The 68,983-nt window shown below is 50.2% G+C and overlaps 2 protein-coding genes across 5 annotated transcripts; one reads left to right on the top strand and one right to left on the bottom strand.

Moving 5' to 3' along the window:
• Nucleotides 1–29,969: 29,969 nt before the first annotated feature.
• Nucleotides 29,970–38,067, top strand: PPP1R1A (protein phosphatase 1, regulatory (inhibitor) subunit 1A). The gene is made up of 7 exons (XM_012651090.1): nt 29,970–30,237; nt 34,042–34,102; nt 35,096–35,133; nt 35,465–35,528; nt 36,145–36,300; nt 37,269–37,375; nt 37,938–38,067. Exons 1-7 carry the CDS (start codon nt 30,154–30,156, stop codon nt 37,941–37,943), a joined length of 516 nt encoding a protein of 171 aa, XP_012506544.1. The 5' UTR covers nt 29,970–30,153; the 3' UTR covers nt 37,944–38,067.
• A 1,036-nt stretch (nt 38,068–39,103) lies between these two features.
• PDE1B (phosphodiesterase 1B, calmodulin-dependent) lies at nt 39,104–66,492 on the bottom strand. Of its 4 annotated transcripts, none has more exons than XM_012654320.1 (16): nt 66,120–66,492; nt 65,909–66,031; nt 49,695–49,808; nt 48,293–48,537; nt 48,036–48,102; nt 47,593–47,709; nt 45,245–45,385; nt 44,730–44,830; nt 44,496–44,621; nt 44,267–44,368; nt 43,109–43,229; nt 42,712–42,793; nt 42,254–42,362; nt 41,652–41,782; nt 41,023–41,143; nt 39,104–40,524 (listed from the first exon to the last, which is right to left on the bottom strand). In XM_012654320.1, exons 5-15 carry the CDS (start codon nt 48,099–48,101, stop codon nt 41,040–41,042), a joined length of 1,200 nt encoding a protein of 399 aa, XP_012509774.1. In that variant the 5' UTR covers nt 48,102; nt 48,293–48,537; nt 49,695–49,808; nt 65,909–66,031; nt 66,120–66,492; the 3' UTR covers nt 39,104–40,524; nt 41,023–41,039. The 4 variants fall into 4 exon arrangements, with proteins under 4 accessions (XP_012509774.1, XP_012509752.1, XP_012509766.1 ...); XM_012654298.1 differs by having other exon boundaries at nt 48,293–48,475; nt 66,120–66,486; XM_012654312.1 differs by lacking the exons at nt 65,909–66,031; nt 66,120–66,492 and adding an exon at nt 65,698–65,823 and having other exon boundaries at nt 48,293–48,475.
• Nucleotides 66,493–68,983: the final 2,491 nt, after the last annotated feature.

Raw genomic sequence — 68,983 nt, 5'->3', positions numbered from 1 at the left:
TGCCTGCCAGAAGGAAGAATGATGTCTCATTCCAAATTCAACACCTACCTACACAGCCGACTTGCTGATCTGCCCTCTGTGCCTACTTGAACGGGGGAAAAATTAGAGGGATAGAGTGGAGCAGAGAGCATGAAGAGCAGCCTTTCACACTGATCAGTACAGAAAGGAGGCAAGAGTTTCCTGTGTATCCAACGGATCCTGTGGCTTGAGCCACCTTGTTGGCATCCCATCAAAAAGGGGTGGTTGCACAACAAGGTGACTCCAAACGTGAGAAGATACCGGGTCGACTGCCAGGAATGGTTGTTGAGGGAGGTTGAATGAGAAAACTGCATGGTGGGGAGGCCCCCAGGGACCCCCAGGAACTTACATATGCACCCCTTCCTTGAGACAGCCATCATTTGGGCTCTTGCCACACAGAGGACGTGACCAACTAGTCTTGGCCAGAGAAGCAGCTCCATCCTGGAGAAGATTATGAGAGTAATCAAATAAGGAGCTTTTATTTCTTTTCATTGATCCAGTCCCTCCTCCTGACCTAAACACACTGGGAGCAGCAGAGGACTAGAAGGAGGAAAGACGAGGTAGAGAAAGTGAGTGCTAAATTTGGAAATGAAATTGAAATTTTAAATTGGACTTAACTATAGGATATTCCTGAGATATCATTAAGGGACCAGAAACGGAGCTTCCTTGGAGCATTTTTAAGGCAGCAATTAAAGGAAAATAAAACCATTTCATACTTGAACGCCACCGAGTTCAGACTGTTGAGTATACTCACTAAATGCTGTTGGTTGCCTACTCAACAGGCATAACTCCCTTTCTCCTTGTTGACAGCTGAGTTTATTCCCACGTGCCCCCTCCTCCTGGCCATGTGTTTCAGGGAGGCAGGCCCCATCAAGGAACGAATCAAAATCAGTCAAAGCCGATCAAAGAGGTCCCATTGCCTGTGCCAAAGACTGGTTGCTGTGTCACACAAAGGCATGGGATGAGATTCTGGCTAATGAGACAGGAAGGAAGTTTGCAATGAAGACTTCTGAGAAAGGTTTCCCTTGATCTTAAAAGCAGGAAGGGAAGGGTCCTTTTTCTGCCACTGGATATTGTAGGAGGTGATACCTGGAAGGGCAGCAGCCGGCTCACGACCTGAAGGGAGGTAGCCAGAAGACAAGGCTCTTGAACAGAGAATAGCAGTGTGGAGAAATGGAAGGAATATAAGTTCTTGATTATTTCACTGAGCTGCTGAATTAACTAAGCCTATCTCCAATGTTCTCGTGAGGCGAGATAATACCTCTTTTACTGTGTGAGCCCCCTGAATTGGACTGCCTGTTATTCGCAGGTAAGAGCATCCTAGCGGAGGCTATCCAGGAAACTGAGTGTTCTGGGTTGCATTCAAAGCCTATGCTGCAAAGCCACTACATCCTTAAACAAGGGCCCCAGTGTTAAACTCTCCTCCCCACCCCCATGAAGGAATTATTGGGAATAGAAGTCCCCCTAACACATAGATGTGACCACAATGGGTCACAACAACACCTGTTTTGATTTTTTCCCACTTAGAGTCCTCTCTGTAGATTCACAAGTCATGTGATTCCTTCCAAATTCAAAATTCCAAAATGTTTTGACCCTTGGTCCTCCCCAAGAACAAACTCCATTCCTCCCACTGAGCACTCTGCCATTTTTATTTCGCCTCCAAATGTGCAAGTGGAAAGGACAGGTCCCTTGGCCTCCAGGGTGTCTAACCTCCAAGCACCGCTTCTCACATCTTACAGTTCTCATACTGGAAAATAACCCCACTGACCAGAGCTGTTGACACAAAGCATCCAATTTGGGTATTGCTTATATAGTTTGAGAGGTGGCTCTTAAGGGCTTTACAAGGACAGGAGAAAAGCCTGCCTGGAGCCCCATGGGTGGGTGAAGGATCACAGGGCCTGCCCGGAACTGCAGCTTTCTGTGCAGTGGGCCCATCCAGCTCTCACATCCACAGCCACTCACACTCCTGACCTGGCTCACTGGTCACTGTGTGGGACACTGAGCGGCCAACCAATGTAAGCAACATTCTCAGGGCCCCATCTCCCGGACGGAGAGTATTTTCGCAGACTGAACCACATCTGACTCGGATCTTCCTGCAGAGAAACTGGAGATGGCTGGAGTGGACGTGTCAGCAAGGCATCCTGACAAAGGGAACTAGGGACTCAGGAAGAACTGCTAGAACCTGACTAGGAACAAGAGGGAAGCTGCTCTCCCTGCCCACCTGCCCCAATGTCCCAACCAAGTGGACTCTTCCTGCAATTATCTCTCCCTGGCTGACTCTCTCCTGACCCCTTCATTCCCCTATCTCTAAGGTGGGCCCATTCCCTCTGGCTCTGTTACCCACTGAGCTCCCCTGCCTATAGCCTTATTTTCCTGCCTGTCCTAGTAACAGGCTTCCCTACTGCTCCTGGGGAGGAGATGAAATCTGGGAAGTGTTTGGAGGCAGAAACATTGATTTCCCAGCATAGGCCATGAATATATGGGAAACAGCACAGAATGTATGAAACGGAGTTCCACTGGGAAGCCAAGGATTTATGGCTGCTATACTGTGAAGCTGACACCAGCAATGCTTGGGGCAGATGGGCATTATGGGAAGAGTGTGGGAGTCAGAACCAAACAGCTCTGGGTTCAAATCCCACCCATGCCAGTTACTATTGTGAACTAAAATAAAGTCCTAAACCCCCTGCAGACTGAACGGACCCCCTCTCACCCAGGGGTACCCAAAAAAATTCTTAAAACTGAGTTCCCAGCCATGACAAGATGGGAGGTCGGAGACACCTCATTATACCCCCTGCCTTGCTAACAGACATCAGGCTTTTTTCCTAAGGGCTAAACAGAAACCAATCTCCTGATCCAGACCAGTATTCCTTCCTGATAAGAGACCACCAACCATGGAGTAGTTTTAACCAGTCTAAGCATGCGCTGAGAGGGTTTTCATGTCCTTGCTTCACCTTTTGACATCAGAGAGCTACCATTTCTGCACATGGACCCATAAAAGGACACAAAGCTTGATTGCCCATGCACGTGTTCCTCCTTTCATAAATATGCATGACTCCTCCTATAGTTCGTTTAATACGCATATTTGGCCATCCCGCTCAGTATAAATTCCTATTCCCATCATCCCTGCCTCGGAGCCCTTATTCCTGGCTTCTGGCCGGGGCTCTGCTTTCCAGCCTGTCAGAATGCTCATCCGCAGTCTGCAACCCTCTATGAGAAATAAAGCTCTCCTTTCCAAATTTAGGAACCTCACCATTTTCCAGTTGACATTGTTATGTCACTTTAGTAAATTTACTCACCCTCTCTGAGCCTCAATTGTCCCATCTGTCGGAGACTGTCCATACGACCCTGCAGATTATTATAAGAATTACACAGTCATGTGCCTGGCTCCAGGTCAGACCTGATGGAATGTTGGTCTCCTTTTTCCCTTTCTCCTCTCCAGCCCCCACTGCCCTGGGGTAGCAGCCACCATGGTGATAAAACATACACACACATACACACACACCATCTAAACAACAGACTCTCTACTTCCCAAAATCCTTACCAGAAAAGAAGTTTGAACTTTTTGTTGTTGTTGTTGGAGACTGAGTCTCACTCTCTCGCCCCAGCTAGAGTGCAGCGGTATCATCGTAGTTCACCCTCAAACTCCTGGGTTCAAGCTTCCTCTTGCCTCAGCCTCCCGAGTAGCTGGGACTAGAGGAGAGCTCCACCACACCCAGCTAATTTTTCTATTTTTAGTAGAGACGGGGTCTTGCTCTTGATCAGGCTGGTCTCAAACTCCTGAGCTCAAGCAATCCTCCTGCCTCGGCTTCCCAGAGTGTTAGGATTACAGGGGTGAGGCACCATACCTGGTTGCACTTTTGCTTAGAAGCCATTCTGCCCTGACAACCATTATAAAAGCTATCCATGTAACAAAAACATTTGTTCCTCCTTAATATTTTGAAATAAAAATAATAATTTATTTTAAAAGAAGCCATTCTGTCAGCCTAGGGGAGTATTGTTCTCAACATCTCGGCATCAGAATTGTCCTAGATGCTGGTTTTAAAATGCAGATTCCTGAGCTAAATCCCAAACATACAAAATGATGAGGAAAAGAGACTAAAATAAACTCCTCAGCTGATTATGAAGCTTGAGAACAACCAGCCTGATGCTGTTCTCCTTCTCGAAATGAAAATCTCTCTGCTTCTGGAAATGCTAAAAGAGAAAAAAGAAAACAAAAAGAAAAAAGAAAATCTTCCAAGAAGTTTTCTACTCCTGATCCAAGAGGGTGTCAGGTCCTGGAACAGAAATCCTAGCGATCCCCAGAGGTCCATTTGGATGCTCCCTCTCCTTGCTGAAGAGGATAAGGCCCCGAAACGGGGAGTGGCTAGTCAAAGGCCACACAGTGAGGTGGTGGCAACTCCGAACCTTGGGCGCAGATGTCCCGACTAAAAGCTTATGATGCTTGACAGGGAGCTAATAACAGGCTTTTTCAAGTTTACAAGACTCACTGAGGTTACATCAAGTGACAGAGGGAAGGAAGGAAGATCAGGAAGCCATCTCAGCAGGCCTCCTGGAGTGCTAGGCAGGGTACAGCCATGGCTGGGCTTTGAGAACTGTCATCTTGTCAGAGCTTCAGGCCCAGGGCCTCCCCAGGCATGAGTCTTCCCCTCTCCCTGCCTCCATTCTGGCCTCTCTCTGCCTCCTCCTCTCCTCGACTGTTTTTACATTTGTGAGTTTTCTGTCTCTCTGTTTTTCTGTCTCAGAATTCACTGAGAGTGATGCAGGAGATGTCCCAGTGAAGGGAAGAAAGCCTAGTGAAGTTGCCAAGTGGGTTCTGGCCTTCGCGCTGGAAAGAATTCGAGAGCGAGCCAACTAGTGACACAAAGTTTACTGAGAGAAAGACAGATGTGAACTAAAATAAAATCTTAAGCCCCCAGCTGACTGAATGGACCCCCTCTCCGCCAAGGGGGCCCCAGAAATACCCCTAAAGCTGAGTTACTGGCCATAAGAAGGGAGGTCAGACATGCCTTGTCTTGCCCCCTTCCCATCTTGGAGATGTAATTCCTGTCTCCCTGAAATCTATAAAACCATGCTGTAACCCAGCCACTGCTAGACCACTTGCTCGAGGCTTCTTGAGTGTGGCTCTGGGCCACAGTCACTCATACTTGGCTCGGAAAAAACCTCTTTGAATTATTTACCGAGTTTGGGTTCTTTTCTGTTGACACAGACAACAGATCTTGCTCAACAGACAGTGCAGGGGTTCTTTCCCAAACAGGAGTGGGACCCCTTATAGAGCAATAGTAATGTTCTATGCGTTCAAAAACCCCACGAGGGAACAGCCATACACGACCAGCACTGTTTTGTGGGCAGGCCATACATCATCATCAACTGCTGTCACAGAAAATAGCACAAAAGTTTGTAAGGCATCCGGCTTAGTAACTCATCCATCCTCAGGTGGCCCAGGCTGGCAACTTGCTAGTGACTTCCCTGCTCAGGGTGGTTAGGGCCTGTTATTGGCCAAAATGGCTGCACTCAGGCTCTCTTGACCTTCCTTTGTTGCCTTATCCCTGCATTAAGAGGGATCTCATTGGCCTTGTGAGGAACCATTCCACATGGAGCACCAGAATCGGACAGGTCTCTCAGCCAGGCCTCCCCAGAAGCCGCTGGTCTTCCTTGTGTCCAGCCTGTTGATGGTTACCTCTGAATAAAGCCCAGACTTTCTCACAAACAGGAGTGATCAGGACAGCAAGGTCATCTGGCTCAAAGTCTGTATCTTTGAGCAAATAACCACTGTGACTTCTTTTCCCAGAAGGGAGTTATAGATGTGGCAAACAGACAGTCACCTCTCCCCTGTATCTGAACCCTTCCCTGAGCACACAGGATGAGATGGGGCCCTTGGAGGAACAGATCAGGAAGGGTGGGTGTGGAGAGCCTCACTGCTTCTCATCCCAGTCTGAGGCTGGTCTGGAGCCTTGGGGGCCATATTTAACAAATAAATACACAACACTCAATTAAATGTGATTTCAGACATATTTGAGACATACCTATGTCTTATGCAATATTGGAGGCATACTAAAAAATTTTTGCCACTTATCTGAAATTCAAATTTAACTGGGTGGCTTAAATTTTATCTGGCACCCTTACCTGAAAGAGCAGGGACCTGGTCTGTTTTGCTCATTGTTGGAGGTCCAGCACTCCAGCACTCCAGCACTATATACCATCATGCCTGGTATATAGTAGACATTCAGTACGTTCTTGTTGAAGCATTTATTTGTCAAAGAAGGCCTCTCAGAGGTCACATGCACGCTAATGAGATACTTCACTGTACAAACATATACCCCAGAGACAAGCCTTGAAGAGGCAAACTGACTCATTCAACAAAGCCTGACTGGAGCACTTAGCAAGTATTAAGATTTATGCTAAATAAATTGTGATTCAGAGATAAGTAAACTATGGCTCTGTCCTCAAAATGGTAATTGACTAGTAATAGCAATAGATCCCAAAACAGACAATTACAATAGAGTGTGTTAAGTGCTGGACAATAAAGGCCAAAATGACAGGGACTTGGAGTGACATTTAGGTTACCATATATCTCCAAAACTTGCTGCACGGCAGGCACTCAATAAATAGTAGTAGAATGAAATAATGAAAAGATAGAGATATGAACAATATATTGTGGAATCGCAGGTGAGATGACTATCCAAGGGAGGAGGGATGGTGAGAAGGTTGGGTTTGTTGCCAAATGCAGGTTCTGCTGCCTGCCACCTAAGAACCAAACACAAGAGGTAAATGTTAGTTAAGAAAAGGTGGTTTACTCAAGTGTCAGCAGCCTGAGGAGGTGGCACACTGTTGTCTCAAAGACCACCTCATCTCTGCTTACTGAGCGACTTATTAAGGGAAGAGGTAGAGGGGGTTGGTGGCAGAAAGCAGGCTTTATGCAAGTCATCATTGAAAGGATGGCCTTGCTAATAAACTAACAGAAAATTAAACAGAAAAAAGGAGAAAAGTCACAACAAATAATTGCCCCTTTGAAGGGAAAGATCACAGTACAATTGCCCCTTTTTGATTAACCACCTGAGGCTTAACCCAGTGTCCTTAAGATTAACCACCTGCAGAGTTTTGCTTTTACGGCACTTGAAAAGAACTGAGCAGATAGAAGGAGTAGTGATGCTTTCCAAACTCTTGCCAGACCACATTCCAAGGACTCTGATAAGCCAGCCTCACAGAGGGGGAGAAAAAGGAAAAACAGACACAGCTGTTTCACAGCCATTTTCTGCTGTCTGCTACCTGCTATCAGCTGGCAGCAGTTTTTTTTTTCTTCTTTCTCTCTATCCCTGTAAAAACCCCCAAACTACCAGCACTTCTCCTTTCTTTCTCATGTGCTGAGCACCTCCCTCCCTTTGGGAAGTAAAATAAACTTTCTTTCTTTAAAACTATCCCAATCTTTGTGTCGAGAATTCTTTGTCATCCCACACTATGAGTTCCCACTCTAACAATCATGACTTGCTGCTGATTATCAGCAAACAATAGGGCATCTGGTGGATCTTGTTATCAATTTGTGGTTGGCCTATTCTGGACTCCTGATCTATTTTTCCTCTAGGTCACTTTCTAATCTTGTGCCTGGCAACTGTGTAAGCAAGCAGCAGGTTAATTCTACACTTTTAAGACAGAACAAGCTGAAAACATACTGGAAACAAATGGCTCCCCTTTAGCCTAGCCTAGTGATACAGTCTAAATGGCCCTTGGTGTGCACTTACAGGTTCACTCCAGGGAGGAGGTGACATCTGGCCTGGATCATAGTGTAGGAACATACCAGGCAGACAGAGAGGAAAGAGCATTCCTGAAGAGGAACAGCATGAGCTGAGGTCTCACATTTTAGGGAGTAGGGAATACTCCACAGGACTAAGAGATGAGGTTGGGAAGGTGTAGGGCCAAGGAGTTTGGACTTTATCCTATGGGTGATGGATAGTCATTAAAGACTTCTGAGTGGAGACGTGGCATGAACTTGAGGTGATCCCTCCAGCATTAGTATGGAGAATGGAGTATAGTGGAGACAGACTGGAGGCCAGACGAGCAGTGAAAAACTAAAATATTCTAGTCTGGAGAATATGGAGGCCTCGACTTATGAATTATTATGTGTATTAGGAAATAAGGCTGCAGAGCTAAAAGCCCTGTCCTTGTGAGCTTGCTGTGAATGCCCTCATCTGTCCCCATCCTATTCCTAACTGCCCTGGGCTATGGGAGGGGAGGTTGTTGGTGAGAGGGGGAAATCAGGGAGGAAGGGAAGGTGGGAGGCAGCCCAAGACGAACTTCCTTCACTGTACCCTCTCGCCTAAGGAGATGGCTATTCTGGAGCAAATGGAGGACAACTGCCAGCACCCTGGGGCTCTCCCCTCCTTCAGCAGGAGGGAAGGCCTCACGCTGGTTGGCACAGCCAACCGTGGTCTATAGATAGGACTCTACCCTCAGTGGAACCCCCACTTTTCCAGCAAGCCATGCTCCTTGCTGGAGGCTCAGTCTCAGGGTACAGCAACCTTCTCCTTTCTGGAGACGATCCAAAAATAGAGGTTCCAGAGAGATCATCAAAACATCCAGCTGGAGGAAGGCACAAAATCAACTAATTCAGTCCCTAGGCCCAGGGCCAGTACCCAAGGCCTAGGCACAACTCCCCATCTCCTTTCCCAGTGCCTCTTTGGGCATCCAACTGCTCCATCTTGCCCGCTTCTCGAGCCACTAGACCCTGGATGTGGAGTTATACTGGCCTAGGCTCAAATCCACCCATATATGTGACCTTGTGCAAGTCACCTCACCTCTGAGAACTTCAGTTTCTTTGCTTGATAAATAACCCATACCTCCCAACCATCATGATTAAATATGACACATAAACAAACTCAGGACTGTGCCTGGCACATAGCTGGAATTTCTGTAACCACCTCATTCCTTCATTCCCAAAGTGATGGGAAGTTTTACCTGGACCCTAGAGGACAGTCTGGCCCTTCATTGATTCATTCATCCAACTAATATTTTCTGTGCCCCTACTATGTGCCAGCTACTTGCTAGGTGCTGGAAAAACAATAGGAAGAAAAACAGATATAATCCCAGCCATCATGGAAGTTTCATTCTTCTGGGGGAGAAAGATATTAATCAAATGACCACACAAATAAAAGTAAAAGTATACCAGCAGTGAGTACCATGAAGGAGGAGAACTCACACTCAGGTAGTTATTCCAAGGACGTCTGGGGATGGAGCCTGGGGCTGGCACACCGTTGGCATGGCCTGGCCAGGGGGAAGGCTGGGGGCCATACTTTCCTGTTAAATTGTTTCCCAGAAACTCCAGTTTTCAAAAACAAATGTATTCAGAATTGGGAACTTGGGAGGGGAACTTGCGAAGGGAAACCAGTTCCCCAGAGCCCATGCTTACCCCAAAATAAATAAAGCCCCTGCCAGGCAGCCTCCTCAGTACCTCTAAGCAGCCTCCCCCAGGAAAACTGGTCCTGCTACAGCTCCACCATGAAATTCTTCACTGTTCTGCTGGTGGCCAGCCTAGCCTCCACCTCTCCCGCCATCCTTAATGGTGAGTCTGGCCTCCTTCCCACTCCCCTGAGCCCCCTAAAGGTCATTGAGCCATCAGCTGGAGAGACCTCAGCTGGAAAGACCTCAGCCCCAGGAGGGCCCTTCCTTACTGCTTATAATGTGCTGTATGGAGAGGTGGAGAGATGCAGAACCAAAATTCACACCTGGAATGACTTAAGTATGGAGGCAGGGAATGAGGGCATATGACCCAAGGAATCCTGCAAGCTGGGAAGCCTGGGGCTAAGGCCAGGGGGTCAAATTGGACCCAAACCAGGGCAGACTATGGGTCAACAGAGATTCCAGTTAGATTCCAGCCTCTGGTGATGCTGGACAACCCAAGCAGAGTCACCACCTTTCTCTGTACTTCCGTGTCTCCCTCTGCACAAAGAGGACAAGATATATACACACATTCATTCCATAGCTATTTATTGAGCATTTACGCTGTTCCAGACACATAGTTCTAGGCATGTGGGATGAACTAACAGAATAGACAGAGACTCAGTCATCACTGAGATGGTATTTTAGGAGAAAGAAAGAGTGAACATATTATATAAATTACATGATATATTAGAAATGCTAAGGAAATCAAAGAGTGAAGTAAGAGAGATTGAGAATGCTGGGGCGGGAGGGGGTTACAGAGAAACAACTCAAATTAACCATCTTGAGACTTCCGGAGCTTTAACCTCTTCTCTGTCAGAGCCAGATGATGAAATCCACTGGGAGACTCAGCCCACAGATGCTCATAAGCCTCAAGCTGGCATCCTTCAGAGTAAGTTGGTGGTGGTAAAAGATTTTCCAGTAAGTGATGAATTCTCCATCTGGGGAAGAAGAGGAGCTAAGGCAATCACTCCCGGTTTTGGACCTTAATCCTTCCTGTTGCACTAACTGGCCAAGATCTGGAGGCCAGGAGCACTTGAACAGCACTTTATGGTGGGTAGTCATTGGAGATGGGAGTGCAGCCTACACCTCACACCCAAATGCTAGCAGGTGAAGGGTTTCAGCTCCCCCCCATGTTGGAGGTGTTCATCACTTCCAGTCTCCCCACCCCAACAGCCCCCAAACCATGAACATTTCGGGGTTCTGCTTCATAGATTACCTGTAGACATGGGTTATTCACAGGCTGGCTGGCTTCTCCCAATTTACCTGGGAGAAGTCAGAGAAGGCAGATGCAAGCAATACCCGGAATTGAGAGGAAAAGAGTCAATGTTTATCAAACTCTTCCTATGCACCAGGCAATGGGACAGCTGTTTGCTAAGTTAATCTCTTTTAACTGGGGAGGTAGATTTGATGCGAGAAGTGGAATTCCTGATCAATGGCATTCAAAATCGGGGATGTGCCTTTCGAGTGCTTACAGATTTGGATTCTTGCCTTTCCAGTGCTTATAGATCTGGATTCTGGTATGGGAACTCAATCCTACTTGTATGTTAATTAGGCAATGATTCCACCTTGATCCTCTCCACCTGCTAAGGGACATGATCTAGGGCAGACTGGCTGCTTCTCACCATGAGCTCTTTCTCTGCCCCTCACTGCCTCTATCTCCTCCATCCCAGATGCCCAGTTCACCACTAGCAGCCACCCCAGGGTGGACCATGTCTCCAAGGAGGACTTTTCTAAGGAGAATTTCATCTCCAGAGAAGAGCTGATTTCCAAAGAGAATGTTGTAATAAAATCTACCAGACAAAAGAGTCAAAAACCTGACCTGCTTCACCCCATGCCACAAGAGGACAGTTTCAGAAATGCTGAGCTGCAATCAGAAGAGATCACAGAACTCACTCCCATGGCTGGTATGAGCCCAAGGAAGGGGGAAGCCACTGGGAAGATATGAAGCTACTTGGGTGGAAATAGGTAGGGTTAGAAATAGAAAGGAAGCTGTTGGGGGACAACAATTAAATGTAAATAGATTCAAATGATTCGTTGATTGCCAGCACTGTGGAAGGTTGTTGCTGGGGTGCAGGGGAGGGACGGGGTGGGAACCCATTTAACTTGACATTTCTCTCCCCATATTGCCCAGCAACCATCTCAGAGGGAAAACTGGCCAAGTTCAGCCAGAAAATCGGGAAGAATCTGGACAAAGCAGCGAAAGGAATCATGAACTCTCAGGAAAGCCTAATCCCTAGCGCCAACGATGTCATGAGGCCCTAAGGAAGACTGTGCCTGTATCCCAGGCTGGGCAGTGGGAAGTGCCTACATCATCCACACTCCACTCATCCCAGCACCATGTCCCAGTCCCTCAAATTCATGCATTAAAGCAGTGCATCCCACGCCTGGCTCTGTGATAGGTTCGTTGGGCCCAGGAAGGGAGGCAGGATGCCCCACTCTACCAGGATTCTTCTCTGGTTTCCCTGTCCCTTTGAGTTTAAACCTCTCATCCTCCTCAGTGAGTTTCCACATCCCAAACATCCTTTGCTGCTGCCTTTCACGCTGCCCCCACCTCATCAAGGCATTGCCGCTGGGCCACCTCCCCCGCACGCCAGCACCCCTACAGCCTGCCCACTGCCGCTGCTCTCCCCAAAGTCACAAATAACAACAAACCCATATCTGTTTCTCAGTCCTGATGCTCTTTACTGTCTGTGTAGAATTGGACACAATCACCCCTTCTACAAACTTCTCCTCACTGACTATCCAGGACACTGCACTCTCCTGGTTCTCCAAGCTCCCTATTCCTTTCCCAGCACTCTATGCTCCCAGGGTCCCATCCTGCACCCTTGTCTTCCCTCCACCCCTCTTCCTCTAGGCCCCATCTGCCAAGACTCTGCTTCACCTCAGGCTGAATGACTCCTATCTCCCCACTCAACAAATGTCCACCAGGTACTTGCAATGCCAGACCCGTCTACCCGGTATGTGCTGGCCACTCTCCTCCCAACACTGGTCAGTTTTCGCGGTAAAGGCATATGCGGCTCAGTGGGTAAAGACAAGCACAGGAAATGAAAGCCTCTCTGTCTTATAAACAATGGGGAGCCTCCACCCTACGGCAGGTGGGATGGCCGGAAGCGAGCCATCTCTGGTGTCCTACCCCCAGGACATATCAAAACACATGCTCAGAAGATCAACAGAGCAACTGACCTACTGCAGTGCAGGGCTGGTGCTGTCCTGGGCCAGGAACATCTGGAAGTATGTTCAGAGCTAAAGACAGATAAAATTCTCCTTCCTGCCTTTGCTGTCTTCTGCCATAAAAAGTTGCCACGTGCCCACTTTCCCTAGTTTGCCCACCCTCCTCCCAGTACAAGGACACACAACTCCACAAAAAGCGTCTCCCGAACTAGATTGAAAGTTCTATTATGGGTCTTTCTTAACCTATAGCTTGAGACGAGACAAAAATTCTTGTCAAAATGACAGAGGAGGTATGGTAGGACATTACTAAATTCAGGAAGGAATTGGAGGGGACATTTTCTGAGAAAATTATATTAGGAGAATTGAAGCGCCCTGGAGACTAAGAAGCCCCAGACTCATCCTTCTGATGCTCTAGTTCAGACCAACAGAGAAAATGGCATGAGGGTCATTACCCAATGGGGATGAAAGTACCCACCTTACTAATGGCTGCACAGCTGCGCCAGAAACCCACAGTGCAGGTGAGGTACAGGTTCTCAGCGCTCTTCTTCATATCCTCCTGGAGCCAGGGGGGTGGCCAGCTCACTTTTGGCCCCCATGGCCTCTGAATTGGGTTCCTATAGGACACAAATTAACTCCAAGACCCTACCATGCCCTAGACTCTATCTCCTCGCTCTGACGAGCTCAGTCATGTCGCTCAGTGTCACTCACTCGAGGGTTATAGCATAAGCACTACATAGCAGCATAAAATATCAAATAATTTAATACCAGCACCAAAAAGTACCCTACATTGGAACACAAACCCCCTCCTAATTTCAAAAATAACAAAGAACAAAATTGAAATACACTCTCTTTTAAATAAATTAAAATTCAAGGAAATGAAAGTCCAAAATTTCTTCACTTCCCAGTTTCTTATTCTGCTCATTCTTAGCCAGGGGTCTCATTTCAATGGAATCTAGGTATGTCCGTATTCCTATTCATAGATATCCCTATTCCTAAAGATATCAATGTCCCACAGCGTCAGTTCTCTATTTCCCCCAACTAGCTGCCACGCTCTGACTGGGCACCCACACCTGAAGAAAAAAGAAAAACAAAAACTTTGTGACCTCTTGGGATGGGCTGGAGAGAGTGGTTTGTTGTTGTTGTTGTTCCAGCTGTTAGTAGACTAAGGTCTGGATTCTGGAAGGGAAAGGGCAGGTACGCACCCTCGGTAACTTTAGCTTCCCACAGTGGAGGCAGGGGGTAGGTACCTGGCCTGGCTGAGCCACATCTCCAACCTCCAAGGTGTGACCGGAGGAGGGAGTGTGGTGAGAACTCTCAAACCTCCCGAGGATGAGGAGGATGGAGAGCCACTCTCATGGGAAGTGCTCCCTTGGAGTCAAGGGAAAGGCTGGTATGCCTGGAGGTCGGGGACTGGCTGTATCCTGGTCTTTTTTCCCCTGAGTAGTTCCTCTAGCATCTCCGAAGTTGACTTAATCCATCCCCAAGTAACTCATAGGTCCCTCTTTTTCAAGGTCAGAATAACTAGGACACATGAAATACCATGGCACCAGCTCCACACCAGCAAAACTTAGAAACATAAGCGTATTCTCAGACCCCAGGGCAATTATGTGCCCAGAACCTAGTGCATGGTTTTTTGTGGGGTTTTTTGTTCGTTTGTGCTTTTTTGCAGGGGAATGGTGGCAAAGAAACCTTTAACGCAGGTTCAAAGTGCAAGACAGATGTTGCGGAGGGCGGTGCTCAGCGCAGCGCTTCATATATACGCGGCCCGTGGAGGTTCCCCAGCCATGCTTTTGCTGCTGCTTGCAAGCCTCCTCTCCTCTGTGCCCTCCTAAGCATCACTGTCTGTGCGCAGCTCGCAGCAGCACAGGGGGCAGGAATCTGTCTTGCTTAGCCAGGGCAGAGTGCAGTTGAGATGGAAGAGGCGACAGCAAGGCATCTATGTCAATGACAGTCTCCTCCTCCTCAAAGTCCAAAAGACACGCGGGGGCACTTGAGCTCTGCAGAAACCACGTTGCTAATGCCAGCATCGTGCCATGGCAGAGACTTCGTGGTATATGCAAGAAGACAGACTTTGACTTCACCTCACCAAGATGTTCTCAGTCTGTGCCAGCCCTTTAGAGTTCTCAGCACATGAACTTAAACCTCAAGTGGGAGAAATCTCTCATGGAAAGGTCAATTTTGGCATTAAGTTTACCTTTGGAGGGTGGGGGCGTGCATACTGTCTTTTCTCTCAAACTGGAGCATTTAAGATATTTCTGGCATCTTGTGATATTTAGAAATTTAAGCTTGATTAAATCATGCCACAATGTATGCATATATCAAAACATCACATTGTATCCCATAAATGTATACAACTATTATTTACCAATAAAAAATTAAAGTCTTTTTAAAGACATAGAATCTCTTTTAAAAACTCATGTTGTACACCTGTAAAAAATTTATTAAGAAATTTAAAGTAATGTTCCTATTAGTCCCAATTTAACTCAGAACTGACTAAATCTATTTCTTTTGTGCATGAATTCCCGTTTGAGTGTATTTCATCTCAGAAACCTTGTGGTGTGTTTCCCGGGCACGTTTCCTCAGGACATAGGCAATACCCACCAGCCTCAAAAAAAAAAAAAAAAAAAACTGTCCCTTTGAAACTTACCTAGTAATACTTACAGTTTTGCCTCTAAACCTTCTGGTCTTCTTTCCTCACACTATGCAAGTGACTGAGTCCATGCTCCCTCTAGTGGCCTCACTCCATTTTGCATCATTAAACCTCTAGGCCCCATTCATCCTCCCTGTTAAGGCAATGAACAAATATTCTGCTCTTTTCTAGCTCCATCCTTATAACTCTTTAGGAGGCTGGATGTGGTGGCTAACACCTATAATACTGGCACTTTGGGAGGCTGAGGTAGGAGGATCACTTGAGGCCAGAAGTTTGAGAAAAGCCTCGGCAACATAGCCAGACCCAACATCTACAACATTTTTTTTTGAATTACTGAGCATGGTGACATGTGCCTGTAGACCTATAGTCCCAGGTACTTAGGAGGCTGAGGCAGGAGGATCGCTTGAGCCCAGAAGTTGAGTGTTACAGGACTACAGTGAGCTATGATGGCACCACTGCACTCCAGTCTAGGCAACAGAGGCAGACCCTGTCTCAAAAAAGAAAGAAAAAAAAAAACTACTTAGACATGGAAACATTTCCTTTTTCTTTTAATATATCTCAAGCATGGGCTTTAAGAACTCGAACTTTCCCCCAAGAAAATCTCTCTTCCCCCAGTTCAATCAACAGAACTTGCCTTCTTTTTTTCTTTCCCTTTCTCTGACTTTTCTCCTTGCAAGACTAAGACTTATATCTTTCATGAACTCCATGTCTCCTTGATTCCCTCAGTAAACCTTATTTCTAGAGACAGAGTGTTCCAGGTACAGGACTTGTTCATTTCTCTCTTATCCTGAAGGTTTGTAATAATTCCACTGAGTTTTTTTACCCCATTTTCACCCACAATGATGATTCCCCTGTATAAAGGGTCTCCTTCCTTTTTATCTGTATGAAGCCCACCACATCTCTGTGGTTAATCCCACAGTGGGCCTCTGAGATCCAAACCCTGGTCAGAGCTTAATAAACCTATAACCCCAAGCCAATTTGAGACTATGTGTTAGGAAATAATTCCAGGAGCCTATGATCAGACCATAGGCAGAATCCCTCCTCGGTTCCCTCTATGGCCCTAAATGCAGTTCAGAACAAAGTAGACAATCAGGAACTGGGACCACCAGTCTAGCATCACCTACTAAAGATTAGCACACACAATCTGAAACCAAAATTTCACAGTCTTGTGCTGTGTACCCACAGCACACAGCACCCACAGTAATTGGGGTAATTTCATCCCAGCCTCAGGGATGACCTGCACCTACAAAACTCAGGTCAGAGCTACCTTTAGAGCCTTTGCCTATTAAAGGCCACTGAACTTGGGTCCCCCAAGGCCAGTCTTTGACTTTACCAACAAGTCTCCAGGGAGGCCCACCAGCATGCCATCCCTCTACCCTCTGAGTCCAGCCCACGGAGAAGGTGTCCAGATAGCAGGGAGCAAACAGGAGACCAAAACATCAGCCTTATTAATGGCTACATACATTCCAGAAACCCCCAGCACTCTGACCTCTCTGGCAAAGCTGAGCTAGAGAATGCAGCTGAGATACAAGTCCAAAAGGGGCCCCCTCTCCATCCTCCCACCTGAGCTGCTAAACAGAGGGAGAAACAGCAGACATCCCCCAGGGCAAAGGTGAGAAAGGGAAGCCCTGCCCAAGTGTGTGCCCTCATGAGACACGGCAGGAGAGAAAGGCAAAGCTATGCGGGAACATTCCCATTCATGCATTAACTCCACCCCCTTGTGAAACATAATCTAATAAATGTTCTGTCTCACCAGCTGTCATAGCATCCCCCCTGCAGGAGGGAGCAGTCATCCAGAAGAGGAGAGCCTTTCATCTTGTATTAGTTTTCTAATTACAAATTACCACAAACTTACCAGCTTAAAACAACACAAATTTATTATCACACAGTTCTGTAGTTCAGAAGTTCCAGATGTCTCTCACTAGGCTAAAATCAAGGGGTGTCAGCAGGGCTACATTCCATTCTGAAGGCTCTAGGGGAGCATCAAGTTCTTTGTCCTTTACAGTTTCTAGGGGCTGCCCACATTCTTTGGCCTATGTCCTCATGCCTCCATTTTCCAGGCCAGCAACGTCTAGCCAAGACCTTCTCAGCCTGCCGTCAGTCTGGTTCTCTCTTCTGAGTCCTTCTTCCACATTTAAGGACCCTTGAGATTACCCTGGGCCCACCCAGATAATCTGGGATAATCTCCCTAGTCTAATGTAAGGACAGCTGATAAGCAACCTCAATTCCATCTGCAACCTTAATTCCCTATTGCCAATGTAAGCTAACATATTCACAGCTTCTGGGGATTAGAATGTGCTCCCATACAGCTCCTGGCTCCCATGGGGTTGGCCACCACCCACATCCCCCTTTAAGCCCCAGGAATCAGTCACTGAGGCTCCCAAAGCATCCAGGCAGGTACTGAGGTCTACACTTTGTCCTGATTGCTCTTAGAGGAAGGTGGGCCACCAAGTTCCTCCTGTCCTGCTCTCTGTTGACCTCAATCACCACCAGGGCCAAGTCGAAGATGCCAGGTATCTTCGTTATCCAGAACCCCATCCCCACTTGTCTCTGTCAACCCCAAATCCAACCAATCCTCTGCCAGTCTCTCCCTCTCAATCCCTTTTATCGTGCCCTCTAGAACTCCTGATCTGTGATCAGCAAACTCCTTGATAGTCCCAGTGTCTTGTTTTGAATGCTCTATTGCCTAATCTTCAATAACATTGTAAGATTTCCTAAGAATCCCACAGCCTCTACAGCTCTCTCCAGTGGAAACTGCTTTCACCTTAACCACTACTCACCCAGGATGAGAAGGTGGACAGGGGAGTCCTCTGTGTTCCCCACTGCTGCTTCACCCTTCCTCCTCCTTTCTACTGTAGAATCTCCCCTCCTTTGGAGCTCAGAGCACAGCCTGCTCCCTGCTCCCAGCCTCTCTCCCTCCGTCGCTGATGACCTCAGCACCTGGCCTTCCTCTTCCTACTGCTTCTGTGGTCATTTTTCAACATTGAACATGCGTTGAACACGCGTTCAACATTCACGTACATGGCCCCTCCAGCGCTCTGGCTTCTCAATCCTTGACCTTTGTACCTCAGCCTACACTTTGCTGCAGTAACCTCCAAAACCCTAAGTCCAAGTGTTACGGCAAGTGTCAGTGACCGGTCCCAGGGGAATAACCGAGCGGCACACAGAGAGTTGGAGGGTCAGAAAGTTTTATTGCCGGCAGCCCAGATGAGGTCCAGCCTCCAAAAATCTGAGCCCCTCTTCCGGGTTTTTGTCAGGTTTTATACTTTTTTGGGGGGGTTACTCTTAACAAATCACACACAAGTATAAATGATTAACCAATTAGCAAAAAGACTTAAAAGTTATCCAATAAACAATAATTCTTATAAGTAGTAGAATTATGATAGACTTATAACAAATATTATAATCATGACAGGCTTGCAGTTTTGTTCAGCTTTGCTCAACTGCTCTGCAGTTTTAGCTTGCAAGGCTGACAGGTGTCAGCGTCTACTTTAGCTGCTTTGTGGTTTTGAGCAGAATCAGCACGGAAATTCTCCTAGTATGCATGGAAATTTCCCTAACACAAGGACCCCATTCTCTGTCCACAGCTTCCTGTCCCTCCAGCTCCAACACTGTAGGGCCCAGCCGTAACAACTCTTTGACTTGATCCAGACCTCCAGTCACTGACCCTGCCATTTTTTCCCACGTGGCTAATGGCTGCATTCCCCCAGCTTCCTTGCAACTAGATGTGGCCACGTGACTAGGTTTTGGCCAGTAGGATTTCAACAAATATGATAAGCGCAAGTTACGGGTGGTGCCCTTGACAGAAAAGGGGTATGCCCTCCTTTTCTCCTTTCTAAACCCTCCCCCTGAGTGGAATGAGATAAAGCAGGAGGAGCTGGAGCAGCCCTCTTAGGCCTCTAAATGGAAGCTGCGTACTGAAAAGGAAGAGTAACAAGATGGAAAGTCTTGAAAGTTGTGGAGCCACCATATTATCCCTGTTTAACTTCTGTTCTGTTTAAGCCATGGTTTTATGATCTTGTTGCTGCACCTGAACTAGTACCTGAACATACTCCCCATCTCCTCTTCCTGAGTCCTGAAATACCACCACCTAATCCTCAAATACTCGAACCAAAAACCTCAGAGTCAATCTTGATTTCTGCCTTTCCCATAATCTCCACAATCAATACATCAATGAGGCCATAGACTCTATCTCCAAAATATGTCTTTATTACATCCCTGTCTTCCCTTCTCCACTGCCACCTCCCTATTCCCACTGCCATTATGTATCACCTGGACTTCTGCAATAGCTTCCTCACTGACCCTCTGCCTCCGCTCTCACCCTTACACTCCAGCCTCCACTCAGCATTTAGACAGGTGATTTTTTTTTTCTTTTGAGACAGAGTCTTGCTCTGTTGCCCTGGGTAGAGTGCAGCAGCATCATCACAGCTCACGGCAACCTCAAACTCCTGGGCTCAAGCAATCCTCCTGCCTCAGCCTCCCGAGTAACTGCAACCACAGTGTGCACATCACAACATCTGGCTAATTTTTCTAATTTTAGTAGAGATGGGGTCTCTCTCTTGCTAATGCTGGTCTCAAACTCCTGACCTCAAGCAATCCTCCTGCTTCGGCCTACCAGAGTGCTAGGATTACAGGCACGAGCCACCGTGCCCAGCCCAGGCAGGTAATCTTTCTAGAGCGTATATAACATCATGTCAGTCAGTCTGCTACTTAAAACCATTACATGGTTTCCAATTACACTTCAAATAAAACCCAAACTCTTTACCAGGGCCTACCTGTGTGGTCTGGCTCCCAAACAGCCCCCCAACTTCATCTCATTCCACCCAATACAGTGTGGCCATGCTGCATCCTTCATGGTCCTCGCACACTCGCCAGCATCTTCCCAGCTCAGGCCTTCATCCTTGTTCCTCCGCCAGAACCCTGTTCCTCTTACTGTTTGCACAGCTGATTCCTGCCCGTCCTTCAGGTCTTTGCTCAAAGCCCATCTTCTCAGAGAGGGTTCCCCTGGCCACCCTATTCCGCACCCACCCATCTTCCCTCCCTCCAGTCACTTGTCACCTCACCCTGTTTATTCCCCTCATTGCATTTTTACCATGCTCTGAAATTATCTTACTTAGACATTTGCTTACTTGTTTATATACTTTTTACCTCATAAAAATGTAAGCTCCACGAGACCTGGGAGCTTATCCATCATTGTTATTCACTATTTGCTCTCCAGTACCTCGAACAGTAATTACTGGGCAGAGTTGGCGCTCAATGAATGAATTTGAATTGAACTCATGAGTGAACTGAATGAATAAATGAATGAATGAATGAGTGATCAGGAAACTAGCTACTCTTTTCCTTGAAAGCAGCAAGTAAAGAACAGAGAGAGGCTAGACGGGTTCACGCCAACACTCACCTTCTTGTGGGAAGGGAGCCAAGTCCTCTCCTCCAATGGAAACAGGCACAGGGAAGGACAGAGAAGGGTCTCCCTCTGTCGAAGTGGTTGGGAAGGAAAAGATCCTGGGAGGGGCTGAGGAGTTCCTGCTCGGAGTTCCGGTGCTCCCATCCCCAGCCCCTGCAGGGTTACTGTAGAGGTGAGGAGAAGGCACCTGGGCAGGGAATCTGATGTGGTATCGGAGGTCCAGACACTGCAGGGAGGAAGCCTAAAGTTATGTCTCAGGAAGGGCTTCTCAACACATGTTCAGGGACCCCAGAATGGTGACTTTCCCTTATTGGGGGTTGGAAAGGGTCTTATATAAAAAGAACATCCCCCTTCGCTCCCAAATTTCCTACCCAGAATATGGAATTCTATCACATGGAGGCAGATGGATGGGACAACCCCCCAGAGCCTGCTGCAAGTCCTCCCTGACCCAAGGAGACAGGACAGCTAAAGCGTCAGACGACCTGGCTCTAGACTAGCAAAGCACCGAGTCTCTCTACTGTCGGCTCCTTCCCCCCTGTCCCAGGGGCCATTTTCTTTCAAGAGGAATCACAGAATCTTTCACTCATAGACTCTGAGGCATAGTTTCGGAACAAGCCAGGATCCCAAAGCACTGAGTTAGAGAGAGCCCCCAGACAGCATCTGCTTGGGTTCCTCCATCAGCGGAGACCTCCTTCTGCACAAGGCAGCTGCCCCAGGCTCCGGTGGCTCTGAGGGAGGAGCGTTCTTCCCCCCAGCCAGCCAAACCTGTCACCCTCGAACTCACATTGCTAGTTCAGCCTGGTGGAGCAGCACAGATAAGTCGGTCGGTTCTTGTTTCCATGTGACAGCCTTTGAAACATCCAAAGACAATTATCCTAATAATAAATGATACCATTTAATGAGCATTTACCAGGAACTGTGCTATTATTTACATTATCTTATCCATACCTGCAACAACCCTAAGATGTAGGAATTATTATTCCCATTCCACAGATAAGGAAATAAGCTCCGAGAAGTAATGCAACCAGCCCATGATCACTTGAGTATTGAAGAGTCGGGATTTGTTCCCAGGCCCGCCTGACTCCATCCAAAGCCCGTGCCCTCGCCCCCTCTGTTACACCAAGCTCACCCTACCACTACTGAATCTTTTCTCCAGCTCAACAGCAAATCCTTCAAGCAATTCTTCTCTGAGGGGTGCTGGGCCCCCATCCTCCCCCATTTCCTCCAATACCCTCCAAGTTCAATGAAATCTTTGCAGCCACAGAGCCTCAGACCCTCTTCCCAGAAACTGGGAATGGAAAAGGAAGTCCTGCTTCTGCTAATAGCAGAAAATAGAGTCTTTCCAAATTTCTCCCCCCAACCCCAGACTACAAACACAGGCCCTAGCAACCCCACCACTCCCTGCTACCCTCCCTTGTTCAATTTCACCTCCCTTGTCCACCAGGAACTTGTCAATCTGCCTCCCCCTATTCTCACGTTCTTCTTCCCCAAAGTCCTACCTAGCCTGTTAAAAACTCAACTCCAGTTCACCCTCCTCCAACAAAGCCTCCTCCAGTCCTTCGGGCTGCTCCTTCGTCAAAGCTCCCAAAGCCCTTATTTCTGCCTCGACAATGCCGTTACTATTTGCAGCTCCCAGTGTCTGCTTACAGGTCTCCGTTTCCAGCTGGGCTTCTCCAGGACACAGAGTATGACTTTAATCTCTGCACTCATTACAGTGTAGGTGCTTAGTAAATGGCTGTTAGCATCAAATGCAGGCTGATTCATTTTTGATACTTCAAAAACGAATGTAGAGTGGTGGTTAGGCTGCAGAAAGCCAGGAAGCATAGCTAACGTCAGGGAACTAATTGAGATACCATGTGAGCTGGGTCCCCAGCACGTAGGGGGCACCTGGCCTCTGGAGATTGAATGAAATAATGTATTACAGTTATCAATGAGTTCAAGGAAGGAAACAGGGTTTGAAGCAGGATCTGCTGCCCTCTGGTGGCCATTCTACCGCTGAGCCGTTTGTTTTGTATCTATTTTTCCCAAAGAGAAGTTAAGCTGCTGGTAGAGACTTAGAGCCTGACACTCCTCTCTCCTGGCACAATCTTATCTAACCCAGTTGCTTTTGTGAAAGGTTATTAAGATTATAATTTCAACTAGGCACCAAGACACAATAAATGAAATTTCAGGCGGGGCACAGTGTCTCACGCCTGTAATCCTAGCACTTTGGGAGGCTGAGGCAGGAGGATCACCTGAGCCCAGGAGTTTGAGGTACAGTGAGCTATGATCAGGCCACTGCACTCCAGCCTGAGCGAGAGTTAGACCCTGTCTCTAAAAAATTTTTTTTTTAATTTTAGGAAAGCAATTTCAAAGTGAGATGCCAAACCATCATATGAAGAATTTCAAAGGAAATCTTTAAGAACCAGTTTCTGACCCCCTAAAGCCAGATCAAGGATATAAATAGGGGTCATATTATGGGGAGGAGGAGGGATTATGTGGAGAGGAAATGTATGGAGAAAACTGTGTTGTCAGCCCCATCCCCTCCCTCCCATGGAAGGAGAGAGGGGCCTCCTCCCTTAGAGCAAACCTAGCGGGGTGCTTGCTCAGGTTACCCCAAGAGCACAGTTCTGGAGTCTGGGTGCTGCCCAGAAGTTCAGAAGGAAAGAGAGGACTGAGGAACTGCCATCTGCACATCCTGGCAGAGCCGCTACCGAGACACCTGAGACACAGGTTTGTCTGACAAAGGAAGAAGCAGCTACGGTCCCTGCAGAAGAAGATGGGTGCGTCCCCATGGGTTCACCTTGGGTCCTGTGCAGTAGGGCTACCTCAAGGGACAAAAGGACCCCAGCAGTTGAGGGAGGAGTCTCCAGCTTCTGGGACAAGGGAACCAGGAGAACGGGGCTGCAAGGGCAACTCCGAGGAGCCAGGAAACCGCCCAAGAGAATAATCACCAGAGAACGCAGAGAAGGAGTCTGGGGACAGCACCAGCTGACGGAGAAGGAGGCTGAGTACCAGCTGATCTCAAACTGGTCTGCCCTGCCCACCTGCCGTGCAGCACCCCGCCCCCCCACCAGCACACCCCACTCTGAAACAACATCTAGTGACAGCAGGAGAAGGGCCGGGCTGGGGGGCGGAGCAGGAGGGAGAGCACGAAGGATAAACGAGCACAAGCAGCCACTCCCTGTCCCCATGGCAAGCTTCCACCGAAGTGGGGCCCAGCAGGCTGGAGAAGTGACATTAAATACTTTCAGGTTTTGATTCATGCATTGGCCTGGTCATTCTAATTTCTGAATAGAAACTGCCCCTTACCTAAGCATGAGCAAAAAAGTTAACAGGCATTCCTGGGTTCTCACCAAGGAGCAAGGAAAAAATTTACCCCTGCCCACCCCCCCAGTAAATTATAAAGGAATGGTTTATAAGGAACAAAAAGTATCATGACATCAAAATGTGTCCTGGATTGTATAATCGAAATACAACTTTATTTTTTAATTATACAAGTTGTGGTTGTTCATCACACAGGTTACCATCTCCCCTTCACTGGGACTTAGGTACAGAGACCCCAGATTTTCCCTTTAAAGTCCTCTCAGTTTTCTTCTCTCCAATCTAGGACACCCCTGCTGCCGTCCCCTCCCCTCCTTACCCCCAGCAGTGTCCCCCGCAAGGCCTCTTGAGACCAGCGCAACCCCACCTAGGGGTCCTGAACACTTCCTCCACTTCTTGGGCAGGGGAGAGAAATGAGTGCCACTGGCCTCCTGTACAAGTTCCAGCACGGTCCCCTCACCACGCCCCTGCCCTGTCTGGCACTCTCATCATCTGTAGTGCGTTGCATAGTGTCCCCCAAAATTTATGTCTACCCAGAACCTCAGAATGAGGACACAGGGCATTTGCTAACGTAATTAATTACAATTTCAAGATGAAATAATCCTGGATTTTGGGTGGGCCCTAAATCCAAAGACTGGTGTCCTTGTAAGAAGAGGAGAGGACACAGACACACAGGGAGAAGAAGACCATATGAAGACAGAGGCAGAAACTGGAGTTTACGCTGCCACAAGCCAACGAACACCTGGGGCCATTAGAAGCTCAAAGAGACACAGAAGTGTTCTTCCCTAGAGCCTAGGGTCCTGCTGACACCTTGAATTCAGGTTTCTAGCCTCCAGAATTGTGAGAGAATAAATTCCTGGTGTTATAAGCCATTCGCATCTCACCTCATCCCTCCAGCAGCAATCAATGGCTAACCTCTGGCAAGAGGAAATGGTTGGGGGGGGGGGGGAGCGCAGGGCTGTAACTTTCAAATGACCCCTCTGTCCACAATCCCCTGCTGAGCAGCCCCAGGAAAAAGGCAGGCATCTGCTCCCCTAGCCACCTACAACAACACGGCCAGAGCCCAGGGGGCTCTTCCCCGCCCACTCCTGGAAACCTACCCTCATCCTGTCCTTGGCTGGGGAATTTTCCATCCTCCCACCCCCCAAGTCAAAGTCATTAGATTTAATCATTAACAAGGCGGGTGTTAATTAGCAGAACAGGGTGATTGTCCCTGCTGATGAGGACACACTGGACATCAAGAGCAGCTGCTCCAACAAGAGCGGGGAGGAACAGGACCTGGCTGAAAAGGAGCAAGGGATGTCCTCCTGTAGACACCTTCTCCCAAATCCTGAAGGCATTGAAATCCCCGTTCTTCATCCTGTTTTCTCAAGAGTCAAAGGAGAAAATGTTAGCAAATGCACAGTGGGTGCTAAGTACTTCACTACGGACATTACCTCATCCCACCCCTCACTATATAGTAGGGATACCTGTTGTCAATCCAGTTTTAAGGGCAAGGACATTGAGGTTCAGAGAGATGAAGCTACTTGCCCAAAGTCACAGGGCTAGTGAACGGCAGAGCTGGGATTTGAACCCAGGCAGACTGCTCCCAAGGCTATGCTTTTAACCACCATGCTGAAAGGAGCCAGCACGGAAGGGGAGCAGAGGTCATGCTGACCTCCTTCCTCCTCCCCATGCCCCTTACCCCGCAGCATCTCGTACTTCCGCTTCTGTAACACTCACAGCTGATGACTACTTGGCCACCCCACCGCCACCCTGGTTCCTGCCAGACTGCAAGCTGTCGGTGAACAGAGACTTTATCTGTTTTGTGCTCCACCATGTCTCCAGCACTTAGCATAATGCCTGGCACATACGGATATCCAATAAATATCTGTGAAAAGAATAAATTCAACCTTTCAGAGGGTTAGGAATGGAAGGGACCAGCTAGAGGCTAGCTAGGGATTGGGTCTTCTGCTCTGTTGATGATCACAGTTCAAATGCATCTCAAGAGGTCATCTGGTCCATGCCCCTGCTTCAGGTTGAGCCATTGCCCTGCCATAGCCACCAAACCTGGTTTACTGGGAAAAGCACTGGCATGGCTTCTGGTCCTTGGGAGAGCTGCTTCTTCTCTGTTGGCTTCCATTTCCCCTCTCTAGCTTGAGAGGGTTGGGTTGGCTGTTCTCTAAGACTCTTCCACCTCTACCAGTGGTGTTTGTGGTTCGTGAAGAGGCAAAGCACTTTGGAGATGAGCATCCCCTCTGTTTGAATCACCAGCTGTGGCCCCATTCCCAAGAGTGCCAGCTGTTGGGGGGTGGGGGGTGCACCCAAGCCTGGTAGAATTGCAACAATGGGCTTTTTCACAGGCAAACTGGGACTCACACAGTCATCTCATCAGAGGCCACACATCTCATCCACTGCTGCTTCTGGGGCTCACAAGAAGCTATGGAAACTTCTTGCAGAGAGGCCTTCTAGTCGGCCTAAAGCCCCAGAGGACCAAGCCTCCCTGCAGAGTACCCACACCTCTGTTCCAGGTCAGGGCCTGCTCCCCACCTGGCTGCCTCCTTCACAAGTCTTGCCCCTTAAAGACCCTCAGTCATTTTCAAAACAGCAAAGCCACCCCAAATGACAAAGATTCACTCCCCAGTGAGGATTTTCAGAGCATATGCCACAACCTCTGAGATTATTCCAAAAGAGCTTCCAGAAATGTTTGAGAAACTGCAGCACATTGGTATGAGCATATGGCTTCCTGGGGGACCACTTGGAGGGGTCGTTGCTCCTTTGGGTGTATGAAAGCAGTCTCCCGCCTCAGAACTGTGTGTGTGAAAAGTGCACACACATCATGAATTTAACAAGCAGGAGTGTGCCCTGCCACACTGGCCAGGCAGGGAGAAACGCAAAGATGGAGGCAAGGTCCCCAGCTCCCAGGTTCTAACCCCGGTTCTGAGACTTCCTGGCTGTGTGACTGGAGCATCGTTAAGTCAGAGGGACAGAATAGTAGAACAGGAAGAAACCTGCACAGTCACCTGGTCCCCTTCATTTTGCAGATGAGGAAACTGAGCCCAGTGCAGGAGAAGGGGGTAGCATGGGAGGGGGTGATCCCAGAGTCGCTCAGAGAGTTAGTAGCCAAGGGAGGAACTGAACCCTGACCTTTCAAAGGTGGCCCAGGTGGCCCATGTCAGCAATACCCCTCTAAACTACGCTGCCCTTGAAAAGTAAAATAAAGATACTAATACCTGCCCTCCCTCCTGGTTGGTTGTGAGGATTAGTGGATTAATGCATGAGGAGGTTAGTGGGGGGTGAGAAGGGTAAATAAATAAAAGCAGAATGTGCTGAGAGCAACAAAGAGCAGCCACATTAACCCAGAGCCCAGCGAGATGAGAACAGGCAGGTGGGAGCTGCTAAGTGGCTGCATCACCAAGTCACATCCCTGTAACCTTAAATATTTCATGGGCCCCGAAGCGCAGCTCCTCCAGCCAGGCTGTGACTGCAGCAGGGCCACGAATGCTTGCACACTCGAGCGCGCCCGACATGGAAACACGCAAGCGGAGGGAAGGGGTTGAGATGAGGCAGCTCCAACTCTTACTCACTCTAGGAAAGGCTCCAAAGGCAGGCATCAGGCCCGGTGCAACCCCCAGCCCTGTGTGTGAGCAACCCACGTCTTCTTACACCCACAACCCAACAGGCACTCTCACACAGCTCTGGACATAAATAAAAGTCAAAACAACACACACCTTCACAGCCAGACCCATCCCAGCTTAGCTCAGCAGCCAGCCACACTCCCCCTCCCTACTACCCACAAACGCTTCACCCACCTGCCCCAGTCTCCTCCTCCCGAAGCCAGAACTGAGAGCTGTCTCTCTTCCCTCTGCCTCTCTCCTCCTCTGCTTCCACCCCAGCACCAGCTGTTCCCAGGACCCCCCTTCCCACGGGCCCCTCATCAGCCATGTCGCCAAAGCCTGAGCTCTCCTGGCCCCTCCCCTGACCTGTGGCTTTCAGGACAAGGGGGTCTGAGAATCTGGGTCTTGAGACGACAACATGAAGGGTGGGTGCGAGGCTTTGGGAGGAATTTCCACGACCAGACCAAAGTTTGAGGGAAAGAAGGGAATACGCAAGAGGACTAGGCAAACTGGATGGCCAGGTGGGGGTGGGGATCTTCTCAGGAGAGCCCGGAGAAGTGGCCCCCGCCCCAATTCTGCTGACCTGCTAGGAGATGGCAATAATGCCAGCAGCTATCAATGCATTGAGGACCTTCTATGTTCCAGGCAGTCGCTTCACAACTCAACCCTATGAGTTCTGTCCATTTTACAGATGAGATTGAGGGTCAGTGAAAGGAGACCGAGTCCCCAGACATGAAGGTGTGGGAATCCCAGCTTCAAGTCCCCTGGTCCCGGTAGAATGGGGTAGGGGACAGCTATCTAGAGGATACTTTGGATCCTGCTCCGTGCATGTGTGAGGTGAGGAGGGAGGAGAACAAGTGACTGGGCCCTAATGCGCGAGGCACCTCCCCACCCCGCAACCTTATCCTGGCTGCTTCAGTGCTTTCACAATCTTTCCCTCCACTGCCGCTTCTTGGGGGGCGGGGTGCACAGAGGTTGGGGTCCAGGGGCCAGCTGTTTTCTGGCTGGCCCTGCTATACCCAACAGAGAGCAAAAGGGCCCAGAAAGTGCAAACTGGATGTAGGGAGTCATTCCTAGAGTCCAAGTGACAGCAAAACTGGGGCCAATTAACATGCAATGGAGGTCCAGCTGGCTCACTGGGTCCCTATAACCCCAGCCTTGCTCTCAGAAAACTGAGCCTGACGTGTGTAAGAAGATATGGCTGGGGGAGGGCAGGCGAGGTTATTTTGGGAGGTAAGGGAAGGGCTGCCCAGGAGAGGAGACAACTGAGAGTTGAGGCTGACCCCATAGAAAAAAGGATGATCACAGGGTCCTCAGAGAACCAGGCCTAAATCTGTATGGAACTTGGCAGTTGCTTGGTTTAAGACAGGAAGGAAGGAAGGAAAGAGGGGATGGACGGAGGGACAAAAGGAGGGACGCAGGGAGGGAAGAAAGGAAGGGAGGAAGGAAGGAAGGGGAAACAGATCCCCTGCCCCTCTTCCAGCACTCCCTGTGTTTCCTCCTCCCCAACTGGTCCTTCTCCCCTCCAAAGACATCCAGGCCTGCCCCTCCCCAGTGCCCCAGCCCTCCCCTCCGTCTGTCCAGTGATCCCCTGCTCCTATGAATACCCTATCTCCCTCACTCGCCAGTGTGGATGGACAGCTTAGTCCTACACCAAACTAGTAAATTCTCCACATAGTCTAACCAAGGAGTCTCTCTCCCCATTCCCCAGCATTCTCCCCTTGCAGCCCTTTCACCTACTTTATGGTCCCCTAATTTAGCAAGCAGAATGTGAAATCTATTTCACAAGCGTTATTGGCTCCCCACCCCATTACTCCTTCTGCCGATTCCCAGATGGTCCTCTTTCCCCAAGCCCTCCACCCACTCCCATCCACACTTCAAGAGAGACACTCTCTCTGAAGACCCGCTGAGGTCTTCAGTTCCCTCTCCTTGCCGCTGAGTGAACACAGGACGGGTGCCCAGACCCCGCACCTCCCTCCCAAGTTTTCACCTCCACTCTAGAGTTTTTCTCTCAAGGGAAAGTTCCTCTCCGAGTCTAACCTTAATCCCTCCTGCTGCAAGCCTAAATCTCCTTTCTACCTTTTTTCTATAATGCAACCCCCTTTAAGATGATAAATGAAATCTTTCTCTCCTGCAGCGCCCCTCCACTTCCCCAGACCCTGAAACCTGCCCCAGCTTGAAGAAGTTCTTCGTAGCCGCTCCCCACCCTCACTCCCTGCCCAGAAGTCCGAGGATACCTAGGCGTCTGCCCCGGCAATCGACTAGGACTGAGACCGGGCCACGCCCGGACTCGCCCGCCCGCGGGGCGGTGACCCCGCAGCCGCCGGCGCAGCCACGAGGGGGTTAAGGTTCCGGGCGGGGGGAGGGGGCCGGGAGGGGCGGGTGCGGAGCCAATCGGCGGCTGCGGAGTCCCACGAGCCGCGAGCTGGGATCGCTGAGCCGCGAGCCGGGAGCGGAGCGCGCCGGGCTGGGGCCGGGGCCGGAGCGGAGCGGAGAGGGAGCGCGCCCGCCCCAGCCCCGAGTCCCGCCGCCTTCCCTCCCTCCGCAGCGCGGACCCAGCGGCCGCCGCCCCAGCCATGGAGCCAGACAACAGCCCCCGGAAGATCCAGTTCACCGTCCCGCTGCTGGAGCCGCACCTTGACCCCGAGGCGGCGGAGCAGGTGCGGAGCAGGGCGGGGCGGCAGGGTGCTCGCCCAGCAAAGGACGAGGACCCCCTGGACTGGTGGGACCCGGGATCCCCGCCCAGTCCTTCCTCAGCAGTGCGCCCTTCTGAGGACGAACGCGCCCAGTTTGGGGGGTCTTCTATCCCCTCCCCCACCGTCGGAGCCACATCTCCACATCTGGGCTTCTTTGAGACTGACCAAAGGACTAGCGCCTCCGCCCGATACCTATCCCGCGAGAGTCACTCTCTTCCTCCCCAGTCCTGGGGGAGGGGGCCTGCCTGAGGCCTCGACCCCTCCCCCCTTAACCAACCCTGCATCCCCCACCCAGTCGACCCCGCCAGAGTTTCTGAGTTCGGTGGCGTGGCGGCGCTGGAGGGCACCAGCAGCGCGGGAGGGGCTGGGAAGGGGGTCGGTAATGGAGGGAGCCTGGGACTGTGGGAGTTGGAAGAGGAGAAACAGCTCTCCTTGTCCCTTCCTAAGTGGAGGCCACCTTGCCAGGCTCCACAGAGAGGTGACAGGAAGGGGCTGAGGACAACCGAGAGAGCTGGGGCTTTGAGGAGAGGGGTGGTTGAGTCTGCAGACTGAGGCTGCCTTCTGCAAGTCTGGACACATGGTCCTTATTCCCAACTCCTGCCCTTTGGAGTGGGGGGTGGGGGTGGGACGAGTGAGTGGCACTGGGAGGCCAGAGGTGGGGGCTTTCTAAGGGCTGGGGTCCAAGCTGAACAATATGCAAGGGAGAAGCACAGTGACAGGCTTGGCTCTAGGGGTGGGAGTCCAGGGCCCTGGCCCAGCCTCCCGGCCTGGCCTATTTTTAGCTCAGAGCAGCCTGGCAGAGGGGGCAGTGTTTGAGAGTGTGAGCAATTGTGTGTCTCGGTAAGATTGAGCATATGTGTGGAGAGGGTGCCCACCCGTGAACCTTATTACTGCTCATTTGCCAAATATTTGCTTATTTGACCATTGCTCCATTTCTTTGTGTTCTCTGTCCATTTGCCTAGACATCCTCATTCCTGAAGAATATTGATTTCCCACAAGGTCACTTCTGTGTTTCCCCCAACCAGCTGCCAGGCTCTGGCTGGGCACCCATACCTGAAAAAACTCTGTGACCTCTTGGGATGGACTGGAGAGAGTGGGTTTTTGTTGTTGTTGCTTCAGCTCTTTAGTAGAATAAGGTCTGGATTCTGGAAGGGAAAGGGCAGGTACACCCAGTCTCTGTAACTTTAGCTTCCCACAGTGGAGGTAGCGGGTAGGTACCTCCATCCTCTCCCTGGCCTGGGCTGAGCCACATCTCCAGCCTCCAAGGTGTGACCGGAGGAGGGAGTGTGGTGAGAATTCACAAACCTCCTGAGGATGAGGAGAGTGGAGAACCACTCGCATGGGAAGTGCTGCCTTGGAGTCAGAGGAAAAGCTGTTATGCCTGGTGGCAGGGGACTGGCTAAGACCCAGAAAAGAGGGCTCAAGAGTGTGGGCTCTGGGGGTCGGGGGTGAGGTTCCAAAGAGAACTGCCTCCCACTGGCACAGCCAGGGCCTGACACCTGCATCTGTTTGGTATTGGAGGCGGCAGGTGTAGTAGGTGTGTGTTGGGAGGAAGAGGGGTAAGCCAGCTGGTTCAGGGATCTGGGGGACAAGGGAGGGGCAGGAGGCAGTGCTAAGGAGCAGAGGAAAAAAGAGAGCTGGGACTTAGGCCTGCTTTTCTCTAATCTTCAGAAATCTGTGTCCCAGGCCTGACATTCTACCTGTGGTCTAACCTCGGCCTCTCCTGCGTTACCAAGTGTGCAGGCAAAAAGCTCCAGGCTTGGCAAGTGCTCTAACCCAGACCAACCCAGCAGGGTGAAAGGATTTTGAAGCTTTGAGTTATGGAGCACAGAGTGGCAGGGAGTGGAGGGGTGCCCACAACTTCCAGATCCTTGGCGTGACTGGTTTGGAAATAAATCAGAGGTGAAAGCACCATTCTCAAGGTCCTTGCAAGCTAGGATTAGAGGTAGGCACAGGGAAAAGATGGGCAAGAGATCATCTACTTATTTCCTAGTAGTTCAGGTGCCAGGAGGTGCTTCAGGAAGTCTGAGTTTCCTCCTCTCTGCTGCAGGATATCACAATTCTCAAGGACTCCAAGTGCTTAGAAACCTTGTCCGAGGCAAAGAAATAGGATAAGGAAAGGACCTGTCCGAGATCACAGAGCCCTGCTGCCCTCTCAAAGGCCCTTCTCATACTTGCAGCCTCCTTCTCAGGCTCCCAACTCAGATGTTATCTCAACTCACAATCCCCACATCCCCCCACCCCCATCCCTTCCACTCTTCTCCAGCCAACACGTCCCCACCCCAGGATGGAAAGGAAAAGAGAGGAGTCTTCTCCTAGTAAAAGGATGGCCCCCACCCCACATACATGAAGCACACGTGCCCGCCTACTAGTCCCCAGCCCGTTTGCACCAGGAATAGCCCTAGACAACTCACAGCTAATGTCTGTGCAGTGCATGCATGTGTGTACACACACATGCGCGCACGCGCGCGCACGCACACACAAAGGACTGGTACTGCCAGGGACCTTGAAATGTCATCAAACACAGATGCCACTGGATTCTCCTAGGAAAACGATGCCCTACCCCCACATACCCCCATTCTCTGCATCCTGTTTCTTCTTTGGGGAGAGCCCCTACTGAGGCTTTAACAGCCCCTTTTGCTATAGCTGGTACCCACTTTCTGAGCATAGAGAAGGACAGTGTTCACCACCCCACATCCCCCACTGCCAGTGGTGATGGTACTAAATAATGGACACACAGAAATAAGGATTTGATCATTCAGTGTCCTCACCCTATTCCTCTCAATCCTGGATAATTTAAGCCCCCCTGCAGCCCCACTGGCCTTCCCTCCCCACTTCTGACCTAGAGGAAGCTACAGGGACTCTAAACCCCATCCTTCTACTCAGCCAAGCCTCTGGAGCCTCCAGAGAAAGGGAAAAAACTACATCTCCCAGGAGTCTCTGGACTAACTTCAACAACAGTCAACTTTATTAGCAGCATGACAAAAGAACAGCAAGGGTGAGGGGCTCAGAGGCCCAGCAGTCAATCAGCTTTATATGTTAATTTCCTAGATTGGGACCAGGAGCCCACGATAAGATTTTTTGGCTAAACTTTAGTCCCTGACCAGGGTCCTGCCTGGGGCTCCACCTCATATTGTGTTTACCATGACAAGGATTTCCCTGAACCCTATTTTTTGACAAACCAGAATGGTCATGTGTCCAAGGATAGGGAGGACATTAAGGGATGAGGGCACAGGCTGGAGCAGATGCACATTCAGACCTTCCTTCACTGTGCTGTGCTCCCCGGCTGGGTGTGCTGGAGGGATGCTCTCTGCAGGCGCTGACCCACAAAATGTTAATGTCTGCTTGAGAGGTGGGTGGGAGACAGAGGGAAAACCCTGTGCCCTCTCCAGTTATTTCTGACCATTGATCCAGGATGGACGGAAGGACAGCAAGCCAGAGATCAATACATTAGAGCAGATATAGCTGCTGAGATGGAGAGCTGGGGCCAGGACCAGGGGGAGGTGAGAGATGGAACAGGGGGATGGGGGGCAGGCAGTGGAGTTGGTCTTTGGGGTCCTTAGGAGTAGCTCTTCCCCGGGGAGGAGGATGGGCCCAACCAAGGATGTCCACCCTGGACAGTGGGTCCAATGTAACGTGGCAATTTCTGTGGTGTGGTAAATGGGCTGGCCTGGATTTTGTTGCTGCGTGGCATTGGGTGGACGTTGGGTGTGACGTCGATGCTTCCACATGCACTTGACCTCTTCCCCCTTTCCCGCTTTCCCTCAGATTCGGAGACGCCGCCCCACCCCTGCCACCCTTGTGTTGACCAGTGACCAGTCATCCCCAGGTAACCCGAAGGGTGGGCTGCTGAAGGGAGTGGGGGCCGCCGCCGACAGCTGGGTCCCAGTGAGAGAAGATGGTGCTAGATGGAAGGGCAGATCCGAGGACGCAGGGATCCCCTCAGTCCCCAGCAGGAAAGTGGCCTGGATGAGCAGGATTTCCTTCGCTTTTAGAAAGATGGAACAGTGCTAGGAAGGGGAGGGAGACCACCTGGCTCCTAAGCCCCCCAGGAATTGGGTTGGTCAACTGAGTGCTGGTTGCTGCGGCAACAGCCTTTCAGGTTCCTCCAGCAACTGGGATGCTGCTGCCCCCACCCCCAGAGGCAGTGTCAGCTGTGAGGGGGAGGGACTGCCTCCATCAGCTGTCTGCACAGCCCCCAGAGGGGAGGGAAGGTTAGAAACAGCTCAGGGAGCAGCTGGGATTCTGGTCACCAGCATCCCCATCAAGGTCTAGGGAGAGAGCAAGGTCCCGGGGAATGTCAGGGAAGCTTGCCCGGGAGTGGAGGAGAGGCAGTCAGGCTGATAGCTAGACTGGAATTCAAGGGCCTGGGTCTCCAGCTTTCCTCCAACTACCGAAAATTATTGTACCTTCCTGGACCCTGCACAGAATCAATTTCCTGTTCTTTGTCAGTGTTCCCTCCTATGCACGGCTCAGTTCTGGCTGGCCCTGGGGTGGGGAAATTGGAAAGAGAAAGACATGGATGCTTCAGAGGGACAAAGGAAGCAAAAAGACCACAAACCCTGCCTTTGGGGACCACCAGCTCTGAGGCAAGGATGTAGACAGCAGAGTCAAGGCCAGGACTAGGTGTAGGGGACAGAGGCAGCCAGCAGAGCAAGGGGAGTAGGTCCAGGGCAGCCATCAGGGCCAAATGCCTTGGGGCGGATGTAAGGGACAGATCAGGAAGGAGGTGATCATGGAGTCTCCTCGCCTGGGAAGTCAGCTCTCTGAGGACCCTGGATTTCCTGTCCTGATCACCTTCTCCTTTCCCTGTTCCCCTCAGAAGTAGATGAAGACCGGATCCCTAACCCACTTCTCAAGGTGAGCTTGTCCCTCCCACTCAGCCTCACCCAGAGAACCCACAGATTCATTAGGCGATTTCTCCCCAAAACCCTTCCTTCCATCTCTAGGATCTTCTAACTGCCTCTTCCCTGCACCCCTGCAAATGTGCATGAGTGGATCACATGCCCCCCATACATGCACCCCCTCAGTCTTCTTGCTCACCGTTGTGGAGGTGGCTAGGGAAGCAGGAATTTTATTCCCCCACCTTTGGAAGCTCACACCTGCCCCCAAGCTCCGGTGCAAAAGCACAGCAAGGCAGAGGAGGAGGGCAAGGGGGCTGGCACCCATCTGTGCTCTGTGTCCTTCGCAGTCCACTTTGGCAATGTCTCCACGGCAACGGAAGAAGATGACAAGGATCACACCCACAATGAAAGGTGCGGAAGACCCTTCCCATCCGTTTTTTCTCCTCTGTGCCTGCCGGGGAGAAGACCTAATGACCCCTTTAGAAGGGAGGTGATTGAATCTGCCTTTATCATAGTGGGGCTGTTGCTAGACACCTGAGGCCAGAATCCCCGCACTGCCAGTGACGAGCTCAGTGGCCTTGGAGAAACTGCTTAACCTACTGAGCCTTGAGTACTACCTCACTATGCCAGATTAAATAAAATGTGTGAGCTCATCAGCACAATGCACAACACGTAAGAAGGTACTCAAATAGTTCTTGAATCTACATTGAGTCTTCCCTCCTGCCCCCAGGGGAAACCATGTAAACCACGTATCCCAGCAAGCTATGAGTATCTTTTGTTCTTAAAGGCTCTTCCCCTACCCCATCCCTTACCTGTGAAGGAAGTACTGTTTATGGTCTAGCTTTCCTCCATCCTTATTGGCCAGCTAATGTCCCCTCCTGGTTCAGATCTCAGTGGATGGGAAAGTCAAACACCCGAAATGCGAAATGCGAGCTGAACACTTTAGTGGGGCTTTGGATTTGGGAATCCACAGGGGAGACTCTAGGCAGTCATGTCCAGTGTTCCCTCCCTTTCTCTGTGCCCCCAGAGCTCCAGATGATGGTTGAACATCACCTGGGGCAACAGGAACAAGGGGAGGAGCCTGAGGGAGCTGCGGAGAGCACAGGGACCCAGGAGTCCTGCCCACCTGGGATCACAGGCGCAGGAGCGGAGTCAAGGCTGGGCACCTCTGGGACAGCACAAAGTATGTTCACGCTGGGGAGGGCCCCAGGCATCCTGCTTCCCAGCCCAGCAGGAGGCAAGCCTTATCTACTGGGGAGAGGGAGAAAGTGCTGGAGCCTGGGAGAGGTCTAGCAGTAGCCAAAATCTATCTCAAGGATATGGATATATTTGCATGTTTTGCAGATATTTGAATCTTTCCCTTTCCTTACTGAACAACCAAGCCCTCCCAACTCAGACCTCAAAGATCCCTGTTGAGGCTGCCTGGGGGAACCTACCTTAAAGGCAACAGCATTCATGGGCTAGAATCTTGTCACTTTACCAGCCAAGAGGCCTTGAGCAACTTACTTAACCTCAGTCTATGAAATTATAAGGATGGTGCCTACTTCCTTGGGTTGTTTGTGAATATTAAACGAGACTGTTTCTTAGCACAGCACCTGACATATACAAAGTATACAACAAATGGAAGCTGGTGGCAGTGGTCTTAATACATGTTCACAGTCTCTTACCCTAAATGTATTCTAGAATTCAAAATGTTTCCAGTATTATGAAGGTGATATAGTATATATCTTATATATTATGGAATAGCCCCAGCACAGTACCTTATAATCAAACACATTAATATTTCTGCAATCCAATAAATGGTCTCACTAAAGGAGATAAATAATAAAAACTAAAAATAGCCTCCTAGCAGTTCAAGTCAGGTTTAGCTACACATTGAGTTTATACCCAAGTTTTGTTTAACTTTTGTAGAAGAGGTTATTCTTTCTTTTTTTTTTTTTTTTTCTGATTGCAAATAAAAAATGGTGAACCTATAGTAGTAATCATGAACAGAGAAAAAAAACCCTGTTGGTCTTGCCCGATTGCACCCGACTGAGTCCTGGGCCCCTGTCAGGGGCCACTGGGGTATGGGATGTAGTAAGCAAAAGCAATCCCTTCTCTCCAAGGCCTTTATAAATGCTACCTCTTCCACCACCCATTTTCCCTCCTTAGAGCCTGCAAAATCCATCCCTAAAACTCAGGAGAGGGGCAGTGAGAAGCCCAGCACAGAGGAACCCTCAGCCCATATACTACCATTGGATTCCCAGGGGACCAACTCGGTAAGACCCCAGGGCTGGGCTGCCAGGTCTACAGGAGAGCAAGATATGTGGATAAGAGTAAGGGGCTAATATTTGGAGCCCAGAAAAAGGGGAACAAAGGACCAGCTTGAGTCACTGAAAAGTTATCCTTTATGGTAAGAGAACTTGCATCTCCGACAAAGAGAAATGGTATCAAGCTACAGCAGGAAGGATTGAGGTTAGACTTTATGTAGGACTTCTGACTCCTGGGATGGGTGATTGAAGTGGGCCATGGATTTTTTTTTTACTTTATCAAATGCCTTTAGGCATTTGGAATCCAAAAGGAGATCCTCACCTGCCCAGGCTGGGTGGGCAGTGTCCCTCCCTGCCTGGAGGTGGATGCATTGATAACTTCCTGAGCTTTGATTTTACAATCCTCGCTTCTGCCGCATAGACTGGACAAGGGGCAGCCACTGTTATCAGACATCAGAACACACTTGAGAAGTTAGGTGCTTGACAGATGGGATGGTCCGCAGGGGAGGGGGCGGAATGACCCCTCACCCTCTGGCCTCTCACCTCCTTCTGCCTCTTTCCCCCACAACAGGTCTGAGAGAGGAAGAGGTGTCCTGGAATCAAGACTGCAGCTGGGAATACGTGGACACTGGATCTGTTTCTTATTTCTTCACTTTTGGGGAAATTTTGTTTTTAAAAAGTGATAAATTTGTTGTTAGCTCTTCGGCACTTTCCTTCTTTCATGACTCAGAGAATCCTTTCCCTCCCTCTTGTCCTGCTCTTCACAGCCCCTTCCCCTCCCACTCAGCCGCCTCCGGGAAGGAGGAAGTAAGGAGCCCTGAGAAGGGAGGAGTTCCTCTATCCCTGCCTTTACTTGCTGTGGGGAGAGAGATGGGGGTCTCTCTTCCCACAGTAGGCGGAGGGACTAATTTCCAGGGTGTCAAGAAGGAAGGAAAGCCCCGGGTTCTTTTTTAATTGAGGAACGATTTGACCGCCTGGCAGGCGCGCCCTGCACCTGGAAGATTCGGAGCACTGAGGCCCGAGCCACGTCCAGCCGTGACTGTGCTTGGGCGCCATCTGCTGGACAAAGGAGGAACTGCGCCCTGGCACTTGGCCCATGGGAAAGAGGGTGTTTGTGTGGATGCCTCCTTGCCTGCCCTCCAAACCTCAGCTGCCTTCCTTTTGGATTCCCAGGCTTCAGGATGTGTTCCCTCCTCCAGCTCTGAGACCACGTCCCTTATTCCAACCCGTTAGCAAAGACGGATAGAGAACACAGTGGCTGTTAATGAAGAGGCTTTTGCTGGGAGCAAGAAGGGTCATCTCTCCCCTTGTTCTAGATACTGAGGGGCCCAGATTAGAGCAAAATCAAGCATAAGTGAAGAAACTTCCTCAGATCCCACAGCCAGGCCTGTCCTGCCACTGCTTTTGATTTTCCCAGGTAGTGGAGGGGAGAGACGAAAGGAGGGAAGGCAAGATTCTTCCCCTTCCTTGCTGAAGCACAGTGTGGTGCGGAGAAAAAAGAGCAGAGCCTGAGAAGTATCAGGTCCCACTTCTGCCCTGCACCTGCTGTGTGTCGTTGGGCAAAGCCTCATCTCTCTGGGCCTCAGCTTGGCCACATACACATTCAGACATTTATGTAAATATGAATGTGGGTATAAAATAGGGAGAACACCTTACCCGGATTTCATCAAGCTTAAAAAGGTAGTGTATGAGAAGATGCTCAGCCAACATCCACCCAGTGAACACCAAACAGCCAGGCCAGGTCTCTCTTCTTTATTGATCTCTGGCTATAGCAGGGGTCTGGGAGACCATGGGCAGGGGTGAGTCACATGCGTCTCTGCCCCACTAGGGGTGGGGTGGGAGGACAGGTATCAGGGTGGCAGGTCTAAGAGACCATGGATGTGGATTTCACATGAACAGGGCCCACTGTACAAATGGATGGTTGGTATTTACAAGGAAGGAGAAGGGCAGTCACCTGGACTGTGGCCTTTCCTGGGGCAAGGTGGGAGCAAGGAGGAGGCCAAGGAGAGGAAGGGGCACCAGGCCTGGCCGGGCTCTCTCCAGAGGCCATGACAGCGGCAGCCCTGAGCCCCTCCTCCATCTGCCGTTCACCCACCACTCCCTACTTGTCCCAGGGGAGGGGCCTCTCCGTGCCTGCAGCCGGGCCAGTTCTGAGAGACGGAGGGAGGGAATGGACCCTCTCTGTTGGCAACACAGGATTCCTGGATTATACCTTACCCTCCCCACGCAGCCTTGACCCCAACCCGGCTGGTCTCTCCTGCCTGTGCTGATAAGATACATCCTGAAGGTGCTTTGCTGGGGAGATCTCAAAGCACTTTACAGACATTGGTCGGATGGGAGCCTCCCAGCCCCAGGGGAGCAGAGGGAGGTAAAGAGCTTGGGGGACTCAGCCAGGGCAAGTGACAAGCCCCAGGGGCCCAGACCAGTCCCGAGTTCTTGAGGGCTTCAGGAAAGGCCTCCCCTCAGCCCCTGGTCCCAATGGCTCCTCTTTTCCCCCAGTCACTGTTTCAGAGTGGGAGGGAGGGAAGATTGCGGGGGTCGGGCTGAGAATGGGCTGAAGCAGTGTGAGTCTGGGGTGAAGAGGACACCTCCCTGTTCCCAGGTCCTGGAAGGTACCATGCCCTGAAGGAGCCCACTCCAGTCCCTCCCCACATACAGGGCTCTGAAAATCCTGGCTTTCTATCCTGTTCCAGCCCTTCCCAGGGGAGGAGCAGGGGCACCCAGACCTGCCAGCTAAGATCTGGGGTGGGGGACTGAGGGAACCCCCAAAATGTATTGCTTAGAAACTTGGAGGCAAATAGGACAGGGGAGGGCCAAAGGGGCTGGCATCTCTGACCCTCCCCCCCCAGGCCCTGGGAAGCCCCATGAAGCTCTCCCCTCCCAGGCAGCCACCTGGCCATGGGGAGAGCCCAGAGGCTGGGGGAGGGACACAGTGACCACTGGGAGCCTGATGTTCCCCAGTCTTGCTGCCGGGACATTAATGTATGCCCCAGTGGGTGTCAGGTGGGGAGGGGCCCTTCCCCCAACCCCACAATCTCTGGCATGTGGCCTTCGGGTGGGTTTTCTCTTCCACAACCTCCATGCTCCCTTGGAGCAGACGGGGGAGCCAGTCCTGATGGATGGTGCTGATGATGTCGAACACTGGGCTCAATGAGGACCTGGGGAAAGAGAAACCTCAGTGCTCCGACCTCTGCCTTCGTCTCCGCCTGACCGTCCCTCTCCAAGGCCCAGTCCCCACTCAGCCCTGAGTATAGTTGTGCAAAAAAATGCCCTTCGAAGGGTGACCAGCTAAGAGTGTGAGTGGGGGCTGAAATCGAAGTCACGTTCAACAGACCTCACGGAGCCCTGTGCGTTGGCTGGGCTGCTCCGCCCTCACCCTCAGCCAGGTGCTGCACCGGCCAGCTGCAGCCTGGCGCAGGCCCCACCCTGCACTCTGAGAAGCTGCCTCCTTTCTTCCTGCTGGGGCTGTAGGACAGGAGAGGGTGGGAGACTTCCCTGCCCACCCACACCCTAGTTCAATTCTGTCTCTACTTCCTCCGTTTTACTGCCTGGAAAGAGGGAGGGAGAACCTCACGTCCACTGGACCCCAGAGATGGCCCATCCCAGAGGCTACATCGCATGCCCAGCTCCCCCGACTCCCTCCACAGCAGGCCCACCTGGGCCAGGCCCGGGGCTAGTCCAGATTCCCATTCTGGTTGTGTTCGTCGTCGGCAGGTGAGGGCGGGGCCTCTTCTTCACAGGGGGACAGCTCGTCAATGGACATCTGGTTGGTGATGCCTACAGAGGAACATAAAGTTGAGCTTAGACCAAGAAGAATTTTTCCCCAGGACCCAAAAAGTTTGTGGAGAGAAGTAAGGGATTCTCATCCACCACCCTGCCTTCAACTCAGCGACATTCAACCCATCCCCGCTTGGGAAGAGCCTCTCTGGCTTTGCTAAAACTCACAACCTCCACTCCCCCATAAAGGAAGACATTTCCTAGCGAGGGCCACCAAGTTACCCAAACCTCCAGGGGCACCATTGGCAGAGACCACAATGTGCATGGAGTCCCCTGGGTTGTGGAATATTATGGCTGTCCCTATCTATTGTCTATCCAGCCCCCATTCTAGAAAAGTCCAGCCCATTCAGCCAGCCAGTCTTTCCTGTGATCTAACATTAGTCTGGTCAGTCCCATTCCCAACTCTAGGAGTCCAACAAAGGGTTGCTCCCGGGGCTTAAGAAAAATGGACCTGTTACTGCTCCATTAGCCGCTCACACAGCTCTCCCCACCCGCCAATGGCACGCACCACTTGTAGCCCGTTCCTTCCATTTCTGCTTGTTCTCCTGAATGTACTTGATCCAGGTGGCACGGAAGCTGACCACATCAGGGTTGGGGTCTCCCACTTCCACATCTAGAGAGGGCTGGCGCCACTGGAAGCTAGGAGAAGGACCCCCCCACACACACCCCCAGAGGTGAGACTCAGCCCACTGCAGAGCCACCTTCACAGCCCTTGGAGTGGAGGAGATGGAAGACCAGGAAGAGGTTCAGGGAGCCTCATCCTTCTCCTCTTCTCCCTCTACTAGACACCCTTCAAGTCCCTGTCCTTCTCCCCTAATTTCACCCCTCCCTCTCCACACCTTCTCCATAGTAGAAGGAAAAGACAAACAAGTTTAGCCAAAAGGCAAAAAAGACAGAACTAAAGGGAGAAACAAAAATATGGCGGAGGGGAGCATAGGTGCAGGTCACACCCCTCTGATCCCATCCTTCTGCCCCTGACTGTGTGACAAGCAGCCTGCCACCCTGCCACCACCACCACAGCTGCACCTGCTCCCTGTGAGTCAGTCCTGTCTGTGAGTCCAGCTTCCCTCCCCCAGAACCAGGGGACCTGGCTCCCCCAGCCACCCTCACCTGGGCTGGTTTTTAGACTTGGAGTCTTCATCCGATAGGGGCTGGACACTCTTCTCTGCCACGTCAGTCAGCACAGAGAACGTGGGCTCCACGATGAAGTCGATGAAACCTGTCGCAGAGGGAGCAACACAACAGGGATGTGTTACTGTCACCTGGAGGGCTGGGTATGGCCGGGACCCCTGGCTGCATGTAAAACAGGGTGGAGAGGTAACCTGGGGCTGAAAACTTCCCACTGGGGATAGGCTTTGGGATGATGTCTTGGTGACCCCAGAGAACTCCTCCCTACCATTGCAGCCCCCTGGCCTCCCACCCCAGGACACCATGCTCTAGCACAGCAGGCTTGCCTCTACAGGAAGAATGGCTTGCAGGGTTGGGGGCTTGGAGCAATCCTGGCCCAGGCCCAGATAGCATCCCTTCCCCTTCCCAGCCCTCTCCTCCCTGCAGGAAAGGACACTCACCTATCTGGGACTGTGCCACCAGAGTGGAAGTGCGGTCACAGAGAGGAGAAAAGGGCAGGCCCAGCTCTGCCTCCTTGTCACCCTGGGGGAGAAAGGACAGGGTGGGAAAGTTGGAGGATACCTCAGACCTACCAGATCTGGGGTGCAGCTAGAGGTGATGGGGGCAGTTGAAGGAAGTGAGGAATTTCTGTGCCTTTGACCTGGAAATGAGTGATATGCAAATGGAATACAGCTATTGTTAAGCTTTTAAGATAATGAGATTTCATCCCACAGATTTAGGATCAGGTCAGAAGCTATGGGTAGCTGAATGAAGATCTGGCGTTGGAGCAGGGAACACGGAGAGCAAAAGGGGAGAGGAGGCCCCATGGGCAGAGAGTGGGCAAAGATGCCACGCTACCTGGCGGAAGAATTCCTCCATGAGGGCCTTGGTCCAGCGGCTGTGGACCGCCCACTGCTTGGTTGGGTGGCTGATGTCAGCAGCATGGAGCAGTAGAGACAGGGCCTTGGACTTGTCAATCCTGGTTGGGGGCAGGTGGCAAGGGAAGGGAGATTGATCTTTCAGGAGAAGGAAACCTGGACTATTTCCTAACTTCCCATCACACGCCCTCTCTCAGACCAATAGGTGCACGTCCTTCCACACAGCTTCAAACACTCTCCGAGGCTACATACACCCACATGTTTATGGGTAGCAGCACAGATTAGTAGCTGAGAACCCAGGCTCTTAGAATCAAAGGGCCTGGATTCAAATCCCCACCACACCTACCACACACTAGCTGTGTGACACTGAGCAAGTTCCTTAAAATTTCCATATTTCATTTTCTTCAACCCTAAAATGGAAATAACAACTCTACCACATGTTGAGTTGTTCTGAGAATTAAATGACATACAACATGTAAGTATGTAGGAAAGTGTCTGGCACATAATAAGTGCTCAGGAGATATTATTTATAATAATAATAATTATTGTTGTTATACCCCCAGCAATGACCCGCTGTGACACTGCATTCTCCCACACACAGGCGTCGTACGCAGAGATTAATACACACATGAACACAGACCAGTCTCACCTACACAGTTATATATTCCCGCCCACTTTTAAGCAATGTTACATGTAATTATGGTGTTTGTTCTGTGCTTTTTCTTTTTCTTTTTTTACCTCACATGACTCTCCCAATAGCCCTGTTAGAGTAGGAACTGGGGGCAAGCCGCTGTGGAGGGAGGCATACCATTTTCACCATTTCACAGACAACAAAACCAGAGTAGAAAAGGGTTGGATGAATTTCCCAACAGTTTGGAGTGAGCCTATCCTGAAGCTGCGGTGAGAACCCACGTCTCAGACTCCTGGCCCAAAGTGCTCTCCAGGGGACCAGCCACCTAGGCTGTGACCACACGCACACACACATCGCACACGCTTACACATAGACACACTCAGATGCCTGGAGCGAGGGCAGTCTCTACGCCCAGGTAAAGATCATCCTAGCTACGCGTGGGTACAACCCCCAACTCATGCACTCCTCCCTCTGGCCCGGCCCCAGCCACACCCCACCAGATGCCACCTCTCCAGCTGCTGCAAGGCCGTCTTCATGGACTTCACTTGCTGGAAATGGCAGGACATGTCTGTGGCTAACACCATCTCGATGACCAGGGCCCGCAACTCTCTGAATGGACAGAAAAAGAGAAGCGATCGGTCCCCTCAGCACTGCTGGACAGGAGGTCCAGGAAGTGGGAAAAGGGGGCTGGGATAAGGGAGTCTCTTAGAGATGCCAAATACTGGCTTCTGCTCACACAAACTCATCCTTGGTGAGGTTGATGAAAATGTTCATCTCGTCATCCTGCATTATTCGGAAAACAGAGCTGATGTGGTGATTCTCCAGCACTGAACGATCATTGTACAGGATGGCACATTCTGACCTGCAAAACCAAAGGGCATCAAGTCCAGCCCCCTGTAAGGAGCGGCTCTGGCAACCGCCCCCACCTCCACTTGGCTCCTCCTGCCCCTGCCACATCCCCACCCCTCACTTGGTCTGGATGTGGAAGCTGTTGGTGGTGCCTGTGTGCTCATAGTCATGGATGGCTGCAGCAAAGATGATGGCCAAGACCTCAATCTCTGACAGGCAGTGCTAACGGAAAGAGACAGAGGTTGAGAGTAAGCTGAGCCCTGCCGGTCACTGTCCAGGAACCTCCACCCACAGGCTAGACCACTTAAGCCCGTCCCTTCCACTCTTCAAGGTCAGCTCTTGGGTTATGGCAGCCAGGTTTGGTTTCTCAGCTCCTGGAATGGCCAAGGACCTTCCTCCATCCCAACCTGCGACATTCCCACTGCATCCCAGCACATGTCCCCAGCACTGCCCGTGAAGTTTTGGTCCACCAAACTTCTCTAGAGTTTGAATTCTCCAATTTGACTCTATAAAGGCTTTGGGATGCCAAAAAAGAAGGACTAAAGAGAGAAAAATGGAAATGGGAGCACAGTCTAGACTTCTGGTTCTGCAGCCATAGACCCTGAATCACAGAAGAGTGATCTCCAGGGTGCCTACCACCATCCCTGTGCGGAGCAAGAAGCAGTGGACCGTCTGGGTGACATCAGCTGCGTGGATCTGGTTGTGGTAAGGATTCTTGTACTTCCCATAACCTGTCTCCAAGGCCTCCAGAAAACTCATCAAAAACACAGTGGGAATCTGCGGAAGTGGGAAGAAATCGAGATGTACTGAGGCAGCGACTGAGGACTGCGATCAGCAATCCCACCTTTCTTCAGAGGGCAGAGTGCATCAGGAGAGAGTCTGGGCTCATATCCCAGCTCTACCGCCTGCTGGCTATGTGACCTTGGGCAAGTCACATGCCTCTCTGTGCCTCAGATACGTAATTGCAGAATAAAGATAATACCACCTACCTGGAATTTAATGAGATAAGTACAGGGCACTTAGCAAGTGCTCTCTAAAGAATAGCTACAATTATTATTATTTCCCTGGAGATTTTTAAGAAAAGGAAAGAAAGCTTCCCTCCTACCTTCCAATCTCCCCAACTCCATTCCCAAATCTAATACCATGGAAAAGGGCTCAGAAGCAGGGGAAAGAATAAGATGACCTAGAGAGGATCCTTCCAGACAGATGCGGATCAGCTCTCCCCGGAGAAGCCTTTTCTAACCACTTTCCCTCCACATAAACTGACATACCCCACACCCCTGTCCCACAGCGCACGCACACACAAAGCACCAGGAGCCCGAGCTCTGTCCAGCTACTCTCAATTCTGTCCCTGTCTCTCTGTGTGCTCTTGGAGTATGTCTGCCTCCTTCAAAAGGCCCAGGGCTCCCAGAGGGCAGGGCTGGTGTCTTCACCTGTCCCTGAATCTCCCGAGGCTGGGAGGGGCCCAAGGTTGAGGACTCAGGGAAGCTTCTGTAGAGATGAGCAACAGAGTGACAAGAGTCACAGAAGATGTGCCACTAGTCAGTCAGACCCTAACATCCCCCACCCGCACCCCTGGAGGGCTGTGCCCCAAATTCAGGGAATTTTAAAGGACTGTTTCCATGACAACTGCCCTTGCTATTGCGTTGCCATGGAGTCCCTGGAGGGAAAAGAAGGGAAAGGGAGGAGTAGGGGAGGGGCTAGGTGCCCAGGAAGAGAATGTTTGAGAAGGGCGGATCCCACCGGGGTCACTACCACCAAAGCAATAAGCATCCCCTTTTCCTCTAACTGCCTTGGAGCAGTGCAGACTGGGGCTGGGCCAAACCCAACTCAATCCTTCAGGTAAGAAGGTAGAGTTTAGGAGAAGGTGGTGTCTGAAATGTGAGAAGCAGTTTGGAGAAACACGAGCTGGGAAGAGTCTTAGGAAAAAGAGGGCTCTGCTATCCTCCATCCTGGAGAGGGCAGGATCGGAAGGAAGAAAGTGAAACTGCACAGGACAGGTCTCAGGAAGACACCGAAGAAAATCCCAACCGAGCATCTAGGGAAAGTTGTGGATACTCTCTTGGAATTCGCTGGAGTCGTCGAGGGCGGAGGAAAGGCTCACACGCAAACTGTCTGTTACAGTGAAGGGGAGAAGAAGGTGGGGGGAATGACCTCCCAGAGCCAATTGGGGTGGGGAACCTTCAACTAGATGCCTTTGACTGCCCGCTCTTCAGCCCCTCAGAACACACATCTCCCCCATCTCTAACACCTACTGCCCCCCAGCACTGACCAGACATCCCCGTTGCAACCCTTCAACCCCCCTCACCCTCCACGTCCAAACGTGTTTTTTTATGTGACAGTGTTTTTTCCTGCCTTATTTCCTCCCAAAAGACGCTCCCTCCTGTCGTAGGATCTGGAGAGGACTTTAATCCCATATTATTCTTCTGACCAGCCAAGCTGAAGAACAAATGGGGTTCACACCCCCTCCCAGCCCTGTCCAGAGCTGATTCTCTCTGTAACATTCCTGGCACAGAGACTAAAGCTGGAGTGGGGGGTGGTGAGGGAAGTGGCCAATTTTGTCCCGCCTCCCCCCACAGGAAACAAACACAGAGACTCTAGTCCCAAAGGGCACCGCTGACAGCATCTGGACTCGAGGCCTCTGGTGTCCACAGGCAGGAGGCAGAACAGCTGAGAGGGGAGGCAAGCTGCAAGCCAGCCTGGAGAGGACAAGTTAGGGGAAAAAAGCAAAGGGAGAGAGAGCAGAGTCCCAGGGTAGACAGCTGCAGGCCTAGAATCTTCCCCTGGAAAGTAATCTGCGAAGTCAGGGGCTGGGACAGCAGCAATCGAAAGAAAGGCTAGAGTGGGGGTGGGCACGGGGAGACCTCCCTGGTGGTGAGACAGGGTGAGGGAGCCCATGGAATCTACTTGCTGGGAATCTTTTAGAACAAGAATGAGAGGAGTGCAGAATCCTGCCTGGAGGCAGAGGTGAAATGCTGCCCAACCTTGAAGCGGCTGATGAGGTTATGCCGAGTCAGCAACTCAAAAACAATGGTCCTCAGGGCGTGGTCATCTGCTGCTCGGTTTAAGGAAAAGACATCAAAGCACCAGAGGTCCAGGTTCTGTGGAGAAACAATGGACTAGGTCACTTTCCAGCAGCAGCAAGGATTGAAGTTAGACTTCAAGGAGGACTTTCCAATGAATTCAGAGACTTGGAAAGCAGGAAAACAACAAGGTAGTAAAGTGGGCCTCTTTCTTCCCAGACATCTCTCAGTATGGGAGAGACAAGAAGGCAGGGATTTGCCTATGGAGTGGGCAAAAGTTGTTTTGACAAATGTGGGAACAATGGTTAAAAGGGAAGGCAAAAATTATGCCACAAACAGAGTGTAGAAGTCCTAATGTCTACTCCATACCCCAACCTGCTCTTCCCCAAAAACCCAGGGATCACCTTGAGACAGTTGAGGACTGCAGCGGAATAGGTGGGGCCCACAGAGGTGTATGTTCTCCGGAACATCCTAAGAGAGAATAAAGACAAGAAGCCCAGGTATAAAGGTCTGGGGAGGGGGGAATCTGGCCAGATGGGGGTCTGGGAATGAGCCATGGACACGTGGGATCATATGGCTGGTGGGGTCATGGAAGAACAGGTGGCTGGGAAAGAGCAGCATAGCTAGAGGCAGAGGGAGGCCGAGTGTAGGCAAACCTCACCGTTCCACAAAGATCCCAGCCTGCACAGCGTGCACGATGCTCCGGAACTTGGGCTTCTCCTCTGCTCGGCGGCCTTTGGCCCGGGCCTGCTGGGTGAAGGTGGAGGCCAGCCAGTCCCGCACCTCTGAAGGCACAGCATCTGACCGCAGCTCCTGCAGTTCATCCTCCGTGTCCAAGATGTGCCTGAGACCCCAGAAGGGGAGTCACAGAGGAAAGATGGCAGGTTCTTCCACAGCCCAGAGACCCTGCACCCAGCCACACCCCACACTCACTAACAGTCATGTCAGCTGTCTCCAACCCTCCCTTTCTTTTCCTGTATCTTTTTAATTCTGTATCTCTACCTAACATCTCCAATAACATTGAAACAGGTCACCATGTGAGGTAGTGAGCATCCCAACTACAGAAGTGTTCAAGCGGGCAATGGAATACCATCTTTCAGGGATGTTCTACAGCAGCACTGTCCAATAGAAATAAAATGCAAGCCACGTGCACATGAAATTTTAAATTGTCTAGTAGCCACATTAAAAAGGTAAAAAGAGGCCGGGCGCGGTGGCTCACACCTATAATCCTAGCACTCTGGGAGGCCGAGGCGGGTGGGTCGCTCGAGGTCAGGAGTTCGAGACCAGCCTGAGCAAGAGCGAGACTCCGTCTCTACTAAAACTAGAAAGAAATTATCTGGACAACTAAAAATATATATATAGAAAAAATTAGTCGGGCATGGTGGCGCATGCCTGTAGTCCCAGCTACTCAGGAGGCTGAGGCAGAAGGATTGCTTGAGTCCAGGAGTTTGAGGTTGCTGTGAGCTAGGCTGACGCCACGGCACTCACTCTAGCCCAGGCAACAAAAGCAAGACTCTGTTTCAAAAAAAAAAATAAAAAGAAATAGGTGAAATTTATTTTAATGATAAATTTTATTTAACCTAATACCTCCAAAATATTATCATTTCAACATGGAATCAATATAAAATATATTAATGAGCTATTTTACATTCTTTTTTCTAAATCTTTAAAATCCAGCATGTATCTTATGTACACATCTCGATTCGTACTCGCCATGTTTCAAGCGCCCAATAGCCACCTATAATCAGTAGCTCCCATGTTGGGCAGTGCAGATCTAGAAGGATTCCACACTGGGAAGGTCAGGATTAGAAGAGCTTTAAGGTCTCTTCTGACTCTGAAACTCTCTTCTCTCCTTCTTGGTATCTGTGTTTGTCTGTTGCTGCATCTCTCTGTCTGTTCCTCTGCCCCTTTATCTCTGCCAGTATTTCCTAGAGCTTTTTATATCAGCCCCAGCCCCTCCCTTTCTTCCTGTCCCTGTCACACGTCCCTATCTCCAGCTTTCTGTCTTACTCCCTGTCTCTGGAACACTGTGCCTATCTGATAGTTGTAGGTCTCTCTCTCACCGTGTCTCATCTATATAGACTGCCTCCAGTAGAGAAGCTGTGTACTCCAGGTTTTTCTTCAGTTCCTCGATGTTTACCTCCCCATTCTCCAACTGCTTCACCATGTAGCGCAGCCTATAGAGAATGGGTACAGATATCCTGCTTAGGCACTGCTGCCTTGTCGTGAGAACAGGACACCCTCTAACGGGTCCATTTTACAGAAACGTCTTCAGTCTTCCATAGAGTAAATAATTCTAACATTAATAATAATAGCAGCTAATCTATTTTTATCTCAGGCTATTGCCTGTATTAGGTGTATCTACCCCTAAAGTTTAATGCCAGACATTCCTGACTCTATCATCCTCACCCACCATCTGACCTCTCAACACCCCTCCTTTAGCCAGTGTTTCCTGCAAACTCTTGTTTAAACGGCCAGGCCCCAGCAGAATTAGGCAGGTGATGTTTTGGAGTTGTTCTGTTTCATAGTCTGAATAACCAAGAACTAAAACTGCTTATTTCCACTATAAGAGAAGGCTTGGGATCAGCAGCTATCAAAATAGCCCCCAAGATTCTTTCATTGTCTCTTGGCTGGGTGGGGGGTGAGGGGGGAGAACATGCCCAGAGCCCCTCTATCCCTGGCGGGATGGCAAAAGTACAGAACAAAGACCAATCTGAAGGCTTCTGCCTGGCCTCACTCCATGCAGGCAGAGCTAATGGATTATGATTCCAGAATCCATCAACCAGGACAAAGCCGCATTAACCCCTGCCTCCCCAGTCCTGCACCAGAGGGAACCTCTGGCAGAGTTACTGTACCCACCCCCTGCCTCTGTCCCTGCCAAAGCTTTCCCCAGTGCAAAATCCGTGGGGTGGGGCCAGGGATCTCACTTGCTGGATGTTTTGCCTCAAGGGACAATCCCCTCCTGTTTTACACTTATGAATTCTGGGGGTCAGTGATTAACTGGGAGGCTTCTCAGAAGTCTGGTGAGTCCAGCCCAGGCAGTCACCAAGCAAACAAAGCTCTCTGACTTTAGACAGTGATTTTAAAGAAAGCGATTAAACATTCCTTTCTCTCTTCCCCTAGCCCTGCCCCACCCCATCTAAAGCCAACACAGGGATAAAAAGCTGGCCATCACAATTCCCCTCAAAGAGGGGATTTGGAAACCCAAGGTCATCCTATGAGTCAGGGAGGAAAAGAGAATGAGTCAGGAACTAGAGACTGGAATTAGCATCAATTCTGAGGGATGCCGGGGGAGGGAGAACAATGGTGTTCCTGAACAGAAACAGCTCTAGAATCCCAGGGTCTCCGCAGCTTTGGAATAGGGGTGCCCAAAATAGCCAGTGCCAGGAAGCATCACAAGCCAACTCTCACCTCAGGGCCCAGCAGTCCTGGCTGACAGGTCAGAGAGCAAATGGGGCAGAAGGGAAAGTGGCAAAGAAGTCAGAAGATGGCACTGCAGCCTCCTTGGTGGGCTATCTTCAAATCTCACTTCCAGCCTTCCTGCTGTACTGTCTCCGTGTGGAAACAGCAGGTTGTTTAACAAGAAAGAGGAGCACAGTTTTAGCAAAGCTCAGCCCCAGCTCCGGCTTCATTAGGGAGGAGGAATAGAGGCAACACATCATAAAAGTCTTTCCCAGCCAAATGAGCTGGAAAGGGGCCAGGAGCCAGTATCTCCCAGAGTACCCACACGGAGATTTCAGAACAAAGAGGCACGCTCCGCATGCAGGACCCAGCCACAAACCAGGGCTTCCCTCTCCTGATCAGTCCCATTGGCCAGGGCTCTAGACTCTGAGGACACACAACCCAGAAAGAAAGAAAGGCCTCTTCTCCTACCTATGGTCTCATGTCTCCCCAGAGCCCCACCCTAGCCTTCTGCTTCATTCAGCTCTTATTACAACCAAAAACTCTTCCCCCAGGGGTCAATGCAAATCACCAAAGTTCTTCCAGTTTCTATCTGGACTCAACTCTTGAAACTCACAACCCAGCAGAGTTTCCCAAAGTGAACAGCCACACCCACGGATGCTCATTTGCATGTATTTGCATAACTGCTAACAATGCTGCCAGCTCTACATTTTAAAAAGCACTTTCTCCTACATTATCTCATTTTATCCTCACAATAGGCCTATGAGGGAGGGAGGAGGGGAAGGAATTGCTGTTTCCATTTACAAAAGCAGAAACCAAGGCTCAGGAGGCAGCTATGGCTCCGGAGGTGTACCAAGCCACAGAGGGGTCTAGGAGGCAGAAGTCCAGGGTTCAAAGCTATCACTTCCTGCTGTAAGCCCTTGGGCAACTCACTAATTCTTAATCAGTATTTATTAAAATGTGGCCTATAGACCACCAGCATCAGAATCATCTTGGATACATGTTAAAAATATAGATTCTAGGTCTCACTCCACACCTGCTGAACCAGAATTTCTGGCGGTACAGTCCAGGGATCTGCATTTTCAACAGACACACACCCCAGATGATTCTAATGTACACTAAAGTCTGAGAACCTTTAGAGATTCAATTTCCTCATCTGTAAAACAGTGAGGATGATGACAGACCAGTCTCACAGGGCTGTGAATAAGAGGATTAAATGAAATAACATATGCAAAAGGCCTGGCACACACGAGGGGTCTCCATAAATAGATTGGAAGAGGAATTACCTGACCAACATCATCCTACCCAGCTCATACCATACTTCCTTCAAATCCAACAGGTGCCTTCTCTCTCCCGAGTCCAGATAGAGAAGAGTGAGTCTAGTTTGGATGGAGGCTGGTAATTAGGAAGCCTCCTAACAGGAAATGGGAGAATGATAATGATCACGACCACGATCTTTCCTTGACAATTGCACAACCACCTTAGGAAGGAAGTTAAGCGATTTGTCTGAGGTCACACAACTTGTCAATCTCAGGCAGGTGGGAAAGGCCTACAATTCAAGCTAATGGAACCTGTGTCCCCAAACAGCAAAGGCGTTAGGGTGGAACAAGCCCAGTCATATAATCAGCTTGGAGAGAGGCCGGAACCCACAGCTTCTTCAGTCTCAATCAGTCCAACCTTAATTAACTGTTTGTGACAATCGGCCCATAGGAGACTGTGAGTGTCTTGATGGTGCTAACTTGTTTATCTTGGCCTCCATCCTCAGAGCACACAGAATGTGCTTAGTAAAAGTTCATAGAGTAAATAAAAGGGAGGGGGAAGATGAATCAGGTGTGAGGCTATCTCCCAGAGCTCACAACTGAGATTTCTGAGCCAGGATTCCCGAAATGCTACTGGCAAGCCTGAAGAAAAGAGTAAGGCGGTAGGTTGACTTTCATTCAACACATGCCTCCCTCCAAGCTCCTCCTTCCCCCACCTCTAGATCTTGTCCAGGAGCTCTTGGATAGCTTCTGTTGAAATCTGAATCAAACATGATCCAGACACCAAAAGGAAGGGGTAAGGAGGGAAAGACTAAAGAATAAATTTCACAAATGCACAGGCCAAGAAGAGGACCTGGACTCAGGCAGCTGAAAGGATCCAGGTGCTGAACTAATTGCACCCTCTTGAAATCAAATAACCCCTTTCTCCCACATACACACCGTACTTCCTGGCCTGGCAGGGGCCTCTCTTATTCTAAAGTCCTTCAGAGTTAGGATCTCCCCAGACTCACACAAAGTCCTCACCTCCCTGTTCTTCTGCAGGAAGCCCTTCTGCCCCACTCACATTAATTTTAATCTAACCTCTTGTTCAGCCCTCAGAGCATCTGGCATGGAAATGGTCCCTTTCCTTGCAGAACAGGATGCTCAACCCTGCCCAGTCCTCATCCAGCACTAAGGAAAACTGGAAGCTTCCCCTAACATTCCTACCACCTCTAGCCGCACCCCTGTTTCACCACCACTTCTTTCTTCTTTACCTTCAGTCCCTGCACTATAGGAAAAGCCTCAGATCCTGACTCCTGGAAGGCCCCAGTCTCTCCTGGCTCCAGGCTGGAAGGGAAGACTTCCAGCAGTAATGACCCCAACATCTCAGAAGAGCACAGCTTCCTAGCCATTTCCACTGGTTCATTTCTTTGGCTGATGTTCTGGGGATTTCCAAAGCCCCTTTTCACTACTTCCAGTACCTATCTATGCTCCGGAAAAGATCACCATAAGTACGGGGCTTAGGACAGGGCAGCTGCAAGCCAGGGGGCTAAGAGGAGAATTCTATTTCTGGTGTAGGTTCTTAAGACAAGATGAGGAAATTTCAAAGGGATGTGAGGTCCTAAGCGTGCTGGGGCTCAGGAAGTGGCAGGGGGGACACTGCCAAGTCACCTGCCATAGTCAAGAGAAAGTGATACAACGGAAAGGGAGACAGAAATGGGAGGAGAATAGGTGAAGGGCAAGATGGAGTAAAAGGTGGAGAAGTTGGCACGCACACTCACAAAACACTTGCGGATGTCAGGTCTTGATCGCTCTCCTCTTCTCTCCTCATCCCTGGCACCTACCTGAGGATGGGGCCCTGAAGATGGATCCTCTGAACAGGAACAGGGTTTGCCATGGGAACCAAAGTTTCCTACTTCAGAGTATCAAAATGCTGACCCCAGGGCCAGGGCCCGTAAGGGGGAACAACTCCCTCTTTGGCCCCTGACTTCCTTCTCTAGGTCCCAGCAGAACTGAGCAACTGTCCAGAGAGAACTCTGGGGAGGAGCCTGGCTGGAGGAAGAAGAGAGTGATGAGGCAGAGACCCAGCCTACCAGAACTGGGTGAGAGGCTGCAAAAAAAGTTTCACATCTGAATCAGACTGAAAACAAGAATCCGTTCTCAGAAGAATCCCAGAAAGGACATAAATAGCACAGGCCAGCCCCTTGCTCTGAGGAGGTGGGGCTCCTGTTTGGGAAAAAGGGGTTAGCAGGAGGCTTAAGAGTGCAGGGACAGGGAACCATCCTGAATCTGCTGTCGGAGGGGAAGGGGCCCTGCAAGAGCCCCCCAGAGGGACTAAGCAGATTCAACTCCCTCTCAGATCTTTTTCTGGGGCCATTCTCCAAAATGAGCTTTAACCCACCTGATAGAATGCCAGCAAGACAGGAGGATGAACTTCCCACACAGAAACAGAAACCGTAGGGGAGGGGCTTGCTGAAGCTAGCAGTCAGGGGATCCTGATCCAGAGATCGGCTCAACAGGGAGGGAAGGGCCTCCCACCTTCAAGCAGTGAATAAAAGTCAGGAGAATTTGCTCAAAGAAGCCAAGAAGTTGGGCAAATTATTTTAACAGCCCCAGTCCCGGTTTTCTCAGTAAAACAGAATTTGGGGAATAACCATGAATTAACTAGAGAGAGGTCAATCTAGCTCAGAGGCAGAGGAGAAGTGATGAGATGGCCCAGGAGGGGCCAAAAGAGGCACCTAGTAGAGGTCTGGGGGCCAGGACTCCCTCTTCTGCCTCCAGACTTTGCTTTCGCTCAGGTTGGGGAGGACAGCACCAGGCCTCTGCAGCGCCCAGTGGCCGTGCGCACACAGCCCCAGCCCGCATCCGGATTGGCTGTGAGATGACATCACCAATACAAGTACACTGGGGCCGCGATTAGTCAGCTGAGGGCTTGGGCAGGGCTAAGAAGGAGAGAGGGCGGGTGAAGCCAATTGCAGCCAGTGAAGAGAGTTCCCGGCTTCTAAGGTCTCCTAGATCTAGGTCTAGGGCCAGGGGTGATGAGGGAATGAGGAAAAGGGACGAATGGGGATAAGTGTGACAGGAGAAAGGGAAAAGAGAAGAAACAGGCCAAGAGCTAGGATTTTATAACGGGAAGTCTTCCTCCTTATCCCTACCCCTCAAAAGCGGAGAGAAATTAAAATACCTTGTCACTGTGCCAAGCTTTGAAGGATTATAAACAAACGAAGTTTGGGAACCTGCTGTTTCTCAGCTCCACTGAGTACTGGGATAAGTGGAAGCGGGCTTCAACAGCAACAAGAAGAATGGAGGTTAAATTTCTACAAGTTGTTTTCTATTGAGCACCTGGTGGCCATAAAGCAGGGCTGCAGCAGATTTGGGAAGAAAAGAAACCTGCTCTCTGTTTCCGTCTTTTCATGTGTCCCACCACCACCTTCCCCACAGTGACCACAAACTGATTAGTGTTTTTAGACAGAAAGGACTATGGCTGAATGAGGTGGCTCATGCCTGTGATCCCAGAGCTTTGGGAGGCCAAGGCCAGAGGCCACAGGATCAGTTGAGGCCAGGAGTTGGAGAGCAGCCTGGACAACATAGTGAGACCTCATCTCTACAAAAAATAACAAAAATTAGTCCCACGTGGTGACACGTGGTGACACAGGCCTGTATTCCCAACTACTCGAGAGGCTCAGGCAGGAGGATCCCAGGAGTTTGAGGTTGCAGTGAGTTATGATTGGACCACTGCACTCTAGCTTGGGCAACAGAGCAAGACCCCATCTCAACAAAAAAAAAAAAAAAGAAAAGAAAAGAAGAAGAAAGAAAGAAAGGACTAGACCCAGTGTCAAAACCCCTTACTGCCATGCCACCCAGGGAATGAGGGACAAGTCATGCTTGCTTGGAGGGATGGGGGTGGGAGTGGGGGCAGAAGGTAGCACATAGCCTGGAGCACCAACAACCTCCAAGCCAAGCCAGGCCAGCTCCCCTCCCTCACCTTGTCCTCTCACTCTAGGCCCTGCTACTCTAGCCAAGTGACCCTCCTAATGAAAGGTAGAGATTTCTTAGACTAGAAAAGCTTTGAAGAGCATATCTTGTCCATTCCTCTGATCTCTTGCCCAATAGAACCAAAGCTGGTTGGACAAATGACTGCTCACCGCCTCACCCCACATACACATGCCGCATCACTCACCCTGGCCTATTACTGTTCTAATAAGAAGGGATATTGGTCAACCACAGTCCCTTCCTGGAGAAAAAATTTCACACATATATACTTACCCACACATATACACACACCCGACACTCTACCCCTGAGCTAAGGAGACTGTCGCCTGGGAGGCCGGGCACAGAGGTGATGACCCCAGCAAAGGGTACAACATGAATTTTCCTTTAGCCCTTAAATTTAGTTTAAAAACAGAAAGGAACCCAACCATAATGCCTCCCTCCTCTACTCATCCCCAGCTTTCCCCACCCTGCACTGAAGAGTAGGAGTTGGGATAAGAAAAAAAGGAGGGGACACTCTGCCTCTGGTCAGAGAAGAGGGGTGGGTGTGCTGGGGAAGGGATTAACTGGCTGACTTCAAAGCTCCAAAATCTCAGAAGTTGAAGGAACTAAGGAAATCACCTAAATCCAGTAGAGAGAGGACACGTGTTAAAATCAGGATACTTTTGCCTAGACTTTATCACTTAGGGTGACCTTGGGCAAGTCACTGAGCTCCAGTTTCCTCATCTGTAAAATGGGCAAATATGTGTACCATGGAATTCTCACAAGGATCTAGTGAGATATGGTATGAGAGCAGCTTGGAAACTATAAAGTGATATGTGAATGAAAAAGATTATTATTTATTCTGATCCTTTAGTGTGTTTAGCAAATATTCATTAAGAATCGTCCATAAACAAAGTCCCATTTGCCCACCCTTGTACCCAGGACCCCTGATTTTCCATCCAGGCCTCAAATAGCACCTGGGATATTTGTAGAAAAGCTGTAGTCTCTCTGACACCACTACTCCAGACGTTTAGGGCTTCTCTCTGGCTTCTTATTCCATAGGGCCTAGGGAGGCAGGGGAAGCAGAGGCTAGGCACATGCAGAGCATGAAGCTCCAGAAACCAGGAACAACCAGCTCTCTTCCCCACCCAAGCATTCCCACTCCCCTCACTCCCCTGGCTTCCATTTATTTCTACACAGGCAGCCCCAGTTCTGGCAGCTGGCTAGGCATAGAGGCGGGGGTGGCTCCAGAGATAAAAATAACCCCTCTGGTGGCAGAGCTGGGGTGCCATCCTGGGAGGCACTGTTGACATGGCAGCAGTGGTGACAGATCTCTAGGTACTGGACAGAGGAGCTGGGGGCTGGAGGTGAGAAGGGGGAAGGGCTGGGGCAGGGCCCAGGAAAGACTAGAAGGTAGTGGGGGAAGGCTAGAAACCAGGAGAGTGGAGGAAGATGAGGAACAGGGGCAGGAGGGACTAAGGGGGCAGGGAGGGAAGGGAAGCAGATTTGAAGCGTAGAGGAGAGTCTGGGAAAACGCTAAAGAAGGGGGGGGTAGGGCAGAGTCTGCTTCCACCTGCGCATGTGTCTGAAGGCAACTCCCCCTCTGCCTCCTGACCAGAAGCCCTCTCTAACAAGTGTTCCTAGCAACAGCCCATCGCAACTCAGATCACATGAGGAACGGAGTAATCTAAGCTTGAGCCTTAGCGCAGACGAATAAGAGCCCAGGTGTGCCAGCTCCCAGCCCAGAATACAATGAGTCATCTCTCCCTCATACTTCAGCCCTTGAGAAGGCAAGGAATTGGGAGGTGTGGGCAAGGTCGGAGGCAGGCAAATTTTGAAGAGGAGGTTCCCAGTACCCAGTCCAGAGGAACTTTTTCTGGTTCATTTGTCCACCTCTCTTCTCCCTCCCTGCACTATTTAATTCTGTTCATCAACCACCTCCATGAGGACCACTCCACCAGCCCTCCAAGCCACATCCCAACAGATGTTCCCAGCAGACGCCCGGCTTCCAGGAGGCCTAACAGATGTGGAAGTCAGCCTGGGATGGAAAAGTGAGTTGGAAGCTTGGCAAGGGACTAACTACCAATATGATCACGGCGGCATTGGGTCGCAGATCTGCAGGACTTGGGTCCAGGCCCGGCACTGCCTTCCATCTTACCAACTGTCTCTGGGCATCAGTTTCCTCCTCTCTGACTCTTCATGGTTCTCAGATTTAGGGCAGGGGCTGGAGGCATTAGGGAAGTAGGATGCCTTGGCCTCAATCCCCCAGTTCCAGAGGTCATCCTGTCTGACTCATTGCTTCCCCCAAATCATCTCTAAACCAGTGCTTAAAGGAGCAGGGTGGCTTTTTTCTTTATCAGAGAAAGGTCACATTCAACCCTCCATGAACTTTTCAGGAAGTTCTCCTGAATATCTACCTTCAATCCATTTTACTCCAATAAAAACAACAGCAAATTTTCCTGACATTTCAAAGAAGAGCAGAATGAGAGAGAACAGGAGGGACAAAGAAGTCTTTGAGGTATCTAGTGCAATTTGATTTATTATATATCTTTCAGATTGGAATTTCTACAGCTACTGCTTGGTAGAGAGATGCTCAGGGTAGAGAGCTTGGCAACACTGTTGGCATGTGTGCTCACTCAGCTCAGGCCCCAAGAAGTTTCCAAACAAGGTGGGCATAGAGAAGAGAACTAGGGAAACGGTGCCAGGCTAGATATGCAAGAGCTGATAAACAGGGAGCAGGGAAGCCAAGGAATAGGAATGAAAGGAGAAATTTCCCTAGCCCCCAGGTCCTGCCTGTCAGAGAATCACTAAGCACCCCTGCCCCCAGCAAGCCAAGCTCCCTTCCCAACATAAATGGTGCCAACACCAGCTGGCAGCCTAATCACCCCACTGCAGCCACCATAATTATTTGCAAATCTGACTTCTCATTGCAGCTGTGGAATCAACTGGCCTGGGAACCTGGCTTTATCCACCAGCAGCACCTGAAGTACCCCCTTTCTAGCTCTTCTCCATGCCCCATGCCCCATGCCCCCACGCCTCACCCTGGAAACATCCTGACCCTTTTCCCACCAAGCTTGCTCCTCTACCAAAAGGCCATCATAGCTCTCTCAGCGGACCTCTGCCAGGTCTGGGATGCTGAAGGAGCATCCTAACCTGATGTTTTCTTCCCACACAGGGAGCATCGCCATAGATGCAGCAGGAGCCGGGGGAGAGGAGCAGTTGCAGGGTGGGGGGACACTAGGGAAGAGGGGCAAGAGCACTGGCACTAGGGGCCCCTCTGCAATGGATGGATAACAACTCGGTATTCCCCTTTTCCCTTCTCAGAAACCCTTCTTTTCCCCTCAATTCCCATCTATGCTCCTTCCCAAAGAAAGGGAGAAATGGTCTCCCAGTTCTCTCGGACCATTTAGTCTTCCTCCCTTAGGGGACAATCTCATTATCTAACAACTTCCAGTCTCCCCAGTCGTCTCACGTCCACCCCACCTGCTGCCCTGGTTTCGTCCCTCTTTCTCTGCTGCTATCCTGAAGAGAGTTGGAAAATAGCTACTCGACTTCCGTACCTGAGAAAATCAGCCCCCTGAGATTCAAAGGCAATTACTTGGCTTCCTCCCCAGAGGAGCTGGGAGGATGAGGTCAGTGAGAAGGCAAAGAAAGGCCTTGCAGAAGACAGCAGTTGAGGCTGGACTTCGAAAGCGGCCCCGCAGCGTGCCCGAGAACCTATGCTGCAACGTCACCACAGCAACACCTGGGCGAGGGGCGGGAACCCCAGGGACATCTGGCTCCCAGCCTAGACGAGGGAGGAGGAGAAGCACCGAGGGCAAGAGAGGGTAGATCAAAGGGAATAGGGACATAGAGAAGAAGTGGGACAGGAAAGAAGAGCAAAATAGAGCCTAACAGAGAAAGGGAACCCAGAGCAGGATGGATGCAGGGAGAATCACAGAGGAGGCAAGGAGAGAGAGCAGAGGAGTTGGAGACAAACCTCAATGATGTCTTTAAAGATTTGACAGAGAGGGAATAGCTGTTTCCAGGTTTCCTGCTCCTCCATCTCAGTCCAAGGGTGGGGGAAAAAAAGAGGGAATCTGGGATTCAACCGCTCACTTATTTTAGGAACTCCCTGGGCAGAGAGCAGGTGTAGAAGGGTCTATTGATGCCAGCTTCTCTCCCACTGGGTCTCTCACCTGGTCTTCCAGTCCCACGGCATTCCCAGCCTCCTTCACCATCCTCTGGGCAAATTGACAAATGCAGACTCAAATGTGGCATCTCCTCTCTTTCTCCAAACTGCCTCCTGACACTCAGAGAGTCTCTAAAATAGGATATGTGTGGCATACCTGATGATATTACCAGCAGGCCCAGGAATATGGGGTAAATGGCAGAAGGGAGTTCCCCAATACTCAAAGACCCCACCTATGGCAGCCTTTGGCCTTCCCACACTCAATATGTCTCACAACTGCAATTGCGCCAACCACTTGCAGTTTGACCACTGGGTCCTTTCCTTTGACCTCAGTGGCCCACATTCTTTACAGTACAGCCTTCCCCCAGCCCCACCCAGCCTTCTGGTCTCCAAGCTCAAACACCTGCCCTCACCTCTTCCAGATAACCATTCATCAACAAGACTCTTCCAAATCATGTCCCAGACACTAGGACTTGAACCTATTAGGTAATTCGTATTCCTGACTCTTGAATCTTTATTTTTCTCTGTTATCCCAGCTAATAGTCACCCATTCATTCCCTTTCTCCCGCCTTTTCCACAAGGCAAGCTCTCTCATGCCTAAAGATCTCCACAGTTTATCATTTAAACGCCATTTTCACATGATGATATCAAATGAAGAACTGAGACTCAGAGAGGCTGTGTGACTGCAGGATTACATAGCTAGTAATTGGCAGAGCGGGAATGTGAACTCAAACTCAATTCCCCTAATATTCTCTGTACCTCCCTGGTTCCCTGCCTCCAACCACCTATTCTGACCAGTGGTTTGTGAAGTTCTTCCTTTGGTCCGAATTTTATTTCCCCTGTCTCTACACCTCCCCTTTAACTTACTGCAGGAATTTTCCACCCTCTATTGTCCCAGAGATACCACACAGTCCTCATTCAAGACAAAGCTTATGGAGGAAATAGAGAGACAGAAAACATTTGATGGAAGAGAGGGGTATAAAGCCCAGGAAAGAGAGACTCCCTTTGCCATAGGTGGAAATAAAACAGGAAGGGCTAATCCAGGGAGGACAGCACTAAAAATCACCCCTGCCAAGGCCTGGAAGAAATGATGCTCCTTTTTCTCCAGAGCCCCAGGGAGCCATAGCTTATACAGCAATCTGCACAGCAACTCCACATTCATATGCAGAGAAAGGAGGATGGCAGCACGATTTTCAAAACTGGTAAGAGCCACAGAAGATCACGCCACAGGGCATATACAAAATGAGGGCAAAAGGCAGGGTAAATCAATGAGGCATCCTCGGCTTCCTCCTTCTGCCCACTAGACCTTCCCAGGATTGTCAAAAAATATGAGTGTGTCACAAATACATACACAAGATCACACATACGTATTATCCTCTTACCTACATACACACTCGCATACACTCATACATCATCACATTCATACCTAGGACAATTTCAGGTATTCGGGCAAGTGCATACCTTCCCAACACATTTCTTATCAGACATGCCATTTATAAACATAAAAACAAAGACATATCATTATGGACCTCTCCTTCCACAAACTGTCCCCAGCATGCACATCGACCTTTACACAGACATGTATGCATATACGTCGGGCAGGTATTCGCAATTTCATCCTGACATATCTCATTCGCACACTCCAAATGCCATAGTTTCCGTATTCTCTGGAACTCCTTCAGTACCAGGCTCTGTCCCGAGGTCTCCAAACCCCACATCTTTAAGTATCTCTCAAAAAACATCTCCATACCTCCATCTCCATTTCCTACACCACACACACACACACACACACACACACACACACACACACACACACAGAGTTTTACATGCACCACAAAATCAGAGACAGAACTGGGCCTCATGACATATATACATGTATTCATTAATGTATTTGTTCATTTCTTTATTTAACAGCATTTATTAAGTGCCTGTTATGTTCAAGGTACCACACTAGACTCTGATGACACAAGATGAGCAAAAATAATCACCAACTGGGGCCTTGTTCCAACTCAACTGTAATGACCTTGAACCATAGCATAGGACATGTGCCTAGGCCTTGGGGATCTTAAGTATGTACCATGTGGAGAAAGAGAAGAGAAAGGGATTATGTCTATACTGTCCCAAAGGAAGAAGGATGTTCTATCTATAAAATGTAAAATTCCCAGAGAGAAACTGGAGCAGAGAAAAGAGAGCGACACTTGTACTACCCTGAGAGAGAACTCGTATCTACGCTTTTCCTGTGTGCATAACCCCTCACAAAGAAAAACTTAGGCAAACACTAGAATGGTAGAATTTTACCACTTGGGTGGGGGTGGAAAATGAGGAACAGGATGTCTCCCAGATTCTCCGCACCACTTGATGGAGGTGAACCACAGGAGCAGGGACTGTGTCCATTTTGTCCACTGCTGTGTGCCCAGCAACCAGCCTGCCACCTGGCCCACAGAAGGTACTCAATAAATAATTGTTGGATGAGTGACTAAGCTGAGGATAGTAAACCAATCTCTGCTCGTAAGTTTTTCTTGATTCACAAAAGACACGGAAAACTCTCTCACCTCTTCTCACCCTTCCCACATTCCCAAAGCCCTCTGACCTCAGCGAAGGGTAGACAGGCCAAACCCTTCATCTTGATGTTAGGGATGCTGAAAATCATTCTGACCAACCCATTATCTCCAAATGGCCTCTCTCATGCCTCAGCTTATGCATTTGCTTAGTAGGAAAATTTTCCTGCTGGCTAGAGCTGAAATCCCCCAGTTAGAGACTCCTCGGTGCATATGTTCCAGATTCTGAGTTTATCCTTGACAGGGTCTTAGTGTGGGAAACAGAATTCTTGGATGTTCCTCCCAATAAGAAATTGCCCTGCACAATTATATTAGTGTGGGCTTCTTCTCCAGAAGCAAAAACACCAGGCCTGGTCTCCCTGAACAGAGTCTCGATGTCCTAGATTAGAAATTAAAAGGGTATAGTGGGGAAAATAGGATGTGCTGAATCGAAAAATCTAGATAGATTTTTTTTTTATTTTATTTCTTTTCTTTTTTTTCTTTTGGTTACAAGTGACAGTGAAGAATCTAGATAGATAGACAGACGATAATACATACACGATTATATATTTCATCTGTCATTTTTTTTCAGTACCCAGTCCTGAGATAATCACGCCTACCCCGCTATTTCCAGACTAAACAACCCCTTCTTACCCCGCCCATGTAGGGGCATTGTGGGGTGGGAGGGAGGACACCTTTATTTCCATTTAAAAGAGGGAATGTCTCCTTTCTCATCTTAAGAAAACACCTGACTTCACCCTCCTACACAGCTAAAGCTCTAAATCCTTTTATTTCCCTTCATCTGATTATCAAAGCCTTCCAAATATTAAACCAAGGCCAAATCCAGTAAGCCATCAACTTGAGATCTACCTTGATATCAAGATCTTTCTCTGCTTTGAGAAAGTGAGACTGGGAATGTATTCCTGGTGATTAATAACCAAGAGATGGCAGTTTTCTGGGTAAGTTATGACGTGTAGCTAGCATTCTTAAGGACACGATTGCTGAAGTGAGTAAAGACCAGAATAATCTAATCAATAAAATTAGTGATCCTTGTCCGCCAGCATCTCATGTGAGGACTTCTTAGCTAAGGCTCTCTGGAGGGGCTGCTGTCTCTACACCCTTCTCTTCCTAGGTTCACAAGGCCTCCTTCTGGGGATCCTCTTCTCTTATGGTTAAGCACGTCTCACACAAAAGGAAGAAACAGGAATTCATTTTCAGAAAAAGTTTTGGTTAGAAAGGTGTGGGAGACAGTGAAACTGGTAAAACCCACTCTTTCGCAGGGCCCTGTTTCCTGGAATGGAGGCAAGATGAGTGTACGATGAGCCGCAGGTGCTAGGGAAGCCCTCCTGAGACACCTTGGATTCTCCCATTCATAGACCTCGAGGCCCTTTCTTTGCCTTTCAGCCACTTCCTTACCTGCCCCTTCCCCAGCTTAGTTACCAGAGCATTAACAAAGCATTGTTTTATATCAAGAATCACCCAGTGCTCCTCCCAACAAAAATCAATTCAATCCGCTTTTCCATTTCTTCATCCCAGAACTCATTCCAAGGCTGCGCTCCACAGAGCCCAGCAAATTGCATTGGCCAGAGGCAGCAAAGGAGAGGGACTGAGAAGCACATTTGGATTCCAAGCCTTGTTGCCCACTATGCCTCAGTTCTTCCTACGGCCTCTGTAAGCAGCTACTGTATAAATCAGACCAACCCGCCACGTAAAGGCATCATCTTATCACCACAGGTGAAGTATTTAAAGAACAATACAACCATAAGTATCTATCCAGTCCCTACCCCCATCTCTCCCTCTACCAGAACCCAGAAATATAAAGCTTCAGTGCTCACTATTGAGGATACTGGAGAGGAACTGGGTTCAGAGGCTATGTTTATTGTGCTTCCTCACTAAACATCCATACTCTCCTATCTATTGCCTCTTTCCTGGGGCTGTGGGAAGTCATCTCAGGGAGAAGGCATCTTCCCTTGTTCACTGATTAAGAACTAACAGACTGCAGAGATTACCCAGTGGCAGCAGCTGACTGGGAGATAAACATAATGCTTGTCTTTGACTCGATCCTCTTTTTTTCTGAGGAGCAGAAAGAAAAGTTCCTTTCCTTCCCTGGAACTAGAGTATGAAATACCTGATTGCTTCCTTTCCCCATTTATTCCTCCCCCATGCCTTCCCTGGGCCTGCAACAATAGAAAAGATACCTAAATGTGCTTGCAGATCCTGGGAGACCCTATATAAACAAAAAGGCTTTGATGCAGCCAGTTACCTTGCCCCTGTCAATCAATCTTTATTCACAACCACCACCACCTCTTCCAGCTCCCAGGTAGGGGCTCCACCCCCCTCCAGATTCCAGGTGAGTCCCCTCATCATTTATATGCAGAGTGAATTCCCAGGCCCCAAGAGATGAGAAGCTCAGGTACCCGGTGCTCTCAACCCCCACCTGCACTCCCTATAGGATGCAGGAGACAGAAACTACCAGTCCCATCTGAGATATCTATGACCCACAGGTTGGCACAAGTATCCCCATGCACTAGATCTGCATGTGTGCAATCGCTCTACACACCTCTGTGACCCATGGTCACTCATGCACACACATGTGATGTGTCTCACATCTGCACAACTCCGCACATGGATCCATGTGAGTCAGCTTGGCACCTCCACTGCCCCTCTGCAGCCCTGTCACACCGCACATACTGTGTCGCCTCTCCGCGCTGCGTGTCACCCCGGGGGTCCACAGGCACATCGTTACCTCTGCAACTCCTAAGCCCGCTCCGACCAGCCGTCTTGCTCCGCACATGCCTTGCACATGTGGCCTGGCCACGCGTGTCAGGGCCGTGTTTCCTCACACCTGCCAACATGTGTGCCCGAGAAAATCTACCAGCCCAGCTCCAGCTATTCCCCCCACCCGCTTCGGGCTCCCTAAGGTCCCTTCCCCCCATATCCCCCGGCCGGGGACTCACAGAGACCGGAGCTTAATCCACATCTTCTTGCTGGGAGCTGACTTCAGCTCCAGAGGTGACGGGCAATCCGACTCCAGCATCTCCGGAGGACTGCGGGGGGACAGCTCCATGCTCAGCCACTGTCTACGGAACAGAGGGAGGAGACAGCACCTCGGCTCAGCTACAGCCCCTAGCCGAGAGACCCTCACTCCCCATCCCAGGCCCTTCCCACCTGCGGCTGGCGTGGACCAGCCAGGCCGGTGTCTCTAGGCTCGGCCCAAGCTGACAGAGCTGCAGTTCCTGCGGCTCCTCCTCTCCCGCTGCCCAGCGAGCTCTGGGTTCCCAGTCCAAGCTCTCCGCGCCGCCGCTGCCGCCGCCGCTGCCGCCGCCGCCGCGCGCTGCCAGAGCCGCCTCCTCGCCTCTCTCCTCCTCCCGGGCCGGGTTCCCCCTCCCTCTGCTCCCCTCCCTTCTCCTCAGCCTGCCCGCCAGTCTCTCACTCCTCGCAGCCACTCCTCCCCCTCCCAAAGGAACGATTGGAAGCCGGGGGCACACACAGACAGCAGCGCCCAGGGGCGAGCGCACGCACACAGGCGCCCGGTACGAGTGGCTGCGCGTGCCCTGCGCGGGTGGATGTGCCTGCGTGTTTACAGAGTGCAGCACAGGCGGCGGGCAGGACTTCGGTGTGGGCGGTTGTGTGGGTTCCGTCGGTGTGTGTTTTGAGTTTCTGTCTATGTGCGTGTGGTTTCCTGCGTCCGCGTGTGCCTAGCTGCCTGTGTGTCCCATGTGTGAGGGAGGGGTGGGGAATGAACCCGCATCTCCCCCTGGGGAACCTGGACCCTGCTGAGTGAAGCCACCCACCATCAGAACCCAGCCGACCAGACCCCACCTGTGCTGATGTCTTTGAAGAGAAAAGTTCAGGGTCTGCGCTGAGCTGTGAGGGCATCCCACACCTGGCCTCTGGTCCCCCAGCTTGACCTTCCCCACCTGTCTCCAATGGTGTAGGCTTCCTCATGGTGCCTCGAACTACCTGCCTGGCGATAGGAATTTCTCCCAAGTTTAAAGCTCTCCAGAGCAGGCAGCACTACATCTTCCTTGACTACAAAAGAGCTAGCTCCACACAGCCAGGAAATCATTCCTGACAGCTCAACCCCTGCGGCAGCCCTTACGGCTCATTCCTCTTATTCTGTCTTCAGAGAAAGAAGTCTTAAGGGCTAAAGGCCCAGCACAAAACAGCCTAGCTGCTTAGCAAACATTTGTGGAATGAGTGAACTGGAATTTGAACTCAAGACCTTGTAATACGACAGAGCCTCTTCCATCCACCTGAGTTCTACCTGGGACTCTTGCAGGAACCATCTCTCTTCCTTAGTATTGTTCTCCCCCTTATTAACCTACTTTGGCAGTGGGGAAACTCCCATGTAAACAGAAAGTGGAGATGTATTCACTAACTGCTGGATCCAAAAGAGGAAATTAATCCAGGATCCCAGAATGTGAATTTTGATTTCAGAAACTCTAGCGGTTGGAAGGAGGGTGATCCAGAGAAGGTATTTACTCTGTTCTAAATACTGGATGGAGGCTCCCCCTTTCCAAGGCAAAGGAAGAGAAAAGTAAAGTGATAGGGTGAAGAAAAGGATGGACTGCCACAGCTAAGACTCCCAACATAAATGAATTACCAGGTTAGGTCAGGGCTTCATATCTGGCAGCAGTATCAGCAGAACCAGCTCCCAGGAAGTACAGAGGCCCAAGGAGATGGCAGAGTCAGAGATGGAGAAAAAAGTGGAAAGAGTGGGATTTCCCCCTCTCTGTCCATCTAACTTCAGCACATGTCTCCCTTTTCCCTCCTTGCCAAAGGAGAAGTCCCAGCCAAGAAATAGCTGCATCTGAGACCCTAGTCATACTCCTGCAACAATGCAATTCTCAAAATTTGGGAGCAATCTCCTTCCTTATCAACTGAAAAAGGATTGGGCTGGAAACTACAAAAGAATTGCAAATGAAGATTAGAGCCAAAGAGCTCTAATTAGGAAATTAGGATTAGAGCTAAGGAGTTTCCCAATTTAGGCAGGTATTTAGACTAGCAGAGGTGGGAAAGAGGTAGGAGACATTCTTCCAGAGGGATCTCATAACATTTCTTGTCAACACAGTGGCACATCCTGCTCTCCCAGACCCCCAACTCCTAACCCATTTTAAGGGGAATTCACACACAGAGAAAAAAAGTTATTTGTGAAAGAGACTTTTGATTCCTAGTCTAATCCCTTTCATTTAATAAATAGGAAAACTAAGCCCAGAAAAATTATATGGTAAGTGATAAAGCCAGAGCCAAGCCTCCCAACCTCTCCACTCTGTGGCTCTTTCATTTTCTTTAGTTACCAGTCCTGGTGTTTAGCCTCAACCTCATTCCTCTTGTTGCAATCCAATCCCATTTCTGCCTTACTGCCTCTCTAAAGAGATAAGAATAGGGTATACTTGTTCCATTCATAGGCTTAAAAGACAGCTATTCTTCTCTCCCTGCCTTTTCCTCTTGTCCCCTACCCCCACCTTTCCCAGGCTCCTTCTGCCCCACCTCATTCCTCTCCTTTTCAGCTTCTAAACTGCCCTCTGCCTCCTCACTCCCCTAACCCCACAATCTTTTCCAAAAAGCTTTGAGTTTGATAGAGACCAAAAATGATGCTTTGGCAGCAGGTGACGGATGGATGTGATCTGCCTCCTACTGGAATGCTATTTAAAGGGGCGGCCTCACAATCCTCTCCTTCCAAAGTGACAAGAGAAAAGCCTGCTCCTCAATCTCTCCAGAGCTGCAAACTCAGCTCAAGTTAACTTCTGACTTCCTCAACCTGCAACCTGGCCTGCTGCTCCTGCTTCCTATTCAGGTGGGAGGGAGAGTACTTGACAACTCATTGAGGTGTGGGGGCTGAGGGGGGATTCATCTCCTTTCATGACAGGTACTTAGGAGAGGCAGGAGGCCTTGTGGGGAGGAGGACTGGAAGAACACTCTTCCCCCAACCGCGTGAGTGCATTTCAACCATGTGCCAGCTTCTCAAAGTCAAACTTTGTTGGAGAAGAACTGATACAGACATGACGACCTAAGGTTAAGCAAGCCTT

Source organism: Propithecus coquereli, unplaced genomic scaffold (genome assembly GCF_000956105.1).
Source record: "Propithecus coquereli isolate 6110/MARCELLA unplaced genomic scaffold, Pcoq_1.0 Scaffold111, whole genome shotgun sequence".
Taxonomy (NCBI): Eukaryota; Metazoa; Chordata; class Mammalia; order Primates; family Indriidae; genus Propithecus; species Propithecus coquereli.
This window is presented reverse-complemented; position numbering and strand designations above follow the sequence as displayed.

What these genes read in the sequence shown, in the direction of transcription:
- PPP1R1A (XM_012651090.1), top strand. Translation starts at nt 30,154, where the DNA reads ATGGAGCCAGACAACAGCCCCCGGAAGATCCAGTTCACCGTCCCGCTG. An exon ending in ACCCCGAGGCGGCGGAGCAG is followed by an intron (nt 30,238 to 34,041) that starts GTGCGGAGCAGG and finishes GCTTTCCCTCAG; the next exon opens with ATTCGGAGACGCCGCCCCAC. An exon ending in CAGTGACCAGTCATCCCCAG is followed by an intron (nt 34,103 to 35,095) that starts GTAACCCGAAGG and finishes TGTTCCCCTCAG; the next exon opens with AAGTAGATGAAGACCGGATC.
- PDE1B (XM_012654298.1), bottom strand. Translation starts at nt 66,018, where the DNA reads ATGGAGCTGTCCCCCCGCAGTCCTCCGGAGATGCTGGAGTCGGATTGC. An exon ending in GCTGGGATCTTTGTGGAACG is followed by an intron (nt 48,103 to 48,292) that starts GTGAGGTTTGCC and finishes ATTCTCTCTTAG; the next exon opens with GATGTTCCGGAGAACATACA. An exon ending in GGTGGCACAGTCCCAGATAG is followed by an intron (nt 42,363 to 42,711) that starts GTGAGTGTCCTT and finishes CCTCTGCGACAG; the next exon opens with GTTTCATCGACTTCATCGTG.